General features: G+C 44.9%; 4 protein-coding genes, 1 non-coding gene and 1 pseudogene across 5 annotated transcripts in view; 1 reads left to right on the top strand and 5 right to left on the bottom strand.

Annotated features, from left to right (window-relative positions):
* The window catches only part of LOC136475991 (SPX domain-containing protein 1-like), a 2,743-nt gene extending 1,956 nt beyond the window's left edge, over positions 1 to 787 (bottom strand). Inside the window, exons 1-2 of the mRNA XM_066473647.1 lie at positions 320 to 787; positions 76 to 208 (exon numbers count right to left, since the gene is read on the bottom strand). Coding sequence (XP_066329744.1) covers positions 76 to 208; positions 320 to 610 — 424 coding nt within the window. The 5' untranslated portion in view covers positions 611 to 787. The remainder of the gene's footprint in view (positions 1 to 75; positions 209 to 319) is intronic.
* Positions 788 to 16,011: 15,224 nt separating this feature from the next.
* Positions 16,012 to 22,888, top strand: LOC136475989 (DEAD-box ATP-dependent RNA helicase 41-like). Its single transcript, XM_066473645.1, has 4 exons — positions 16,012 to 16,151; positions 16,351 to 16,428; positions 16,813 to 18,633; positions 22,754 to 22,888. The coding sequence occupies exons 2-3, from the start codon at positions 16,359 to 16,361 to the stop codon at positions 18,360 to 18,362; spliced, it is 1,620 nt and encodes a 539-aa protein (XP_066329742.1). The 5' UTR covers positions 16,012 to 16,151; positions 16,351 to 16,358; the 3' UTR covers positions 18,363 to 18,633; positions 22,754 to 22,888.
* Positions 22,476 to 23,633, bottom strand: LOC136475990 (ethylene-responsive transcription factor WIN1). The gene is made up of 2 exons (XM_066473646.1): positions 23,386 to 23,633; positions 22,476 to 23,284 (listed from the first exon to the last, which is right to left on the bottom strand). Exons 1-2 carry the CDS (start codon positions 23,490 to 23,492, stop codon positions 22,750 to 22,752), a joined length of 642 nt encoding a protein of 213 aa, XP_066329743.1. The 5' UTR covers positions 23,493 to 23,633; the 3' UTR covers positions 22,476 to 22,749.
* A 5,497-nt stretch (positions 23,634 to 29,130) lies between these two features.
* LOC136471364 (uncharacterized) lies at positions 29,131 to 35,006 on the bottom strand (annotated as a pseudogene).
* Positions 35,007 to 37,543: 2,537 nt separating this feature from the next.
* On the bottom strand, positions 37,544 to 42,748 carry LOC136471363 (ribosomal RNA-processing protein 8-like). Its single transcript, XM_066469089.1, has 9 exons — positions 42,260 to 42,748; positions 41,663 to 41,724; positions 41,231 to 41,282; positions 40,977 to 41,091; positions 40,765 to 40,859; positions 39,655 to 39,761; positions 39,457 to 39,571; positions 37,949 to 37,993; positions 37,544 to 37,866 (listed from the first exon to the last, which is right to left on the bottom strand). Exons 1-9 carry the CDS (start codon positions 42,473 to 42,475, stop codon positions 37,798 to 37,800), a joined length of 876 nt encoding a protein of 291 aa, XP_066325186.1. The 5' UTR covers positions 42,476 to 42,748; the 3' UTR covers positions 37,544 to 37,797.
* A 3,249-nt stretch (positions 42,749 to 45,997) lies between these two features.
* On the bottom strand, positions 45,998 to 46,104 carry LOC136478599 (small nucleolar RNA R71). Its single transcript, XR_010764322.1, has one exon. It is a non-coding gene; the product is annotated as a small nucleolar RNA R71 (small nucleolar RNA).
* Between the last annotated feature and the right edge of the window lie 25,818 nt (positions 46,105 to 71,922).

The raw sequence follows: 71,922 nt of genomic DNA, 5'->3' as shown, positions 1-71,922 counted from the left end.
TCAATCAATTATTATTCTAACCTAACATGACAAGTGGTAACGAGAACAGGGCGAGGCAGGGGAGCGCGTGCTCACCGGTGTAGTTGAGCGCGCTGTAGTTCTCGAGCAGGACCATCTCGCCGTGGAAGTCGACGATCTCCTTCCGCACCCGCAGCAGCTCCTCCGCCGACCCCATCTCCGCGGCGCTCACCACCCTGTCCTGTAACTCCTGCGTCCCCTCAATCCGACGACCCACACAGGAATCAGACCAATATTCGCCTAGAGAGAGAGAGGGGGGCAATTGGATCAAGGAATCGATCCTCTGCGGTCAAGCAATTACCTTCAGCCGGATGACGTAGTCCTCCTCCTTCTCGAGGAAGAAGGCGTTAAACTTATCGAGCTCGGCGTCGAGGAGGGCGACAAAGCCGGCCTCCTCCGGGGTCATCGCCGGCGAGGAGCCGCCGCCGCCGCCGTCCCCCACGCGCTGGCGCTTGATCCGCCCCTCGCCGGCGCCGGCGCCGGCGCCGATTTGCTTGAGCCGCTTCTTGAGGTCCTTGTAGGACAGGAACTTGTCGCGCCAGTCCGGGAGCGTCTCCACGATCTGGTTGTTCAGGCTCTTGCCGAACTTCATTGTGATTTTGTGAGGAGGAACCAGAATTCGATCGGAGTGCGTGGTGGAGGATTCGTGGTGGAATTGGGAGTGTGGGGGAGGTTGTGAGGCGGGCAGAGGAGAGATAAATAGGGGGCGGATGCAGAGGAGGACGAAGACGAACGGAGGATATGCGGGGTGGTGATGGGAAGCTCAGAATATTCCGGACCACGATATCTCGCGCGGCCGTGGCGGTTTTATTCGTGACGCGCGGCTTCGTCACTTTGGATGAGTTCAGTTTAGGACCAAAATGGTAGGGGCACCCAAAGGGTGTACAAATTAAATGGGTCACGTCATTTGGGGGCTATAATTGATAAGGTGACTCCCCAATTATTTAGGCGCACGAAGGACCTGAGCACACAATGATGAAGACTTGCAGTTATAAAAAAAAACGTTGAAGACTTGCATCCAAAGTTTTCTATATGAAAAAAAAGAAAATTATGACCTGTTTTTAGACAAAAAAAAAAGATTGGAGGCACTAGTATTTTCTATTGATCCTGGACTTTGAACTTTTTGTAGGTCCCAACATCACTTTTGCTTTTCGTCATGAATTTTGATACAATATGATGTTTGGACTTTTCGACTTTCGAGACAGCAATGTCATGTGTTATGTGTTGTTCGCTTATTGGCTCATGATACATGTTTCAGTTTATAGATATAATTGGTTAGAGATTTGGGGCCTGATTGGTTGGTGCCGTAGTTTGCCACGCCAAACCTTTGGCAAACTGTGACTGCTAGAGAAAGTTCGGCGAGAAAAATTAAAGCCACACTTGTGGTAAAGTTTGGCAAGAAAATAAGTCTAGGATGTGTGGGATAGTGTGCTAAGAAAGTGTGGCAGTCGTAACTGTGGCAGCGAACCAAACAGCTGCCAGAAAAACTGTGGCATGACTAACCTGGGGCATGGCACATTCTGGTCACGAACCAAACAAGCCCTTGTTTTTATTTTTGTGAGAACGCTTCTTGTTTTGGCTCAGCAAAACATGCTATCAACTAAATGTCAATGCGGATATTTTTTGACCCAAGCCTAATATAGAAATATACAAATAAGTGTAACAGAACCGACCAAATCATAAGAACGTAAGTACAAAAACAATCACCGAAGCGATCAAATTCATGTACTTAAGCTCCCATAATCCCGGTAGTCCGAAAATCACGAAGGATTTCAACCAACTCTCGACATACAAACCAAGATCGTAGTGATTCAACACAACACATCATTCGTTACAACATTTCACAAGTAGCATTCGAATTACATCCACCAGAGTTCAAATAACATATTACAAACCAAGTTTGAGTGTGCGGAAACAACATAGTTTAGTACAAAACATCATAGTTTTCAAATATATTGCCAAGTCTGAGTCATGTCCCACAAAAGCATTATCAGGTACGAGAACTAGTAGAGACTGCGCCCAACGGTCTAGTCTTCATCCCCAGCTGGGAGAAGGCAGTACTTGCAGCAACCAAAGTAGAACTGGTCATCTGCAACAGGTGGGAGATAAACCCTAAGTACGAGAAGGTACTCAGCTAGACTTACCCATCGAAACCAGAAATAAAAGACACCAAGGGTCATGCAAGGCTTTTGAGGTGGGCTAGCTTGACACAGTTGCATAAAAGAGCTTATGATTATAGTAACCAATTTAAACTTAGCATCAAGCTTATCATTATTTACCTGTCCACTAGATTAGCACCTGTACTAGAGCACTCACTTATTAGAAGCAAACAATATTAACCATAGCAGGTATAATAAGGCTGTCATCATCATATCATCATTTCTGAACCATTAGGTTATTTAGTGTATCTACATTGGAGATAAGCCCGTCAAGTTCTCACTAACCGGGAGAGACGGCGACTCGAATCGAATTACAACTCAGCTGAGGGGGTATTCCTAACTCTCACCCTGGCATACTTAGCAAGGGTAGCCGTGGGTCACCTTTGGAACATCTCAGGAACCAAATTCGCGGGTTCGATCAGCGCCAGCACTCTCAGGGATTACCCTTCTGCCAGGACGACCAGGACTTTTAAATCACCTGCCCTTGGACTCACGCCTACGGCTCCCTTCCGAGGCGCACTTTATACTTATCGACTCCCGGCCTGAGGTGAGCTACTCGGCTTCGTGGTCGGTCTCCAGACCCGGCCAACTAAGAGAGAGGCATGCGTTCAACATGAACAGGAAAGGCTCCAAGATTCAGTCCTTAATCGACACAGACGGAGTCACTACAAACCGGCAAGCCTCCGTCCGGTCTTCATTTCAAATTAAGACTGGTTCTTTTCCACGATAGCAAATATAGCCAACCGTGCCACATGTATATTCCTATATCTCGCAGGTGACAGGAAATCACCCGACTTCTACCGCGTTTAAGCAGGGCTAAGCACTATGCGAACCTGAGCTACATAGGATTCAGGGTAACAATATCTGGACAAGGATTGGATAACCAATGCAGCAAATGTTTGCATCCAACACCTAAACTTAATGCAATAATATATATATATATATAACAATAATACCGCAACTGCATTTCAGAAATTAGGAGGCTTAATATGCTCTGGGGCTTGCCTTTCACAAAGTTGCAAGGACGGTGATCCGGGCACTCAACGGCGACCTCATCTGGCACTTCTCCTGAAGGCTGCACCTCCTGAACCTTCGGTGTCGGCTGCGGCTGCTCGCTCGGTTCCTCGAATTCCAGCAGTGTTACTCCCTCCGGTACACCTATTGCATGCCGATGCACGAGATAAATATCATGGATGCATAAGGAATGACATGATGCTCATGATAAATGAATCACAGTAAGTGTTTACGAAAGCTTCACTGGACACTCGTTTACCGAGTAAAATAGCTCTATTCAAATCACTTAAGCATGTATCTAACTTAACTTAAAGAACAAGATCAACTTACCTAACTTGCATAACCTAAGATAAAGATGCTCATCTTCAATTAAAGGCCTAACACCTAGGAACATTACCCCAAACTTAGAAATAGTAAAGGCATACATAAATTAACATTTAAAGTTTCATATGCACACAAGTAGTCCCTTAATTCAATCACAACAAGGGTTCTACAAATCCAAATGACTTGCATGAGGACATTCTGGAAAGCTTATGAAATTCTCTACAAATCAATTGTAAACATCAAAGCATGATTCTTACGTTAACCAAATCAAATTCCAGTAAACCTAGAATCTGTCCAGAAATGACAGGGTTACTAACTTAATTATTTAATGATGATGCAAAAGCATAATTTGACCAAACCAAGTTTACCAACTGGTTGAACCTACCAGAGGAACACTAGAAAGTATAGTGCCAACTTCTAAATAAATTATTTAATATCCTTTTTAAATTTATTTAGTTAATTAGGTGATTAAAGCAATATATAGTCAAATTGTTCATAAAAATCTACAAAAATTACAGTAGCTATCTCATGCTTCACATAGACTACCATAAAAATTTCAAAGCCATTGGGCAAGCATAACTTGCTGTACCCAAAATAACAGGTGGCATGTCTATTTTTAGCATAATTAGGAAACCCTATTGAAAAATGTCAAGCAATAGATTTCTTATTTTTCCTAGTATCATTCTAGCATAAGAATAGCACCCACCAATTTTTACCCTAACTAGATCTATAGAAAAATTATGAAAATTCACTCAAGATCCACTTATGCAAACAAGATAATTTTCTATCTCTTACATACAGTGTCCAAAATTTATGAAAATTTAACTACAAGCTATTCATGATATTAGCAGTACCCCATAAAAATTTCATGCCATTTGGAGCTACCTAGAAAAAGATATAATTACCCCTATTTCTTGCATGATTAAAAGAGATAAATAGAAACTCCCATTTTCATAACAGAACATGGCATGGATTATATTTTTAGTAGAAACTAGACATTGTCGTGAACTCAACAAAATTAGAACCACATCATTTGGATCTACCATCTAAGAGCTACATATTTTTAAATATGTTCACAAATCTGTGAAATAATAAAACAAAACAAAATAAGAAAACCTATTCAACTACTGGTGGGCCGGCCCGAAGAAATGGCGGCCCGTGACGCAGGCGTAGGCGCGGCCCAGAACGGTGCGGCCCAGCCAGGCTCCCGCCTCAGCCGCGGCGGCTGACGCGCGGGACCCACGCAACAGAGAAACAGGCAGGGGAGGAGAAGGAGACGGCGGCGTAGCTCGTCGCCGGTGGCTCCTCCGGCGAGGTCAGCGGTGCTACGACGTTCGCCATGCCAGTGCGCATCTAGCGGTGTCCTCAATCGCGGCTATTGCCGCGGCTACCGGGGTTGGCGACGAGCACGGCGGCGCGCGGCCACGGCATGGCCAGCTCCGGCGAGACTACGGCACTACGGTTCGAATGGGTGATTCTACGAGCTTCAGCAGCGCTCCTAGGACCTAGCACGAGAAAGAGATAGGACGGAAAGGCCACGGTGGCGACTGGCCGCGTGGAGCAACAACGCCGGCGAGGTCAGCCATGGCGGCGGTGGAAGGAAACTGCGATTTCACCCTTACCAAGGCACAATTGGATCGACGGTGGGGTGGAGAAGGTAGAGGGGATCACGGCGAAGCCACAGACGAGCTGGGCAACACATTTTCGCGGTGGCGAGCGCGCACGACGACGGTGACGCTCGGTCGGGAATGGCGGACGGCTGTGGACTCGGCGTTGCGCGCGGAGAAGGCGAGAGGGAAGCGAATGGGGCAGGCGGTGCGTTCAGGCAGACACTGGCCCTCTTCTGGAGCGCGGACGCGCGACGTGGAGGCTTTGGCAGCGCATGAGCACCACGTGGCGAACAGCTTCTGCGTCGGTCGGCCATGGCGACACTAACCATTTTCTGAAACGTTGCGATTCAGTGTTTGACGACTATGACTGACAGCGCCATTTCATCGTGTCAACACGGCTAATCCAATGACCCTTTGCAAAAACTATGTACATGAAAATTGTAGGTCTACCATCCATCTACAATTTCTTTTTAAGGACCAACACCTAAATCGTCGTGGATCCGAAGTTACATGAAGCCAAAGTGGGCTTGATGCAACTGAAAATGTAGCTACGACTTAGAATATTTTCTAAGTGTGAAATCAGCATGAAATACTGACTTGTGGGCCATGTTTGAGCATGTTCTAGCCATTTTCATGAAATGGTCATAAAACAACTTTTGTTCCTTAATAAATTAGCTACAACTTTGGTAAAGAGTGCACAGCCATGCAAGGTCTCTAAGTTGGTCTTTTGAATCAGTCAAACAGTGGCACTCCAAGGGTCAATTCAAGTCAAACCTCCACTTGAGGGCATTTTGGTCATTTTGATCTACATGAACAATGTCCCAACAAGTAACCTAAGTGTAGTTAAGGTGTATTAGACCATGATCAACCACTTTACACAATTGTTATACTAATTCAAATGATCACATGTGATGAAACAACAAAACCAGCATTTCACCCAATTGTTGCAATGCAATGTTTCACATGTTTCATGACTTTGTTGTTATTTTATACTTGTCACATTACTACCATGTTGCCATGTTTCAAGGTATGAGAAATCCATGTTGCATTCACATGTTGCACTACCACCATTCATAAGCAATAAAGTACGAAACAAACAGAATATGCGAATGTTGCATATGTATGTTTCAATGATAATGGCATGATGACATAGATGATGCATATGTTTATGAAATGACATGCAATTTAGTGGAAGCCAAACACCTAGGGTGTTACAATAAGTATTTTAAAAGCTAGGTAATCTCAATTAAAAGGATCCATCGTTGTCCCTGCATGTCCTTGCTCATTAAGAAATGGCGTATTGTGGTCTCGGTCCAATGTGCAAAACCAGCTACTAAAGGAAAGAGGTTTAGGCCTCGTTCGTTTTATCAGGAACGACTGGCAGGAAGAGTTCCTAGTCGAAATTGTTATTTAATTTGTATAAGCTTTCAGTAAATGGAATGATTCCTGGCGTGGTTTTGCCTGAACCGAACGGGCTCTTACTGGTTTCTTAGTTTTTAGTTGGTTGGCTTTATTAGCTTGCAAGCCCCAACTTGGGGAGACGACTTAGAATAATGCCATTCAACACGTTGTAGACACAACAATGTTGAACGCTTCTATGGGATATCCTATTCTTAAACCAACACTCTGATTCAAATCCGAAGGTTACCACGAAATATCGTCCACGGAATATCGCCGCGAGACACCCTACTCCTCGCACGTCACTGTCACCATTTACTACATTTCTTGGTACTTGCATAAATAATGGACTGCATTATTGTTTGAGTTAATACGACAAGACGCATTTCTTAATCAGACAGAGTTGAGCAGATCAAAACTTCATTCCATGTGCAAGGCCTGGTTTAGATTGGGGTTAGGAATCAGTATTTGACACTTTAGCACTTTCGTTTGTATTTGACAATTATTGTCCAATCATAGCCTAACTAGGCTCAAAAGATTCGTCTCGTAATTTACAATCAAACTGTGTAATTAGTTATTTTTTTATCTATATTTAATACTCTATGTATGTGTCCAAAGATTTAATGTGATGGAGAGAGTGAAAAAACTTGCAATCTAAACCAGGCCCAACTCTCCCACATGGTCCAATCCCATCAATGATGCACGTACCTATTGACCTTTATTATTTGTATTGCCACGCGTTTCTACTTCGATCTTCAACGCGAGATGAGATGATGTATCAAGGCAGAGCTACTTTTCTGCCACGTTTTTTTTTTTTTGAAGTTACCACCACAATCTGTAGGCAAACTAGCCTCCGCTTGAATTTATGGGCGATACTAGCCATGACAACATTACCCTGTGTTCTATTGTACGTAGCGAAAATTTCAGTGTACTATATGAACTATTGAACTGTAGAGAATGTCCAAAGAAGACCCGATGCAAAATAAGCTAGGGCAAGCCGCTGGGTACGCTTGACATATTCGAGGCTTCACATGCACCAAAGTCCAAAGCCAGGTCACCATACGGGCCAGGCCGCGGAAGATTCCGAGCATTATTCCGTTTGGGGGAAGGAATATCCAATACCCAGAGCGGATATGCCAGGCGATGCCCCCTCTTTCCCTCCGACGGTCGGACCGTGTCTTCTCTGCTGCGCACGAGAGAATAATCTTTGCGCGCTCCCCTCCGATCCCCTGCCGCCGTTGGCCACTCTCTTCTCTCCTCGCAACAGAACAAAGTCAACGAACGAAGCGTCTCCACGCGTCGGCATCGGCATCGGCAAGCTAGGTAGAGGCGTTCAAGCGCCGACGGGCGAGTCGATCGGATCCTCTGCAGCGGCCGGCGGCGATCGCGTCCCACGTGCAGCTCCGGCTGCGGCGAACCGGCAGCCCGGCGCCGCGGCCCGCGTGACTCAAGGTCTCCTCTGGTCAAGTTGACTTGAGACGTAGACTCTTGCTTATCGAGACAGTGATGTTTGTGGGATGAAAGGGGCAATTTGGTGGGCCCTCAAAGATTCCTTAAAAAGGGCCTGTGAAATTATGTTCATAGTTCTTACGAGTTCTCGTGCTCTTAGCGTGTTCGAGATCTCGGCGAAAAAGTGGGCTAGATAGGGTCAACTTTTCTGGATACTTTAGTCAGTCACTTACGTCAAGTGAGTTCACTTTTGTGTCGCATGTGCAGAAAAGTACATGCACAGTGTCAATCCGCGCGGTCTTTATATATAAAAATGACAAATTATGTAATCCCACTTGCCAAGTAAAACGGTTAAGCGCTAAATGGTCTTTCACATTAACAGCCTGTTCGCTGGTTGGTTTTTGGGCTGATAAGTCCGGCTGGTACTGGTTTGTTGTGAGAAAAAACACTTTATCATGATTGATAAGCTCTGGCTAAAACTAACGAGCGATCATGCTTTAAAAAAATGACACATATGCTTGTGCCCTGTGGTACACACATGCAACACACAATTATTTCGCATGCGTTTCCACTATACACTTACAAATTCTAGACATCTTTTAGAGTATCGCGTGATGTGTGTGGCCAGCCTTAGTCTTAAGTTGTGACCTATATGTGAAGATATCTTTCTCTCTTATAATAAAACTAGGTAGCGTGCCCGTGCGTTGCTACAGGATAGCTAACATTTTGTACTAAAAACACACGGATCGCACGATAAGATAATAATATTGTAAAAATTAAATACCAACATTAAAGTGACATTTAATCCAAAAAGCAAAGTTTATGAATTTAACACAGTCACGGAGTGCGCGGCGTCGCAGGCTCACAAACTCTACTTTATAGACTTTTCCGTGGTGCGGCTAAGATAATGTTTTATATTGGTAGGAAGAAATCTCCGATATCCATTTCTTTCGTGCTCACAAACTAATGACCCTGGTGCAACAATGGAAAATACAAAGGAGCTATCCTCGTGAATACGCGGAACCAACGCCACTACATATATGTAGGCCTTCACCTTCCCAAGTATGTCTTTCTCCATCAACATTTTCCTCATCGCCTCTAACTTTGCTCTAAAGACCCGTGTGACAAGATCTGGGCGGTCCTGTGGTGTCTGGCCTGGATAAAGTTCATTCTTGATCTCATCCCAGTTAGGGTTGCACGTCATTGTGAGGAAGATATCAGGTTTACCATACTTTCGCACCAGAGCCATACAGTTAGATCCGTTTCAAATAAACTGAAAAATCCTCAGATTCACTAATGCCTAATAATCGAAGCTGTCACCGTAGTTCCTGCAGATAGATTTTTATTCACTAAATCAAACCAAAAGCTTTACACCTACTAATTTCCGCCCCTACAAATCCTGAGAGAGCAGCATTACACCTACTAATTTCCACCACCACTATCCAGATCTGAGATTGAGAGAGAGCAGCAGTACCTCGCGTCCACAGGAAGGGCTCCAACAACGTGCGGTCGTGAAACCCAAGATGCGCCGGCGTCGTGGAGGCAGCTTCGCCCTGCTTGCTGGAGTGGATGTTGCAAGCTACTGGCGTCGCGGACTCGCAGAGAAGGTGGCTAGCGACGTGGACTCGCGTAGAGGCGGCCGGCGGCGCGGACGCGCGGGAGGCGGCCGGCGGTGCGGAGACGTAGGCGGCCTGGTGGCGGGGCGGATGTCCGGGCCCGAGCAGCCGACAGAGACGAGACACTGCGATGGGCACGGCAACGGGTGTTCGGCGGTGTTTGAGCAAGGGCAGGGCAAGGTACCGGTGCAGGCGCGAGGGTGCGGCGGCGTGGGCTATCACAGGAAGGCAGGCGCGGGTGAAGATGATTGTGCATCGTGGGCGAGCGACAGGCTACGGTGATTCCTTTTCATCCGGGACTACGGTGATTGCGAAAGTTTCACGGTCCCACCTGGCGACGCGGAAAGTTTCACGAGATGGCGTCGGGATTGCAAAGGAGGCAGACGGACGAACCAAAACCAATATCGCACCAAAAGATGTCCACATTTTATTTTTTTAGTTGTAGGAGATATACTACTAATGTAGTGCCGCAGCCATATGCAAGCATTTGTATGTTACTGTCAGATGTCGCCTATTCTGACCATTGGTAGCGCTCGTTCGGATGCAGGTGAGCAAGGCATGAAAAAAAGCAAAGAAAAACTATCAAAATGAAGATACACCAGAAAAATAAATCTAATTTATCTTGGCCATTCACATATGACTAATCTAACAATTTAGACCATGATTTGGATCACGTGAAGCCATCACAAGTGCATGTGCCTGTACACATGGAGCGGCCATCCGAGGATCCTAGCAGCAAATATATCACTCGTTCAACCAATACGTACCGTTGCTGCTCGTTGCGAGGAGGGACCTGCCGTCGATGCTCCTCCACATGGATCCGTTGTCTGGCCAAACGCGGTGCATCCATCAAACCGGATCTAAGAAGTCATTCGGATCCGCCAGAGGAGGCCCCAGCCAGCGGTAGGACAAGCCCCTGCTCACAGTCCACGAGGGCATGGTGCCCGCTGCCGCCATCGGTGGGAGAGGGAGTGCTGCTGGAGGGAGATGGGCGCCGCCGTCGCTAACGAGGTAGGGGGAGCGAGTCGCCGCCGCGGCCCTGCCACGGTGGATGCTGTCGCGAGAAGGAGTTGTCGCCGCCGCTGCCGATCGGGGAAAGGGTGGCCGCGCACAGATCCAACATAGAGGAGGTCGCGCCGTCGGTCGGGGAAGGGGTGGCCGCGCGCCGCCGGTTGGGGACGGACGGACGCCACCGTTGGTGCAAGAGGGCATGGTGCCCGCCACCGCCGCCCCAACACGCAGGGGGTAGCCGCGCCACCACAGACGGGGGACGTCTGCGCGCGGGGCAAGCCGCGCGTTGCCACCGGGGACAACGCCTCCGGTGGCGCCGACGCGTGAGGGAAGGGGGGCGCCGCCGCCGCTTCCCCCATTCGCCAGGGAACCGGTCAATCCGGATCTGAAATGAGAGAGAAAAGGGTTTGGGGAGGTAAATATATCACGACGCGACGCAGGTACTTTTACGATCGCAAGGGAGGCAGACGGACGAACCAAAACCAATGTCACACCAAAAGATGTCTACGTTTTATTTTTTTTAGTTGTAGGAGAAGTTATGTAGGTCGACTGGACCCACATATATATTACACATAAAAATTCTAGTGTCATCTCCTCTGCTCTTCTTGTATCCTCAGCATAACCTTCTCTCCTGTTATTGTCCCAGTCCTCTCACCCACATGGTCCAATCCCATCAATGATGCACGTACCTATTGACCTTTATTATTTGGATTGCCACGCGTTTCTACTTCGATCTTCAACGCGAGATGAGATGATGTATCAAGGCAGAGCTACTTTTCTGCTACGTTTTTTTTGAAGAATTTACCACCACAATCTGTAGGCAAACTAGCCTCCGCTTGAATTTATGGGCGATACTAGCCATGACAACATTACCCTGTGTTCTATTGTACGTAGCGAAAATTTCAGTGTACTATATGAACTATTGAACTGTAGAGAATGTCCAAAGAAGATCCGATGCAAAATAAGCTAGGGCAAGCCGCTGGGTACGCTTGACATATTCGAGGCTTCACATGCACCAAAGTCTAAAGCCAGGTCACCATACGGGCCAGGCCGCGAAGATTCCAAGCATTATTCCGTTTGGGGGAAGGAATATCCAATACCCAGAGCGGATATGCCAGGCGATGCCCCCTCTTTCCCTCCGACGGTCGGACCGTGTCTTCTCTGCTGCGCACGAGAGAATAATCTTTGCGCGCTCCCCTCCGATCCCCTGCCGCCATTGGCCACTCTCTTCTCTCCTCGCAACAGAACAAAGCCAACGAACGAAGCGTCTCCACGCGTCGGCATCGGCATCGGCATCGGCATCGGCATCGGCAACGGCACGCGACTGCTGTGCCGATGCCGGGGGTCGACGGAGCAAGCTAGGTAGAGGCGTTCATGCAAGCCCGGCGGGCGAGTCGATCGGATCCTCTGCGGCGGCCGGCGGTGATCGCGTCCCACGTGCAGCTCCGGCCGCGGCGAACCGGCAGCCCGGCGCCGCGGCGCGGCGGCCCACATGAGTCAAGGTCTTCTCTGGTCAAGTTGACTTGAGACGCAGACTCTTGCTTATCGAGACAATAATGTTTGTGGGATAAAAGGGACAGTTTGGTGGGCCCTCAAAGATTCCTTAAAAAGGGAATGTGAAATTATGTTCATAGTTCTCACGAGTTCTTGTGCTCTTAGCGTGTTCGAGATCTCTGCGAAAAAGTGGGTTCGATAGGGTCAACTTTTCTAGATACTTTAGTTAGTCACTTACTCCGTAGGTCAAGTGAGTTCACTTTTGTATCGGATGTGCTAAAAAGTACATGCTGAAAAGTACATGCACAGTGTCAATCCGCGCAGTCTTTATATATAAAAATGACAAATTATGTAATCCCACTTGCCAAGTAAAACAGTTGAGCACTAAATGGTCTTTCACATTAAAAAAATGACACATGCTTGTGCCCTGTGGTACACACACAACACACAATTATTTCGCATGTGTTTCCACTATACACTTACAAATTCTAGACATCTTTTCGAGTATCGCATGATGTGTGTGGCCAACCTTAGTCTTAAGTTGTGACCTATATGTGAAGAGATCTTTCTCTCTTATAATAAAAAGTTATATAGGTCGACAGGACCCACATATATATTACACATAAAAATTCTACTGTCCTCTTTTCTTCTCTTCTCGTATCCTCAGCGTAACCTTCTCTCCTTGTTATTGTCCCAGCCCTCTCTTGCCCGTCCCCCATCGCCCCTACCCTCTTTCGCCACCGCTAGAGCGAGATCTGTTGGCGCAAGAGCTATCGTCCACCCGCACAAGGCCACGCCCCCTGTTTGTCACTCTTGTTTACCTGCTCTACTCTACTCCAACTAGCTAGGTCACCGTGCACAGCGGCGGATCCAAAGGGGGGGCTGGGGGGGCTCCAGTCCCCCCTAATGGCTTGATTTCACCACTAATCACTGTAGCAAAAGCTTGATTTCACCATTAAATCTTCATGCAAATCAACATCTCCATTGTTTTAGCCCCCCCCCCCTTATCCCGCATCGTGCATCCGCCACTGACCGTGCACGAGGAGGCCGTGGCATCACCGTTAGCCGCAACAGAGCTCTGACCCGAGTTTAGGCACCTCTTTCTCCCACAACTCTATTTTTTTAAGCGTTAAGGAGAGACCCTTCAAGCTTGAGGTTTGGTCCTAACTCTTTTGACCTTAGGAGGTCCTTAAGACTCTCTCTTTTAAAAAAAAATAAATTCTATGCAACATTGTCGGATAGCACCCGCGTGTGACATCCTGTCATCGTGTAACATGTATCCTATCTGCTAGTTTGGATTTACTGGTTCATGGAAAATGCGGTCTCGGCTCAACCACACGCCACTGGTGGTTGCTTGCCTGGTGGGACCTAGGGACATATGTCGACAATCATAGGATGTCGTACATAGGGTGCTGTGTGACGGTATCGCGTAGAATTTATTTCCTCTTTTTTCTCACCCTACGGATGACTTAGACAAGAGGAGTTTTTATGAATCTTCTTTTGTAATCGTAAAGGGACGGAGATGCCATAATGCTTGGATCTCATTTTCGTTTTTCTTAAGAGATTCAAACTGTGATGTGTAGTAGAATTTTAATGAACGGTTAAGCGATAGTATCGGGTCACACTGTCACACGATGATACATTGATTGATACTGCCACTGCGTTGTTGCATCCGCCATATCGCACGCCTATCTCTGCGGCACAGCAAACGATCGCGCAAAGAAATGATCTACCACTCGGTTTTGTCATCCCGGCCAACCGCGCAGCTGTTTCGATCCGTGAAGCAAACAACCGGGATGGGAGCGGGACCGCGAACGTGGCCTCCGAAGGACAGGGATCGTTGATGTTGATAGCCAGCCAGCCAGCCAGCCGGCGGCACCTACCTTGTTCGTTGAATCGTTGCATATTCTCATGGGAACTATGAGTCCTTGCGAAACGAACAAGATGATGGGCTCTACGGCTCTGCGGTTTCGATTTGGCTAAAACGCAGTCACGCAGAGCTACCTGGAGTTTTCGATTTGGCTAAAACGCAGAGCCTCTACCGCCCTAGCTGGAGTTTTCGATTTGGTTAAAACGAAGAGCTTCACACGGCAGCGTACACAATGCTCTTCGATGCCGTTTGTTCATGGTTTGGACCATCACACGTAGATACCTTATAACTAGAAGATATTTCGTGCGTTGCTGCGGAGATTACGAAAATTTTAAAATGAAATTAAATGGATATGATGTAGATAGCTTGCATTATAAGCTTTTGAAGTCAGTAGAATATCGATGACATGACTATTAGTGAAAGATGATGTGAATAATTAGTGGGTCATGATGTGAATTGCTTGCATGTTAAGATAGACCTATAGTTGGGATTAGCTTTAGAAAAGATATAGGACTTGTTAGCCACAAGCTCAGCTCTAGTGAAGCTGTTTTTTTTAACATCTTTACAAGCAGTTTTTTTTAGTGAATCTGAGCGAAAGTGTTTGGCAAAAAGCTTCACTAACAACTCATGAAGGAGACCGGGAGAGAGCTATGATAAGCTATTATTTTTAGCTTCATCTAAACTCATATCTTTGTGAGAGGAGGTGAAAAACAACTTCACTTATCAAGCTATTTTAGAAAATAAGTGTTTGGCAACAAATTATCATGAGCTATGCCAAACAGCTAACCATAGATTGTTCCCCTTCGTTGCTGCACCAACACCACTGTGATTTATGTGACTTTGCATCGGTGCTGGCCATGACAGTAGGTACCAACTCTAGGGAGCTGGGAGAGACGACGATGTGGTACGGACTAATTTGGTTTTACATTTTAATTTTAACTTTAACTTTGCCACACTCCATTTCATACCATCCTTCGCGACCATATCTGGCGACCATCTTCGGTCCTGGTGTACCGCGCTACCATTTTGGTATGTTCACATCACATCATACCTTAATACCTTTGATCTTTTCCCCCTTCATCTAAAAACTGGGACATAATGTTAGATCACACAAATATATTGACCTAGAGTAGGTACATTCATGCAAATATAGTACTCCCTCCATCCCAAATTGTAAGTCATTCCAAGAATCTTGGAGAGTCAAACTTTTTCAAGTTTGACTAAAATTATAGAGAGAAACACAAAGATTGATGACATCAAATATGTATAATATGAAAATATAACTAATGAAGAATCTAATGATACTTACTTGGTATGATAAATATTATTATTTTGTTATATAAATTTGGTCAAACTTGAAACACTTTGACTCTCCAAGATTCTTGGAATGACTTACAATTTGGGATGGAGGGAGTACTTTCCTGTTTCATAAAGTTTGTAGTTCTAGTTTTATTCTAATTCAAACATTTATATCTTCGACTATTGATTACTATAAATATGTATGGTTTAACAATATGAAAATTGTAATATTGTGAAACTATTTCTCATGGTGCAATGTACTCAGTCATAGTCATCAGAAAGAAAAAGGAGGGGAAAAAAAACAGGAGAGAAACCGAAAACATTTCACTTGAACTCACTTGGCCTGTAGACAAGCAATGCCCGATCCACACTGCAACAGTGACAAAAGGCCCATCAGGTACAGTCCACTTCCGTCCATACGGCCTTCGAAACAAACAGGCCCACCATCCCTCGTCGTGGGTTCTCACACCCGCACGCACGCCGCAGACCAGGACGCGCGTGCTCTCTTCTCAATTCTCGCCGTTTCACCCGCAGGCCGCAGCACCTTCTTCGCCGGCCGCCGCACCGTGATCCGGATTCCGGAGCCGCGAGGCGTTGCAGTGGCGAGTCTACCTCTCTGCCTGGTTGAAGCGGAGTTGTCGGCAGCGCCCTTTGCGGGAAATCGCAGCCGACGGGCGAGGTCGGTGTGTGGGGGGTCTCGATCTCACCGGACGCGCCGTTGCGGCCAACCGCCTCAGGAACCCGCTGTGCCCCGCGCCTCGCGAGAAAGCAGGAGCCGTTGCCGCCCCCGGTGCCTCCGCCCTCAACTTCCAAACCCTAGGGGCGGCAAAGGCTCGAACCGTAGGCGCTTTGGCCGTGACCGTCCGGCGTTGCGACCCACGAGTTGCAGGTAACGAGATGTGTGCTTTAACTTAAAACCGTATTCTATTCGTATAGAATACAAATCATAGACAGCAGTTGAAACCTGTCGAAATTTCATGTTTCTCTTGGAAATATGACCTAACATTTGGCTGCTTCGCTTCCTAAATATTGGTTGGGTTAATGTTTGAGGTGTCTGAGCTGATCGTATCTCCCTTTCCTCTGTGCAGTTGACTGAATGGAGCAAGGGGAGAACCAATCAGCTGATAGTTTTGTTGTTTCATCATCGGATAATAATGAGTTGGAAGGTAATTGTACTGGATTGGTTGCTGCACGTTTCTCGAAATCCCACATTATTGTGAACGTGACAGAAAAGAGAGGAAGGAAAAACTCTACAACAAAGAAAAATGCATGGCACTTAATATCTGTTTACACTTTACAGAGATCTTTTTATGGTCCTTAAAACTATGTAGTAAAGCTACAACTTCCTTCTTCACTTGCTGTTCAGTAATTAGCAGGTCAAAGACCAAATAATGAAATCTCCTGTCCCTGCTGCTCACTGTTTTAGCTGATGGCCATTTTGTTATGTTTTTTAACTTTTTTGGCTGCTAGTTATGCAGTTCTTATGTCTATTCTGTGCATTTCGATCAGATATCAATGTCTTTTCCCTCATATATATATGTTACTTGCAGATTTACCTGTGAAGGAAAGATGCTTTGAGCAGAGAGAAGCTCTTCCTGAGGAGCCTCGCTGTGTTGTTTGTGGCAGATATGGTGAATATATATGTGATCAGACTGATGATGACATCTGCAGTATGGAATGCAAGACAATTCTTCTTGCTCGGATCGCTGCTAAAACAAAGCCAGTAGTAAAAGCAGCAAAGCGTGTGAACCTTCCTTTGGACGATGAGAGCTTCTGTATTAAGGACATTAATTTTCCAAATATACCTACTTTAGCTGACAGCCGGATCAGTTCACTGAGGAGTAAACTTGACATTTGTGTCAAGGGTGATGCTGTTCCTGATCCAATCATGTGTTTCTCTGCCTGTGGTCTTCCTGAGAAGCTTGTGCACAATCTTGAGACTGCGGGATATTGTATGCCTACTCCAGTGCAGATGCAAGTTATCCCTGCATCAATGAGTAATAGAAGCTTACTTGTTTCTGCTGAGACTGGTTCAGGGAAAACTGCATCTTTTCTAATTCCCATAATTGCTCATTGTTTACGAGTAAGATCACAAGAATGCACAAGCAATCAAGGACCGTTGGCTATAGTTCTTGCTCCAACTCGAGAGCTATGCCTGCAGGTAGAAGAGCAAGCAAAAGTGCTTGGTAAAGGTTTGCCTTTCAAAACTGCTCTAGTTGTCGGTGGAGATCCATTGCCTCAGCAAATTTACAGAATTGAAAATGGTATTGAGTTAATTGTTGGCACCCCTGGGAGGCTAATTGATCTTCTCATGAAACACAATGTTGACCTTACCTATGTTTCTGTATTCGTTTTGGATGAGGTGGACTGCTTGCTGGAGAGGGGATTCAGGGATCAGGCCATGCAGATTTTTCAGTCACTTTCACACCCACAGGTTATGATGTTTTCAGCAACATTACATTTGGAAGTTGAGAAGATGTCTTACTCACTGGCTAAGAATGTGATAAGTATCTCTTGTGGGAACCCAAACAGACCAACCAAATCAGTTAAACAAGTGGTCATTTGGGTGGAGTCTAAGAAGAAGAAGCAGAAGATTTTTGAGATAATGAAAAGCAAGCAACATTTTAAACCTCCTGCTGTTGTGTTTGTGAGTTCCAGAGTCGGAGCTGATCTGTTGTCTGAAGCAATTACTGTTGCTACTGGATTAGAGGTTGTTTCTATCCATGGCGAGAAGACAATGAAAGAGAGAAGAGAGAATTTGAGAAGGTTTTTGACAGGAGAAGTATCTGTCGTTGTTTCTACTGGTGTCCTGGGGCGTGGAATGGATCTCCTGAAGGTACGTCAAGTGATATTGTTTGACATACCAAATTCCATTGATGAATATATTCACCAAGTTGGAAGGGCATCTCGGATGGGTGAGGAGGGTATGGCTGTTGTGTTTGTGAATGAGGAGGATAGAAGGATTTTCAAAGAGCTTGTTCAGGTTCTGAAGACTGCAGGTGCACCGATACCCCGGGAACTTGCAAATTCAAGATATACAGCTGGTGTTTATGTTGGTAGCGAGAGGAAGAGAAAATTGAGTTCTAGGTCTCGTTCTTGACCAACATGTGTGAAAGAGTTGCTCTCAATCTATCTTGAAATGAAATATGACATTTTTGCATGTTTTTCTGGAATGTCTTTTCAACTCGTTTGAAGATCTGTCTATCTACCTAAAGGATAAGTTGGTTATCTCTAGAGTTCATACTGTTCCTTAATTTGAAGCATGCGCAGACCCAACAGGGGCAAACAGTCCAAGATTATTTCTCAATGCATGTCTGAGATCAATTCATTCAAGAAACATAAACAAGATACATTATAAAATTCAATAAAATGTAAGTCAAATGCATATGATACAGTTGACTTTCCCTGTGCTGCATTTTCTACTATATTTTATGTGTGCCTCTAGTTTTTTTTTTATCCTCAAATGGACATGTAGTTGGATTGAAAATCAATTAGTAGCTTTATTATATCTTGTAGGCTACCAGAATATTCTTTCACCTCCTGAGTTATTTCATTCAGTTATATTGGCGAGGGGAGATTCAAATCGGAATAGTGCTGTATTACTGAAAACTGAAAGTATTATTGTGGTTTTGGTTGAATGTTACCATGTACAATTCCATAGGAGTAGTGAGGTGTATGCTGATCTGAATAAACAAAATAACATCAAGAAAGATTAGACAGTACTTCAGGACCACTATGTTGTGGACCTGCGGTACCTATCCCTACTCAAAGGGGCAGGTTGGATCTTACGCTCTAGTGGTTGTCCTTACCAAATGTCTATTATATGGGTTGGTAAACTGTCCGTAGCTCATTGGTAGCCAAAGATGCTGTGCTGAATCTGACAATATAACAATTTGATGAGAAGTAACTATGCTGGAAAATATAGCTGAACCCACACTGTGTAACCTTTTTTTGCATCCAATTTACTCCTTATTGTGAATTTTCAATCACTACCTTTTGCATTCATTTTCTGTTCACTCCCTGCGTATCTGATGCAAGGTTTAGGAACATTCACGTGCTTTTGGAAAGGTTACTAGCAATAGTTTGAGTGCAAAAAAATAAAAGATTCAGTGGAATAACAAATTAGCAGGTAGAACATATTATTCATTCTAACTATTGCAACATTCAATAATTTTCTGTTCCACAAGCTATAGTTTCTATGTACAAATATCCCTTTACAATTGCAGAAACGTTCCACCATGTTTACCCTTGGTATGCTGTTTAATTAATTGACACGTACTGCATTTGATCTTTATTTAAACCATTCTGGGTAGATCTAGTGTATGACAAAACCACACCATCACAAAGTGAATAAGTTAATGTGATGTGCTTCACAATCTTAATTAAGATGACATCACTGGTCTATTTGAATAGGATAGATGCAAAGTATTGAGTTAATGTTAAGGGACCACTACAGCTATCTTGCTGGATATATTCAATGCATGCTTTTGCATCATAGAAGTTCCTTAACCAGCTAATGTGGTACCAGAAATTATCGAGCACAGAAACAGAATAGCAGAAAAATTGGAGATGTTCATGTCATACCTCTAAATTTTATGGTCAGACCATCAAATTTCACATACTGTCTGTGTTATAGTCTACTATTGGTGCTGGATGCACGGCACGTTTCTACCAAATTCTTAATTATATAATCGTCTATTGATTAGCTTTATACCATGTAGTGCACATACTAATTTCGATCAGTTTGGATTATATAAGTGACCGATGAGCAATTCATAGATACCATCTTCTTAAACTTTGAAAGATGAGTTCACCTAAACCAAGTTAGGATACATGTCTCTGTATGTAATTTCTGTTTCTCGAAGATCATGTTCTTCTCTTTTGTTCTAGCACAATGACAGAATGAGTTATTTGATACTACATGCACATTGTTAAGATATTACCTTAGCGAATGTTGTGGCGAGAAAGATGATTGCAAGGAGATAACAATGGTGGTAATAGGTGACAAGAAATTTTAAGGGGAACCAGCTAGTGCCCAATGAATGGACTGAAGTTATCAAACATAACTTCATATGAAACATGTGATTGAGATAAACATAAGTAGTGGGAACAATTTTCTCTTGCACAGTTAGCAGTGCCTAATTGGCTGAATCCTTCGTGTTCGGAGGTGACGGCGTTTTTGTTTCAGTGTCCAAACTGCTTTGTGTCTCACTAAACTCTTGTAATTTTGTTACTCCCTGGTAATGAAATTCGGTTTGACCGTTGTAGAAAAAAAAGTGGGAACAAAAATGGAGATAGTCCATTACCTTTCAAACCTTCACAGTGTAGACAAGGACTAGATATAAAACAAGCATCTTAACTATCTTGAAATAACTCAGCTCTTTTATGTAGCTATCCAGAAAGTCTCTCAAAATGACAGACCTTCAGGCCTCAAAGTTGCTATTTAGTTATATTATGACACAGAACTCAGTATGGATTAACTATGGCGGGAATCTAGTTTCCTTCTGTTTTATTCTTCTCTAATACAATCGTACATTGCGACTGACCAACTAACTGGCTGGGCCCTTAGCATTTGACTGCATGCTTTGCACCAACCTCCAAATCCAACCATGGAGCTGATAATTGCTTTTTTGGCTGTCTGCTCTTTGAGTTCTGGAAAAGAAAATAGTACACTTACTGTGTCTTTCTTTGTTAACTTGTTATCTATTGCACTCATATGTAGGGCTACTTTGATCCTTTTCTTTTAACTTGCCATTGTCATGTTTGCATCCCTGCTAAGATACAAGTTGGTAGGGGGTCTTTTTTTTGAACGCCACAGACTGTGGGGGAGTTCCCCACAGTGATTTTATAAATATAAACACAAGGTGGTTACATACTTACAGGGAGGGGGAGACAAGAAAAATTAACTAAAAGCATCTAGCCAAACGCAGGAGGACCTAAGGTCCTCCTTAAACACAAATTTGTAGGGGTTCTTAATGTCAAGGATTGCTGATCATGGGTTTACTACCCACTGTGGTGGATGAATCACCACAATGTCAGTTATTTTCACTAATGTATCTAATTGTATGGCTGCCTTTTAGGTCATAATGACATGTGATGGGACTTTCTTGTGGATATTTCTAGTAATGTTTTGATGCTCGAAAATAATAATCTGAGTCCTTGTACAGGTTGTGAAAATTCCAGTGGATTGACAGATTGGGTTGTTATATTATCTTTGTATCTGTATTTTATCAAGGTTTAAAGACCCCCTCATCTTCTATTATTAATAATTTAAGATCATATGCATTCAAGATGAAACAGCACATGAAGACCTCAATTCTGGCATGGTATTGTAACTCTGATTCCCGCCATGGGATACTGGAGCCAGATGCCAAAATTTTGAGAGCTGAATATTGATTGTTCCTAGTCTGATGGCAAATGTTATGCTGGTCATTATGACATTTGTCTGTAGTAGCCTATCATGATTATCAATTATCTATATATATTACATTTGCTTATTTAATGAGGAGAAATATGACTTTAAGGCCTTTAAAGTGTTTGTTGCACACCTTGATGGTCCATACGCTGGGTTCATTGCTCTCACCCTTAGTGCATCTCTACGTCCACATTGTAGAGCTTTTGATGGTTACATGATGCTGAACATAGTGCATGACCTATTCATTAATACAAGATTGGCAGAAGAGGGTATCTTTAAATGTTCTATTCTCAATTAGTGTTCAGTGGTGCCTGGTGATGTGGAATTGAACGTCCAAAAACACCACATTCCTTGTGCCTGCGAGATGATGTTAGAAGTGCCAAAATGTGTGTTTTCAGATAACCAATGCCAAACCTTGAGTTTCTAATGGATACCTTTTTTTAATGAAATGATTTGCATCTTGTTCTCCTCACTGAATTCTACTCTTTTCTGCATAACTGCCTTCACTAGAGTGACTGATTTAGTTGATATGATTAAAGAAATGTGTTGTCTACTTGCTGGTTTGTCTTGTATGCCATAGTGATGATATCTCATAGAGCATGGACCTTCAAACCATTCTATCATAAAAGCAAAGGTCTTATTCACAAACATCACCTTCATCCTGTTTTGAGATTTATTTGTTCAGCCTTGGTTCTTCGTTTGAAGAAATAAAGTAAGACTCTACTCTCTATTTTTTTAGAACTGTGTTGAGATTTCTCAACTGAGTTTGACATCAGGATCCAAGCAAAGGATGAACAGTAACACAATCATAATCTATTTATTTCCTTTATAAGCAATTATATCACTGACATTGATGTGTAACAAAGTATCTTAACAGGAACATGTGTATGTAGAGCTTTTCACAAGTACATAGAACTGCACACAACTGCAAACTTTATAGTTCTTGTAAGTTGGATTTAGTAATAGACATATATATCTATATTACTGAAGTAACCTGAACTGCTTGTGTACCAACCGGCCTAGTGAAACTCCGATGTGGGATGGTGACTTGTGCTGTTTGATTGATGTTTTTTCAGATGATGAAGCGACCTTGGTCATCTCCATGCGAGGGTGAAGCTGGGCTGCTGCTGCTCAGCAACTCTTCGATCATTTGCAGGGCGATCCTCTCCTCGTCATCCATCGGGGTGGCTGGTGGAGCAGTTGTTGCTGATGTGGACTGTGATGCAGCATCAGTGGATGCTGCACCTTTGTTGAGCTCCACGGTCATGACCCAGTTGGAGTCAGCACGGGCTCCTGCGCGCTTCTGCCAAACACCAATGTGGGACTTCTCAGGGTCAAGGCGGAGACAGGTCAGGGATGGTGATGGCGCCTTGCAGCATTTGCGAAGCTTCGCACTGAGAATCTGGGACAGGTTGGCGGTAGAGGAGCCGCTGCCGGCGTTGCTGCGAGCGTCCCTTCCCGCAGCTGGGGTAGGCTCCCCTGTGCTGCTCCTTTGGACTGGGAAGTTGGTCTTGGCATTGCGGCCGCTCATCAGCACGGCAGCCTCGTCATATGCTCTTGCTGCCTCCTCAGCAGTCTCGAAGGTGCCCAGCCAGACCCTCCTCTTACTGTATGCATCACAAAAATATACGTACATTGCAATTCAGAATTATGGTCGCATCAGTGGTTTATGTTCTTCCCTAAAAATTTTAGGGATAGAAGGCCTTACAGGAGGGGATGCCTGATCTCGGAGACCCAGGAACCCCAGTGGCGCTGCCGAACTCCACGAAACTTCTTTGGCTGTACCATTTTCCTGGAGTGGAGATTCTCTGTCATGGAGAAGGACACACAAGGCAGAGATGAGCTCTGCTGGGGCGCCTATGAACTGAAGTGTGGGTGGCCGTGTGGGGAAGGAACGGGCTGGTTTGAGTGAATATAAACTGCCCAGCCTGTACTTGCTTCTGCAGTGAGTGATAAATGTGGTTAGCTGCGTAGGTAGTAAGATACCTGTCAGAGAGGAAGGGAGTGGAGAATATGTCTGACCTAGTTTTCACTCACCAGTCACCACGTCACCATGATAGAAGGCGGCATACACTGACTGGAGAGCAGGGGTGCTGGGGCCAAGAGCAGTATACCAAGCGTGTGTCAATGGATAAACTGTATAGGGCAAAAGATGAGAGAAATCAGGGGAGTGGCAACTGAAGGGGGGCCACATGGTGTCTGCAGGTGTGGCTGTCGGTGAACTGTGTGTATGCATAGCATAACCACCTTCCCTGCTAGTACAGTGGTAATAAACACTCTCACCTACACCCATGGCTGCCACATTTATTTGTGGGGCAACCCTAAGTTGATCCATATAGTCGTCTATTGCTTAGTAGTTGTTTATGTAGGGTTAATGTACATCTGTTTTGGATTAACTTCATCTCCTTTTCCAGAGCTACTGGGGCCAGTCATATGGTTGAGTACCACTGGACGCATGGACACCACCACAAAGCATATAGGTAAGACTTGTGCTGAAACTTAGGGTGTCGGAATATTTTCTGCGTATTTTTTAGATAACGACATAACGTCAAAATTCTTTTGCTTCATTTGGAATCTCTAGTTGTGTTGCATCACCCAATTTTGTTCTCTATAAATAAATATGTAATGGAATGTTGAAATTTACAAGGAATTGTTCTTTAACTGAATATAGACTGTGCGTTTAGAGTGATTTCTTCAGTGCGATCTGTAAGAGAATTGACAAGGTTGCCTTTGTCCTGGGGTGTTAGCTCTGGAATTGCTTGGAGTTGGTTGGCATTTAAGCTTGTCTGAGGTAGCTGCAGGTACAGGCTGCTGATGACGATAGTGTGTGCTCAGTTGATCGATATTTGTTCAGTAAAGAAATATAATAGTTTTTTTCCTGACACCGTTATAATATAGGAGTAGACTGAATTGTTGCTCAGTGGAGAATTTGATAGTATGTTTTACATTTGGCTTTGCAACATTTTTCACAATAGAAATCAAGTTGGAAAAAGGGTATACTGTTGGGCTATAGTAATCTTTATATACCTAACTTCATTTCTTCTCCATTGATCAACTCACGTGCTTTAATTTGTAGAAAATTTCATTTCTCTTGAACTTGGCTTTCTTTTGTCAATCTCAGAAACTATATTAATAAGACAACAGCTCTATAGGTTTATGGTAGTCTGCTTCAGCAATAAGCTTGACACATGTTTATAATAAGACTAGATCCTTTGCTGTATCCAAACATTCAAAGTGATTTTGGGTTCTTTGAAAGGGAGCTGGAGTCTTTGCTGAAAATGTGTTTCGTTGCAGTTTGCTACTTTGCACACTTAAATGTTTTGTTCGCTCTTTTGCCCAAAACTTTCCCGTTTGGGTGCTTTCCTGAAAAATTGTTGCCATTTTGTTTGGAAGTATCATTTTGCACGCATTGCTTGGGTTTGAAGTATCTTAATGGGTTTTGACTTATGCCTGCTTGCTAATATAAGTCAGGAAGTCGTACTATGGAATGTCGTACTCTTTCACAGGCGTGTTTTTTCGGAAAAGAAAAAAAAGAATCAGTTGTAACGGGTGTGTTCGTAGTATATGTAAATTTCAGTGTGGTCATGCACTCCTATCTCTAAGCAGTCTCATTTGCATGACTGGGGGTACTAGGCCTTCCTGTGATACCAAAATGAAGCTTTGCTCTGCAATAAACCGGTGAGGTGTGGGTCATATTTTACCAGGCAAGCAACCACCCCCGTTGCTACAGAAGTTAAGCTGTGTGAAATGAAAAGGTGAATTAAATTGATGAAGTTCGTTGCCCTTGTTGAGTCAATTAATGAGAAACAGGTACCTGCAGTACATCTACGGCCTGGCTCCACGGGCATGTGTCAGTCGATCGATCACTTCTCACCGGAGCATAAGAAGGTTCTGTGAGATCTTGTCCTCTGACACTGTCTGGTACGTACTACACCCTTTGTCACACATTGTGGAAAGGTATCTTTAAAATGCAGGTATATATATAGTAAAAAAAAAGGAGCATGTAGTGTACTGTATTTGGATTTGATTTGAAGCCCTTGCATGTTTGCAGCAGTTATCTGTTCCTCAGTTTCCTGTAACCTGAGGTACATCTCCGGAGTCTGAATTATTATTTTTTAATCATCACTCGCGTTAGGAATTTGTTTTATGTTGCCTGGCGCAGTGGACAAAGAGAAGTTGTTTTGGGACCATATATGACTAAGCTGGGCTCCCAAAAATCATTTCCGGCAAAATAATGGACCTTAGCGAGGAACCGGAATCTGCTTGGTCTCGAGTTGTCCTTTTTTTTTTGTTTCCTTCGTTTTATATGTGTTTGGATTTTGTATAGATTAATCCGCTCAAGGCGGCAAACCGACATGCATGGTGCAGTAGAATATGTATATACTAGTACTATAGATAAGTTCCAGCATCATCATAAGAAAAAGAAAGTGCGTCGGAAAACGTTGGGAACTTGGGAATCTGTTACTTGTAGTTGTAGTCCAGTCCATGATAATGTTGACATTAATGGTATCTGTGGCCATCCCTGGAGGCTGGAGCGATGACAGATGCTGGATAACACGCTTGCCACAAAGAAAAGGTTTGTAGTCTACTAATCTGGCATCTTGCAGGAGATGGATTGCTAGTGTTGACAAGATCGAGCTCTATTAGTTGGGCACTTTCCAGTCTTTACATTCATGGGTCCTATGTGGAGATCATCAGTAGGGTTGTCCTACTCTCTCTGCGGAGATGAGTAGATCTGAACTGGGCATCAAAGTGTGGTTTGGTGAAAGGAGAAAAAAGGGCAAGTAGGATATGGTCAGCTGTGCCGTAATTGCACGGTTTTGCCCTAGCAACATCTTTCTAGGGTCTAGCCATCTGTTTTTAACTTTGTTGTTATCTTTCCTTGGAAAGCTGAGGCCGCAAGGACAAATCTGGGGACAGCGCAATAAAGCTAAGCTTTAATCACTGGGATCAACTCCAACCGTATACACACTAGCTTTCTCGTGCGTGGAGTGGATGGAGCCACCAGCGCGCAGCGCCACTGCGCCAGGCCACGGCGCGCCACAGCCACAGCTAGCCCACCACGCCACAACAAAACCGGGGCCTTGGTGGCTGGGTCTATTGTTTCGTCTTCCTCTCTCTCTCTCTCGCCATCTCTCTCCTCTACATCTTCGATCATGCACTCCGAAAAATCAGGACGGCCGGCCGGGCCAGTTGGAACGTTGCAGGTTTGCGCCAGGCATGTGCGCACAGATTATATTTTGCATTGGTGTCCACTTGATTCGGGAGGGAGCACACGTGCATGTTTGCCCAGTGGTAATTTCAATGCATGTCAGGTTTGTAGAGGAGGCCCTTGTAAGTTGTAACATTAGTACTTTATAAGGGCTTGCTTGGACAGATTTCCAAAAGCTTATTAGCATTTTCTATGTATGGATTAGAGTGCAAAATTAAAATGAACTAATTTCTAGACATCCCTAAGCTTTACACTCTCGCCTCAGGACATGGTTTCGTTTTTTTTTACAAGGAGGACATGATTTCGTTGTGATCGCACCGGACCTCGACCTCTTTATTTGGCAACTAACATGCAATGTAAGTGGCATTAACGACTGTTTAAGTGGAAGCTATATATTGCAAAGTTAGATCAAACACATATATGGTAATCAAGGCTATATCAACATCACGCACCTAAAAAGAATGAACCTTGCAAATTTATTTCTCACACATCTATGTCTATATATCAGTCTCTAATTCATAAACTATTATTCGCAACTCAGCAACAAGTGTGGGCAGCAAATAAGCAGGGCCCAAAATGGCCTGTTGATCGGACCATATTTCTCATTGGGCAGCCCAAAAAGGCTGGAAAAGTTGCAATGTCCAACGGATGGCAAGCAAAAAGAACACCAACATTGTGCATGAATAAATAATAATGATTATATTCATGCCCCTTTTGTTTATTTATATTATATCCGCGCCCATGAGTTTTCCTTAGTTTTTTTTTACCAAACGGCAGAAAATGCAACAAAAGGTTGCGATGACAAGAAGCCGATGGATCGATGTCGTTAGGGCTCTGCGGCGACACACAGACGAAGGTACGTAGTAGCTGTGGGTCTGAGGAGTCACTGTACGTGATAGGCTGAATGGCACATATATGCATAGGAATCATCGAGATGGATAGAAGGCATCCATGGACGATGATCGAGTAGTAGAGGTGTAGTAGAGCGGTCGCTAGACGATGGATCTGAGCTGTCCATTTCCGGCCGGATGAGACAACGTGAAAACGCCGACTTACGTACCTAGCTAATAAGACGACAAGAGTACATGACAGACGTACGTACGTACGCATTTTGTTCAGTGATTAATTAAATATTATAATATAATCTAGTATAGACATCGGCCGTTACATTAATAAGCAATTAAGCATGGTTAGTCTGTCCTTGTCGTCCGTCACAGCTTAGGCGAGAGAGGCAAATATATAGAGGGAGTACTACTACGTAATAGTAGATGAGAGAAGAATCCTACAAATTATGAGCCGCGGCTAGCCGGCCGGCCGGTTTCTCGGTTCCATCGACGACGCTGAATGCATGCAGATGATACAGATCGAGAGACAGAGCGAGATGAGTGACGATGATGGAAGCACATATATCCCTCTCACTATCTCATCAGAGGCAGAGAGAGGACGAACTGATCGAGAGCGACACAAAGCGCAGCGTTTGCTTGGATCGTCGTTGTTCCTAATAAATCAGGCGTCGCCCTAGTTTAAATTCCATGGTTCGGTACGGTAGTTGCGTCGCCGTCGCCGTCGCGCTTACCGCTAGCACGTACGTACTACTACTCCTACGACGACGCATGATATGGTATAGGGTCAGCGTCAAGGCACACGCACCGTACCGTACGTTGGTCCGTGGCTGATAGATGATATCAGGGCATGTACAACCCACAAAAAAAAAGGGTCGGTCGTCTCTAAGAGACAGAATCTGATTTGTATACCATTGTATTGCCGTTTTAAAGACGGATTATGAATATCCAAGCAGTTTAATGCTTTGCATGTAGCTAAGATCAGTTATGAACATCAATTTGTATACCACTTTGTTGCCGTTTTAATATTTTAATAGATAACACTTTCCACTTAACCGAAGGGACGCGTTGTACGTGCCCTCATCATGCATTCTCTCCGCCGAAAACGACCATGCACCGGCCGGAATATCACGACCGCGACACATTCTTCTCTCCTCTTCGCTCTCGACGAGTCAAATGTAATGTAATGTAATGAACGCATGGCATAATGTTTTGGTTTTTCTAGATCTTTTGTTTTTATTATACATCTAGACATAGTTTATGTGTATCTAAGCGAACAGCAAAAACTATAAATCTAGAAAAGCCAAAACATATTAAAATTTGGAATGTAGGGACTAGAGAGTAATTGCTAATACAAGGCAATGCTCCAAAAGGACAGAAGAACTCTGTTGCAGCACCATCGGATGATCGGACCATGGCTTGATACATGAACTTAAAATACATGGCATCATATTATCAAACAACAGTGAACTCAACTGTAAAATCTTACACTTACAGTTTACCCCAGAAACCATAAAGTGGACAAAAAACATGGCAGGTTGGGGCAAGTCTGGCTAAACACACTTACTTGTGAACCCTATGAGCTGACACCGTCATACAGAAGTAGTAAATTTGTATTGTATGGGACTAAACAAAATTATGTCAAAAGTAGAAATGGCTATATGTATCCTGCAATGCACTAAACTACAGTATCGTAAACACAAAGAAAATGCTTCTTTGGTAACAATGATCGTTTTCCATGATATAAATGGATAGTATACAGTATATGGTCCTTCCACTATTGACGTGATATTTGCCCTGTTTACCTAGATTTTTTTTGTTTACAGAACGTATATGGGCTAATGTGCATGCAGATAGGTCATCCTGTTAGAAAACCACATCATGCAACAAGCTTCCAGAAAATTAAACGTTGGACTATTATTCCAACCTGGATATGTACTCCCTAAGTCCATAAAAGAATGCAATTCTCATATTTCGAGAACTCAAACAGTTTAAACTTTGAATAAAATTATAATAAAAGGTACTAACACTTATGAAACAAAATAAATACCATTAGATTAGTTATAGAATATATTTTTATAATAAATTTATTTGGAGACATAAATACTAATACTATTTACTATAAACTTGTCAAACTTGAGCTAGTTCGACCGACACGTTTCTCATAATTGCATTCTTTTGTGGACGGATAGAGTATATAGTAATTAATATATCAAAAGTTGCAAGGAGACAAGCTACTCAAATGGCTATCAAAACAACCAGACTGATGGAGATATGTGATGCACAAATCATTCCCAAAAGATCATGTTAAAAGAGTAATAACACAGTAATTTCTAAAGAACTACACACAGCAATTTCTAGAGAACTCTAATTGACGTTAATGAATTTAAAAACCAAGGCAAATAAAACAAAAGAACCTCCCAAGCATATTCTTTTTTTTTGTTTGTCTGGATGTCTCCTGCACGCGCCGGGGGGGGGGGGGGGGGGGCGTTCTTGGATAGCGTGTGTGAACAGAACTGTTTTTAGCGCCTACATTGATAACCAAGTTGAAAGTGCCAACAATATACCCATACCTCCCAGACCATACATCACAACAGTGTCAGTATTCTTTCCCTCCAGCTGTTCAAGCAGAACTTCAGTCCATCCATGAGGCGTTAATTGTGCCTCCTGCATGTTGCAATTTGTAAAGTATTAGCATCTCAAAACTTTCTTTTTTCGAGACAAAGCTTGACAGTAATCAGAACTATAGAAAGGAGAACAATAATAGCATAAGAGAATTAGAACAAGACCGTCTAGGATACTCAATGATTCAACCAAGTAGACCTAGACACTAGCACCGCTATTTTAGCTCTCTCAAAACTTACTCAAACTAGAATTCACCTTTTCTATGTTTGATCTTCTTGGGGTAGATCTGTCCTTTAACATGAAATGATCATCAAGATTATCTCCGACGGGCAAGGGAGTTGCATAGTCATGTGCAGCCAAGAAACCTGTGTAGGCTGAATCTGTGTGGAGAGTCTTCATGACTGATCCAAAGAAATTTGTCACAGGCACCTGATCAATGACAGAAAATAAAGAGAAAAATATTTGTGTGAACAAGAGTGGTTAATTAGAATCCAGAAATATATACTGTCTCATTACCTCATTTAAGGGCCGCTCATAAAGATCCATTCGATAATACGCAGTAGACATCAGCATGGAAGGATTGTATGAGGTGAAAAGACTGCAGCATACGAAATGAGAAGGCTATCAAAATACAATATGAACATATACATTGTTTCTAACATAACATAGTTGAATGTTACCAAAGTTTAGCAGCAGAATTTCACGATAGATTCCCAAAGGTAAGTAAAATCAACATAAACAATGTTCGAGCATGCAATAAGAATAGTAATTGGTGGGCTGATCTTTACTACTGTGTACATAATACAATGACGGGCAGCTCTTCTGCCTGTTTGAGAAAGAAAATAACAGTAATTTGTTTGACAGTTTACGGTGGCTTCTTTCAGAAGTTATTCTAAAGAGTTGCATACCCTCTATGACCTATAGAGCCCATTTTCGTATTTTGTCGTGCTTGATGTAAAAAATTAGATGCTATGCTTATGTCCCACAATACAGGATCCAATGTAACCACAGAATAGCAGATTTGATAAAATTTGCCAGTTGCCAGCAGTGGATTTCAATTTCTTATGTGGTACCAAAGATAGTGTGCCGACATATCCCTTCTACTAACATCATATCACATGCAAATCGTCAAATGGCACAACAGACTCAACATCTTATCTTAATGCAAAATGAGCCAAGCGTTTGGATTCAATGCACATCCCAATAAGACCTAAAAGAGGCATAACACATTCCTCATGGAAAAGTTTTATCTTACAAAAAACATGTGAGAACATTAAGTTTGGAATACAGCAGTTAAAAGTACTTATGGATCAATATGCATAAGATCAGCAACACTGTTTAAAGTTTGTTTTACACTTGTACCTGTTCAGTGAGGCATTGCTATACATGTTCAGTTTCTCAAAGAAAGCAAGTGTATAATAGGTAAACCTATCCACAACAGAAACACCTATCTGCCACAACAACAGATCAGATTGATCAGCTTGATGAAAAGTACTTAAGCCAAAATGAAGTTATAGAGAATATCTGTCAAAACTGTAAATGGAAAGGATGTTCTCACATCTGAATCAAGATGGTGAGAATATGAGTTTTCACCCTTCATGCTACTACCAATCGCCAAAACACCAGGTGATTGAAGCTGCAGATATTAAATATGTCAGGTATGGCTACATACATATAGGTATAGTATTTACATACAGAGAATGTGTATCTGTGCCACATCTTGTCTAAACCTAGTAGCCTACAGTAATATGATCTAAATTGCCATGGCCCATATTTATATTACAAGATGCATTTCTACCAGTGAAACGAACCTGCGAAAAGAGAGTAGCAGCTTGGCAGGTATCTACCATTATCAGCAGCTCTTTAAATCTGAAAGACAGATAAAAGAGAATAGGTCAAAACCAACTATTGCAAACTGAAGATGGTAAGGAAGCATTTGATTCTTGAAAAATCGTTGATTTTACCTATGGGAATCTTGTATAGTAAGATGTGAAGAAAAAAAAATAAACTGACAAAGAATAAACCACCTATGCTTCTCCTTCATTTGCTTCACAGCATCTGCTAAGTCATGGCTCTGAAGCTCTTCAGAATCTTGGAACTTCAAAAATTCATCACCACCATGTCCAGTCATGTACAAAAGTATATGACTTCCTTCATCACTAAGGACACGCTTCGATCTTGGTACAGCACTTTCATGTCGACCAGTCAATACTCTCAAGAAATTTTCAACTGTCACCTCGTACCCTCGATAATCGACCTGTCATAGTAAGTAAAAAAAGAGCAAAAATTCAAAGTATTATGATTTTCTAATGTTTTCAAACACTCGGATCAGACAAGCATTATGTGCACTTAAGTGAACATTGTGAGGTGCACTGTGTAGTGTTCTTAGACACTACGTACATGTTATGGTTCAGTAACAATATTTACAGCATGCAGAGGTTCACCTCAACATTGTCACCATAGAGATTTAGCTGGTGGTTCTCATTATTGAAAACTTGGGCAGGATAGCTGTTCCTAGGGTTACAGGCCATATCGTCCGCCAACATAAGTATGATTCGCTCATCAGGTATTCCTAATCTCTTAACAGTCCTGAAAGGAAACAAAAGGCAACAATATGGAATAAGTTGTAGACACTAAACAGAGAATAGATTAATAATTCCACATGAAACCAAATTAATGTGATACCTGTACAGGGACAATGTATTCGCCATATGTCGATAATTAAACCTGGGAACGTTAAAAATAATAATTAGTAAGAGTTATGCGCAAATAATGTAAAGCATTATCCACCTAGCTGAATGCTACTGTTAGATTAGACTGAGAACATGACATGCATCCGAAATGGAGATATCTCTAACACGATTAAGTCACCTACAACTGAACAGACATGCAAAACTGTATCTATCTAGATCAATACTGTGTTTAAGAACTTTTGACCTTGTTAGGTTGGTTAGTCACAACTGAACTCACATAGTTACTCAAAGCACTTGACTTTTGAAGCATGATTATTCTTAACCTGCGACAAAATGGCAGATCTGTTGTTGGATTATCCCTCATTGAGAACAACTGCCAAATCATTCTAGATTTTTGTAATAAATCTCAGGTATTGCAGCAAAAACAGTAAACCAATACTATGCGGCCCATTTGGGTCCACTGAATTTGAATGCTTTTCCAGCATCTTTGAGCAGCCGAGCAGGCATGCTCAATAGTGCTCCTTTAACGATGTCGTGGACTCGTGGTTGTCTAACGGTTACAAGGAATAGGTCAGATGCTTCCAATGACAGGGGCAGCAGGCGAGTAAATAGTAGAATAAAATGGAATTGGACTTTCCACTTTTCAAGCCATGAATCTTATCTTGGTCTGGTGGGCTTCACTGAATTGATTGGAATTGTTGTTTTAGTTCTAAACAGAGCCAAACAGACTGCCCAAACAATATGATTCTGAATCCACCAAATTCCAGATATCCAAACGAGCTCTTAGTCGGAAGTTTGAGAAGCCAATGCTCTCTCTCGCTGGAAGTTCAATGATCCATGCAAACAACTACCACTACCGGTACAGGCAAATGCGAACTTCGATTCATTATCTATGGGATAGAGTTCCAAAAACCACACACTAATTAATACACAGTATCATTTGTGTGATCCGACACCAATTAGATGTCACATGAGCACACGACAAGCTCTCTGACCAGCGCCGTGAATTCAATCAACTTCACTAAGGGCATGTTTGGATACAAGGGCTAATTGCTAGCTAGCTAAAAATTAACTAAAGTTGCTCTAGTGCATCAAAACAGGAGAGCTCATAGGTGGGCTAATTTTTTAGCCAAATGTTCAACTAGTAGTTAGCCAAGTAGCTAGACAACCATAGCTAATTTGAGGTAATTTTTAGCCCAGCTAGTAATTAGCCATGTGTATCAAACAGGCCCTAAGCCGCGCCCTATTTGGTATTCTACTAGTCCCTCACACGAAACCCACCGAAGTTATGCCTATCCAGTAGGATAGAACCGGATTGGATCCCAAGCCAGCCAGCCAGGCAGGGGCAGACGAGGAGGATGAAGAGGGCTCACCAGAAGCGGGAGGTGCACACGAGCACGGCCCAGTTGTTGTTGTGCATCGCGTCGGTGGACGATGACGCCGCCGCCGCCGCCGCGGCGGCGGAGGAGAGGAAGGCGAGGAGTAGCGCCGTGACGATGGCGAGCGCGGGAGGGTGCCGCGAGGACCTGGGGCTCCGTCTGCCGAACGCCATGACGGCGCCGGCGAAGGGGGCGTGCGAGGCTGGGGAGTGGGGAAGCTGCTGGTCGGGGGAGATCAAGGAGGCGGAGCTCGCCGGGGCCGGCGACGAGAGGCGAAACTGGAACTGCGCGGCGGACCGGCCGGGAGGTGGGAAGAAGGCCCAACCAAGTCCAAGAGGCCCGGAAACGGTGGGCCTCGAGTAAGCAAGCACCGAAGCGGGCTGGTAGAAGGAGCGCGAGCGGCCCATGTTGAGAAGGAAGCGTGGAGCGTCTCCTTGGCGGGCAGGAGGCGGCCTGGGCCAGCTCGTGCTTTGCTTTTGACATGGATCGGGCGTGTTTGCTTGGGATACTCCCAGTCCCAGACAACCCAGCTGCTCAGGCAGCGATCGTTCGGACGCGTGGGGTTGCAGCTCCTCTCCAAACAGCCCCTAGGTCATGGTGCACTGACATCGGGACTGATTTTCTGTGAGCAATTTTTCTATTAGAGGATGGAGACGGAGCAGATTTAAGGCTAGTTTGTCAGAGCTCTTGGTGCTTTAGATTCTCTATATGAAAACTCTCTATGAGATATGATTCTCTAATTGAAATTGATTCCCTATATCTAAAGTAAACTGTATGTACAGTGATTATGTACGTGGAGTAAATTAGAAGAAACTACTTTTTTCAGCTCTCAGCCCTCTAGTTCATTTAATCATTTTAGACAATCACTTTACAGAATTAGCAGAGAATTGACCCCGTTCGCTAGTAACTTGGCTGAAACTGGCTGAAAAACACTGTTCTGGCTGAATTGTTGTGAGAAAAAAACACTGTTTCAGCTGAAAAAAGAAGCCAAACAAACCGAATATGAGATAAGCCGAACATGGCCTATACTTCTTAGTAAAAATATTGTTTGGCGAAGCTCTAGATTCAGCCCGAAAACCCGCCAAACTGCCCAGCCTCTACGAAGATTGAAATAAGAAAATAGTTCTGGTCGGTATCCGTGGGGGACGACAGTGAGGAACCATCCTCCTTTTCACTCTTGGGACCATCGCTATGTAATATGATGATGTTCAAATATTATTTTTATAAATAAAATATTTAATACTATTATTTTATAAGTATGCAGTGTACTAGGTGCACTGTACTCCTAAATAAACGCCACCCATATCGTTTAGGCTCTGAACAGTGAATTAAACATTGCTCGATGTCCCCGCTCTAATGGGGTTGTAAGGGCGTGTTTGATGGGCTGGTCCGGCAGCCTGGCTGCGCTCTCGGCCTGCAAGTCGCCCTGTTCGATATCCTGGACTCACCATCGGGCCAGGCCTAGCTCGTGCAAAACTCCTTCTCTCTCCTGGCTCCAGGGAAACGACATCCCCTCCGTTTTTTGGCGGCTTGGCTCGCTTGAGTGCTCGAGTGCGACGTAGTGCGGCGTAGAGTCACCTCCCGGCTCTCACCGCTCCCTTCTTCTCCGTCTACTGGGACACGGCGGAGGCCCGCTCCTTCGTCACCGACGCCGGCACCGCTTCGTGTCGCGCTCGCGCTAGGACACGGCGAGCTCGTGCTGCTGCCCCGCGGTGGCGAGGCGGCGTGCGACGTCCGGCGCCGCGCCCTGCGCCCTGCTCAGCCGCCGCGCGCGGCGGTGGAGGCGAGGAGGACCCGCGCGCGGCCGGTGGCGGCGAGGAGGACACGCCCTCGGAGCACCGCCACCCATCCAGCGCGCACGTGGCCGGCCACACTCGAGCGCCCATCGCCTCGACCATCACCGTAGTCATGTCCGTGATAGGTCCCTGGTGCTCTTCCTCCATTTGGTTGCCAACTCTGGGACCCCGGGTCGCCGGAACGCGCCACGCCGCCGCCGTCTCAGGCACCCGCGCGTGGCCGGCCTCGCCGCTCAAGGTGCTCATGTCCAGGCCGGCACTGCCGCAGCCCGCGGGCCCCGCAGCGGTGCCGCCGCCTTGCACCGCCGCCGCTCACGTGCGCGCGCGCCGGCAGGCCACCGGCCGTCGGGTTAATCGCCCTGCGAGAGGGAGGTGCGGCCGGTGCTCAAGCTGGGCATGGTGTCGCCGGCCGATGCCAGCCATGTCACCCATGCCGGTGCTCAAGCTGGGCATGCATGGAGGATCTGCTGGAGCACAAGGAGGCCACCGAGCACGAGCTGCGCGAGGCCTTCTACGTGTTCGGCCGCGACGAGGACGTGTGCGGCGATGGCTGTGGTGGAGGAGCAGCTGGTCCGTGACGCCTGGCAAGTGCTCGAATGCCGACAAGAGAGTGAGGGGAGGTAACGTCACCATATTCCAGATGCAAGGTTACCGTATCCATATGTGCATCCTATCAAACACGATCCCAACTCGGCCTGGCTCAGAAGAAACAGGACATCAAACAAGCGAGGCTGCACCATTCGAGTCGGGCTTAAGCTGGCCACAGCCAGACCACTCGGCCGGGCCGGGAAGGACCACGATATCAAACACGCCTAAGTGACGTCTCCAGCAGCTGCTCTACAACGACGACCTCAATTGTACACAGGGAGAAAATACACTAGGGCCCCCTGGCAAGGCACGTCCTCAAGTGCTCCGACGAAAGAGCCTAAGCACTGAGGGCCATCTTTGTAGCTTCAGCTCTTAACCTCAAGACAGCTCAGGCACCTCTACAGTTCATTAAAAAAAGCTCCTCCTAAGAACAAAAGGCTCCTTCTAAAAACAGCTTTGACTCCACTACTGCTTATAAAAAAAAAAACTCCACTACTGTTTATTAAAAAAAAAAACTCCTTCTAAAGTGTTTAGTCCAGCTCCTTTGCAGAAGTGCTACAGGAGCCAAAACCGGAGCCATGCCAAATAGCCACTAGGCCTCATCTATCCTAGAAAATCTAGATCGCCGTTCAAATCAGATCCTGGGGATTCAGTTCAAATTTGGGCTGGATCCTACAAACTCCGAAGCACATTTTTTTTCAAGCTGATCCAGAATTCCAGATTGAAAAATGAAAATGGTCCAGATGTTCGTTCGCTGGACCATACACAAAATTTGCAGCATGTGAAACATAGACTTGAATTATATATGATCTGCTTCCATACATGTAAGACGCAGCTAATGTGAAAAATAATGGAATAGCCTGACATACAAATGCAGCCATGCAGGTACGGAGGACCTAATCTAGACATGACACTTCAGTTTGACGAAACTTTTAAAGAGCCCTACTACAAGTACAGTATTACTTGTGGATATGAGACAATCGGCTCATCGCCGTTTGTACAAGCACGGTTTCAACTGGGGCCAATCGATGCCCTTTGCCACCTTACTTTTTTCCTGCAGGGGCATGGTAAGCCACTGAATTCAGCATGAAGGCCAAGTGATCTAGGTAGTTAAGGTAGCAAAAACTGAAACTAACCTTTTTCCTGAAGCAGAAAAGAATGAACATTTTATTTTTCACATCCTGCAGAAATGATACCAATTGCCAATTAGAAAGTATTATCAGAATCATCTATTATCAAGCAAATGGAGTGTAATCTTCCATCAATAAAAAAATGCAATGTATATAAGAAATTATGAAGGTGCCAGAATAGAAGGGACTGAACAAACTTCTAGTCCATTACAGAGGTTCACATGTAAAACATGGCAATCACAAATCAATGCAAAATTTTCACAAACCAGCATTGCATACCAGCTCCACAAATAGTAGTTAACAAACTGATTAGTTCTCAGGAGTATTGCAAGGATGCAACGAGCAAAGCTCTCAGAGTCATAATCTAATATTACTCAATACATTGGAGTCACATAGCGCCACCGTATATTTAGGTAACCCAGCTATTTTCATTCTACAGGATATAATGTCCGTGAACCGTGATGATACAATATAGTTGTGCCTGTCATATGGTATTTACCCACACACGCTATCTTGTGTTAGACACCACACAAACCATAACAAAAAATAAACCAGGAGACAACAATGAATGGAATGGATCATGCAAGCAAGATATATTAATTTTCAGCCAAAAACTGCAACTCTGCAACTGAACCAAAATATCAAATTGAAGAAATTCACAGGCAAGCATTTGATGTGCTCTTTTATCAGGCCATGAATGATTCTTATATACGTTGCAGCAAGAGGCGGAGTGTGTTTGCCCTCTCAAGGAGGCTCTGGAGAATTATGTCAAATAAATTAACTCTTGTTTTTTCAGCAAAAAAAAATAATAATAATAATAACTCTTGTTTGATTTTCCTGATCAGCTACCCTTCATATATATAAGGTTGGCCCATTAGGCCATTAAAACATATTCAAGTTTTACAACCAATCTCAACTAAACCAAGGCTAACTAATCTCCTAACAATTAGCTAACTTAACTTCCAATCCAACTCTATCTCTAAGAGCAACACGAAGAACCTCTTTATATCCTATCTAATTGATAGGAATAGAGATTTTGGTGGAAAATACCCTCCAACAGCTTCTTTAATTAGATCTCCAAATAAAACTATCCTTTATTACGGATTTCTCGCTAGCTAAAGATGGAGAGCGGGGTTGGCTCTCTATAGTGCGTACAAGATATAGACAAGTTGGAGGGTGAAAAAATATAGAGAGCTACTTTATTCAAATGCCTGTCCAAATGATGATTTAGATAGTGAGTTTAAGAAAGACTCTTAGAGATGCTCTAAACATGCCTAATGCTTGCCGATGTGCTTCTTGCGTCGCCAATATTGTGGGCCCAGGAAGGCATACACAACAAGGCCATATGGTCGATCTTAGATATACAATTCTGGAGACTGGAAAGTAGATTGATTGGGTCCATAGAGAACCAATGCTAGTTAGCACCACATGTTTCAGTACTTGCAGGCGCTTATTGTATATACAAGTACTTCATAATAATATATCAAATTAAGAAGTCAGGTGAAAAAACAAACCTTTGAAACAAGCGAAAAGCCAAGCTGGATAATGGCTTTAGAAAACTTTTCAGGATCAGCACCTCCATTGTTTGGGTCTAGCCTACTTCGCACTTCAGCAATAACAAGCCAACCACTGCATAAACAAATCTATAAGTAAAGAAAACAAGAAGTAGCCCCTTTGCAGTAAGAGTTGCAGCAGCTAAAGGTTAAGCAAACCTTGGCTTCAGAACCCTATTTGCTTCCTCTAAGTAACTTGGATAGTTGATTCCCATCAAAGAAAGACAAAATATTGCAACATCTATAGAAGATGGCTCCAATGGAGTCTGCAGAGATGCCAAAAAAAAGAAGGAAGAAGTTTAGTTCAATTAATTATTTGCACACTAGTCAAAGATTCAGTGAACAATTTATTCAGTCTGACTACTCCTAGGTTCATCCTGGAAAAAAGGCAGAATATATAATGGAAGAACAGGAGATCTCTTTGGACACTCTCTTCGAAGTTCGAATAGAGAAGTCATGTGTCTTAAAATTAATTCAACACTAGGATGATGACGAAATATTGGATGTTGTTACGAATCAATCTTTTTTTTAGAGAGAGAGAAAGGGGGTTGTGGGGGGGGGGGGGGGGGGGGGGGGGGGGGAGGGGGGCGCTCATAAGAACCATAGGAACTCATTTGGGGGCGCTCATAAGAACCATAGGAACTCATTTGGTGAAGTGAAGGATCATCAACGAACAATGAACAATAAGTGATCTATCGTTCTAACTCGGTCATCAGACACTTCAATTTCCTAAGTTAGTGAATGCGACACTGATGCAATTATGTCATATTAAAGAATACATAAAACAAAGTTTTTGCTTAATCGATGCACATCACCTCAAAGAAACTACATTAGCTTAGCTATGTTACCTTCAACTCATCCATCAAAACTAAATATTCAATTAAGCTAGCTTTTACCAAAAAATAAAAAATCGAATATTAACATCAAGGAAATATAGTTCTAGAAATTCTTTATTCACGTAAAAACATAGTACCATGGTAGATAAACTGTTCAACTGCAACTCTGCAGGTTCGTAAAAAATGAATAGCGCTGAAATGGTCTTGTACAAAAATATTGTCAAAATATGGACCATTCTTGCTCATGCAACAAACCCCCGCGATGTTGTTCTCAACCATTACCAAGAATCATGCAAAAACCACAAGGATGGCAAAGAACCACCAGGAAAACGTTTAGCAAACTAACATAAAGGACAGATAGCTAACAGAAGGACAGATAGCTAACAGTGCAAATCATAAGAAAGGTATTATGCAGCTTGCAGCCAGTGCTTACATGAGCCATATCACAAGCAATCACTGAAGGATCATCTGAAACAAGATCAATGGAGAAAACCTTGTTCTTCACATTTTTTGCAACTGCGGCATTGCCTGGGAAATATGAATAATTGAATAGTATTCTCATAATTGTGCCAGGGAAATAAAAAGATGTAACAAGGAGGAAACTTGCAAGAAGCACCAGCTACAGGACAGTAAGATTAATCTTACCACAGCCAAAATCAGCAACAGTCCATGATGCATTGTGACTCTTCAACCAATTGATTATTACATTCACTGGCTGTTCAGGCCAGTGTGACATCTGCTCTTGATATCCTGTATGATACTAAGAGAGAAACGTGAATTCAAGCATGTACCTCATGGTTAATTAGTTGCTTGAATGAATCCTTTTTTGCATAATAATCACAGCAATAAATTTTTGAGACAGATACTAGTATTAAAGCAAGAATAAAATAATAACGTACCACATCAAAAAGATTAGGGTCATTTTTGAAGTAGTCAAACGCATCCTCTCCACTGAGAAAGATAAAGAATATATATGTGAAGATGTGAATGAAACGTGATAAGTGAAGCTCTGCTGTCTATGGATTCCAATCCAAGGTCTAACAGACCTTTAGTAATTCAGTACAGTATGCTTTACTAATGATAAGGCAACCAGCATATAAAGTCATATGGGGAAATTGTTAGCATTAGCAAATCACAGAAAGTAGGAGGTAATGAGACACAATATCACTATCATGAATTATCATCATTTGTAGAGAATAGGAGCTAACAGACAACCATGTATGCATTGTATAATGATTGTCATATGCAATCACAGAAAGTATAGCATTCAAGCCATTCATCAAGACATAAAAAAATCAATCAAAAACAAGTGTGATGCGTAGAATGCAAACCTGCAAGTGTATAGCTTCTCGTTTAACATTCTGAAATGACCACCAGATAACCTTGCACGCATCTAAGATGTCAGCAAACAACAAACAGATTAACAGATTGGTTAGTTCACAGAAAACAATGAAAGTACCAAACAGGGATAAACTCTATAATGAAGCCATATAGATGTAAGTCAGGTTTAAGTGCTTAACAACTCCTGCCATCAAGAATTCACAGTGCTAAATTTATGAAGTAGAACCAAATGAACGCCAACTGTTATTTTTTTGTGCGAACTGGAGCAATGCACTAAGATACAGCAATGCACAGAACAAGGGGCTTTCCTTCATTTAGTTATGCTTTTTTTTCTGCAGCTTGTCATAATCAAAGATGCAAAAGGACTACCAGCACAATATCACAGAACTGACCGTCATATACTATATAAAAACACTAATACATTAATCATCACATAAAGCACACTTGTTAACACTGGCGTTGCACATACATAGATTTTTGTTGTCCCCAATAAGCAGGCGAGGGATTCGATATAGTTTGCAACCCAAACCCTCTACTGCACCACTGAACACTCCCTCCAATCCGGCCATCCAGGTAAGATAGATTACCTTGTCCAGTAGGCTCGAGGTGTTGCCTCTCTTCGGCATGGCGGCGGCCTGGCTAGCGATGTCCTTGCGCCGCCGCTTGACCGGTGGGGACGCCGGTGTTGGGGGCGCAGCCGCCGGAGGAAGCCCCTTCTGCGAGGAAAGCTTTTTGCGATTCCGGACGCCCCCTCGCCGGCGCCGCTTGCGGCCGGCGGCGGCCGACTCTTGCGGTGGATCCATGGGAGCGGGAGAGGGCTGCGCGAGCCGCGGCCCGCGAGGATTGTCCAAATTCCGGGTCGTGCGGCCGACGTTGTGGCCCACTGTCAGCCTAAGCTAGCCTGACACGGGGCGATGAAGCTCACAGCAGGGACGCACGCCGCAGCCGCCGCCACGACTGCGCGCAGAGCCGCGGAGGAGATAGCACCGCGCCGCCGCCACGCTCCGGTCGAGTCTGTGTGTGGGAGTTGCAGAGTGGTGGGGGGCTGGGCCGCTGGGGGCGCGGGACACCGATGCCAACTAATTGGGCCACGGCGAGGACGCGAGGTTAGGCCAGGAGCCCAGGAGTGGGGGTGGCAGTGTCTGTGAGCCTGTGACTCATTTTGTTCGCTGGTAGTTCCGGTTAAGGGCATGGCTTGGGCTCCGGCTGCGACAGCAGCTTTTACCAAAGAGTCGGATAAATCCTGCCAAACAGTTTACGAAGAAAAATCGTTTTTTTAGCTTGAATAGTAAAGGAGCAGGAGCCCTTTTAATTAGGAACTTGAGCAAAAAAAAAAAAGTGACTCTTCATCGAGTGCTCCAGCTCCTTCATAGGAGCACTTGAAGATGAGAATTAACCGTGCTTCGCTGTGTGCATATGTTGTATGCGCTTATGATGAGCTGATAGCTAAATAGATTGTCCCTTTTATTTAGCACTAGCAAAATTGCTCGTGCCTCGTTGCAACGGAATATTTAAAAAATATTATAGTATTTATGGGCCCACACAAAAAATAATATCAGAAAATACATCATCAAAATACAATATAATACAAAGCATCAAATTATTATGTCGTATGCTACAGAAAAATAAATTGTCATCCGATGAATTAAATAGTATTAGTACTGATCTGAGCAGGCTTACTCCGGCGTTAGTTTAGTTAGCTTGGTCCCATCTTGTCCAGTATTGCTATTAGTGTGCCAGTGAGCCCTTTACATCAAGGTCACACATGCAAACCAATTGCTTGACCAATTAAAGCAGGACCTACATCCATCATCTAGTTTCATGGCTGAACAGCCCAAAATGCCTTTTTAAATTAATCGATAGGCGTAAAAAAAAATATAATCATAGGACCTGTGTCTGCAATGTATCATTCATTACTCATCGCCGACGACCCGAGTCCTCCCATATCAGTACATCGCAGTTCCCCTGTATCCGTAAGCCATTTTTTCGTCTATCAGCGATCGCTATCCACTCGCTCATCTCACTCAATAGCTCATCGTCCCATCAATTCTGTCCGCTCGTTTTGTGTCTTTTAGACTCGTTTGATACAACTCCTAGAATAGGTTTTTTTCGCTTTAACCAGTAGAGCAGCTCTACTCGTGGAGCTGAAACTGTTTTATAAAAATATTTGGTAAAATTACTCTTTACGGTTGACGTTGAAATATCTATAATGTCCTTTATTGACGGTAGTTATCATCCATCAAGAACCGTCAATATAACTTGAAATCATGTATAAAAATAATCACCAACATACACTTAGGGGTTTAAACTGACAATTTTTACGAGTATTGGTGAATCTATGTTTTTAGCATGATTTATCCAGAAAACCGTCAAGGTGGATCAAATCATCAAATTAAATCATACTTAACCGCAGCGAAAACTACCCCAGAAGGTTTCAGAAGACTTGAGAAGACACCACACCGAAGCGGAAGGCAAGGCCGGCCCCTAGGGCCCACCTGTCAACCCCCCGTTCGTATGTCCGTTCTCCACCGCCTTAAGGATTGCATCTACGTCGTTTATTTAAGTCGGTTTGATCTGAGGGCTCAGGATTGACGCCCCGGCCTATATATACCAGCCCATGCCCTCCTCCCTAAGGAATCTGCCATAAGTCAAGATCAGATCAGAAATCAGGGTTTTCAGAGAGAAGAGAATATAGCTCTAATTCTTTAAAGTTCTAGTATAGGCTAGCTAGCAAGATTCAAGTAGAGTTTGGGCTATTGCTCAGGATCCCGGATTCATCGTCTGGAAGCTGGTATATCCATTGTATCCTTTTTATTTATGACTTTGTGCTACTTCAATATTATGTTGTTATTTATTATGTTCCTAGTTTGCTCTAGTTATATGCTTGATATAGTCATGATTAATAATGAATATTTCCTAGTTTGGTCTAGTTATATGCTTGATATAGTCATGATTAATAATGAATATATATATATATATATATATATATATATATATATATATATATATATATATGTTTGCAAAGCGCTTAGCTCAATACTCGAGTGAGTTAAGTGGTCAACATTATGTAAGCGTGGTGCTTAAATATTATTTACCTGTGGATGCATTCTACACTTTGGGTCATGCGGTAGATCGCGGATGTGACACCCCCGTTGAGTTCTTTGTAGTCCACTCCTCGTTTGTAGAGCAAGTAGAACCCCGTTGCGAAGGAAGTCAAGCTCTGTTCTTGATCTTCCTTAGTAATGTTCCTTATGCATAGATACAGAGTTAGTTATGCTATAGATGAGAGTGTATATATTTGGATGTACAAAAGACTTAGTAAATAAGGAATGACTTAGCAATCTTTTGCTCTTAACTAATCTCCTGCCTAGCCATACTACATTTATGAGTATCTATTCCTATCTCTGGATTACTAACAATGCCTTATGCTTATTATTTATTTATCATTTGACTTACCCTGCTATAGCATGAGAGTTAATAATCTTGTCATAAGTATGCATATTTGTCAATATCTCTTGCCATCCCGTCGCTCTTTCTTGTGGATAAAATATAAATAACGATACCTGATATACTCTCGGGTGAAATGCTACAATGGTATATTATCTGTACGCTTGCAAATTACTTAATATATATATAAATTTACAAGTGTTCTCAATAATTACTAACAATGCATTTCGGGCATCATTGCTATGGATGACAACTTAGTAAAGAGTGATGCTAAGAAATGCCAACAAGCATTTCTGGCGCCGTTGCCGGGGAGGGGCACATGGCTAAAGAGAATTGATCAAATAAATATTTATTGATGAAATCATAACACCTCTGTTTTAGCTGGCTTACCCTTGTTTGTCTTTGTTCATATCTTATACAGGGTATTGCAGGATTGGTTCTGATTCATCAACAAGTTCCATCAATCACAATCAAACCAATCAAGAGGAAGCTCAACATCAGTTTCTAAAGCTATGGCTAAAAAGACTCTACGTGAATTCTTTGCTCCAAGCACTAAGAGCATCCACACTGGGCCAACACTCCAAACTAACAACCTTGAGTTCGAGCTCAAGTCAAGCCTCATTAACATGGTGCAAGCTACTCCATTTAGCAGAAAGGCACATGAAAATGCTAGTGCTCATCTTTAGAATTTTTTGGAGATTAGCAACACAATCACCATCAAGGAGATCACTCAAGACATTATACTACTCCACCTGTTTCCATTCTCATTAGTGGGAAGGGCAAAGCAGTGGTTCCACACCAATAAAGAAGACATCAACACATGGGCAAAGTGTTCAAAGGCCTTTCTAGCAAAGTTTTACTCTATAGGCAAGATCAATGCCTTAAGAGGAAAGATTTCTAATTTCCAACATTAGAAAGGAGAGACCATTCTAGAGGCATGGAAATGTTTCCAAGAATATATTTTAGATTGTCCTTATCATGGGATGAAAGATTGGTTGCTAATACAAAGCTTTTACCATGGATTAACTTAGAAAGCTCATGAACAACTGGATGCTACTGCTGAAGGATCATTTGTCACTCACCCTTGGAGAAGCTGAAACTCTCATGGAGAAGATAGCCTCTAATCAAGGCTGGTCTCAATGCAATATTGAAGCATGCAATAAGAGCGAAGAAGTAGTAGAAGAGGTGTGTGCACTATCAACTAAGATGGACGTCTTGTTGAATTAGCCTGAATAGCGAGCCAATTACAAGAAAGATCGTCAGGCCATACAAGATGCTTTTAATTCCCAAAACATATGTAGAGAATATTTGGGGGTTGATTTCCCCAAATCTCAAGAAGATATAAACATCGTCGTCAATAATTCTGCTCCACAACAATAGAGGCAAGGATGAAATCAACAACAACAACGGTCAACTTACCAAGGTAAGTACCTAGGTAATTATCCCTCTAATCCTAAGCAACCATCCTTGAGAGACTTGATCGTAGAACAAGCTAGGATTAATGACAATATTTCTAAGAAGCTTGCTTTTAATGATAAGATCCTAGAAAACATAAATATCAAAATGGATAGTTTTTCTTATGCTATAAAAGACCAACTTAGCTATAGTAAAAAGATAGAATCACAATTAGCTCAGTTGGCCGCTGCTACGCCTTTTGCCACTAACCTTGAGAAGGTCAATGCCATAACCACAAGACGAGGCAAGTCTACTTGTGATCTGCCATATCCGACATGGACATCGGTGGCAGCACAAAGAGGAGAAGAAGGGCGATGAAGTTGAAGAAGTCGAGCCACTATCACAGGAAATGATGCAAGATTTTCATGACACCACCTTCCTATCGTTTCCACATAGAAATTGAAAAGCCAAAATGGATGAGCAATTTGATAAGTTTATAGAGGTAATTCAAAAGCTATATATCAATATTCCTCTACTAGATGCCATATAGGTACCCACCTATGCGAAGTACCTCAGAGGCATCCTGAACAACAAGAGACCACTGCCCACCACTGATGTAATCAAGTTAATGGAGGAGTGTAGTGCGGCCATCCTGAACACATCACCTGTCAAGAAGGATCCAGGATGTCCCACTATTGATTGTTCGATCAGAAACTAAAACTTTTAGAATGCGCTATGCGATCTTGGAGCAAGTGTCAGTGTCATGCCCAAGAAGGTTTTCGACAAGCTCAACTATTCAATGCTTACGCCAACATCGATGTGCCTGCAACTAGCCAACCAAACAATTTGCTATCCTATAGGAATCGCAGAGAATATTTCAGTAAAAATAAGAAATTCCTTTGTTCCAGTGTATTTTATAGTACTTGACATGCAGAAGGATATGAAGACACCCATCATTCTTGGGAGGCCCTTTCTAAGCACTACAAATACACACATTGATGTCGGAGCCAGAGAAATTAAATTCCATATCAATGGCAAGGAAGAGCGATTCACCTTCAAGCTAAGATCGGAACAATGCTCTAATTTGAAATGGTGTGAGAATCAAGTACAATCATCAAGGTCTCCATCTCTGAGACCGACTGATGCACCCAAGGAATAAATAAAACTGGAGATGTCAAAGTGTTCTTTTGTATCTTCTAGCATGTCAAATAATTCATCTTTAGTAGGTTCATCATCATCACTATCACTATCATTTTTATTATCATGTTCATTATCACTTCCATCATCACAAGTTTGTACCTTAGTGGCCTTAGCCATGAAGCATGATGGAGTGTCAAAGAGAGAAGGCTTTTCATTGATTGCAATGCTTGCAAGTGCCTTCTTGTTGGTGGTCTTGTCATCATCACTATCATCATCATCACTTGAGGAAGCATCACTATCCCAAGTGACCACATATGAACCACCCTTCTTCTTCTTGAAGGTCATCTTGTCCTTCTTCTCTTTCCTTTCCTTCTTGTCCTTCTTCTTGTTTTTCTTGTTGTCATCATTATTGTCGCTATTGTATGGACATTGAGCAACAAGATGATCTTTGCTTCCACATTTGAAGCACCTTCTTGACTCTTCCTTGTTCTTGGATGAAGATTTCTTTCTTCTAGCATGGTACCCTTTCTTCATCATGAACTTGCCAAATTTCTTAACAAAGAGAGCCATCTTCTCATCATCATCATCAACCCATGAGCCATCATCTTCACTTGATGTATCTTGCTTTGCCTTGCCCTTGGATGATGTGGCCTTAAATGCCACGCTCTTCTTCTTCTTCTCATCCTTCTTCTCATCTTTCTTCTCCTTCTTTTCTTCCATCTCATCATCATCTATATGTATCATCGGTCATTATATCTCCCAACACTTGGTTTAGTGTTATGGTGTCCAAACCACTCCTTACTAGAATAGTAACCAATGTGCCAAATCTTGAAGGTAAACATCTCAAGAACTTGTGGGAGAAGTTCTTGTCCTTCACCTCTTCTCCAAGTGCTTTGAGATCATTGACAAGCACTTGAAGCCTATGGAACATCTCCGGCACACTCTCATCCTCCTTCATCTTAAAGCTTGCAAACTTCTCTTTAAGAATGTATGCCTTTGCACCCTTCATGGCTTGAGTGCCTTCAAATGATTCTTCCAACTTCTTCCAAGCCTCATGAGGCATCTTAATATTCTTGATTTGCTCAAATGTTCTCTCATCAATTGCATCATGAATGGCACTTAGAGCAATATCATTATTTTGGAGAAGCACTTCTTCGGCCGCGGTGGGATTCTCCGGATCACCAATCTCAATTTTGGTTTCTACCACCTTCCACACTTTTCTATTGATTGACTTGATATGTGTAGTCATCTTTGATTTCCAATATGGATAATTTGTGCCATCAAATTAGTGTGGTCTTTTGGTGTTGTTGATTTGAGCTATTTTTACACCGAAGGTTGTTAAGCCTCAAATCACGGTGACCTCGGCTCTAATATCAATTGAAAGGTCCTAATGGCTAAAGGGGGGTGAACAGGCTATTAAAAATTTCTACAACAACACTTAACAAACCAGTTAGACAATTATGAGGCGAAGCAAGTGTTGCGCTAGCCTACTAAAAATGCAAGCCACCAACCACAATTCTAGTTTATATAGTTTCTATCTACACAAAAGCTATGTCACTATACTAAGTTAGTGTGCTCTCAAAAGATAACTAAAGAGCCACACTAACCAAACTAACAAGCTCTCACAACTAGCTACACTAAAGAGCTTGACAACTAGTTTACGGTAAGGTAAAGAGAGAGAGCAAGAAAGTTATACCGCCGTGTCGAGGAGTGAGCCAATCAATCATAAGAATCAATATCAATGAAGACCAATCACCTCAGAATCAAATAATGAACATAATGATTTTTTATCGAGATTCACTTGCTTGTCGGCAAGCTACTCCTCATTGTGGCTATTCACTCACTTGGAGGTTCACGTGCTAATTGGCATCACACGCCAAACCCTCAATAGGGTGTCGCACAACCAATACAAGATAAGGATCACACAAGCCACGAGCAATCCACTAGAGTACCTTTTGGCTCTCTGTCAAGGAAAGGTCAAGAACCCCTCACAATCACCATGATCGGAGCTAAAGACAAACACCAACCTCCGCTCGACGATCCTCACTGCTCTAAGTCATCTAGGTGGCGGCAACCACCAAGAGTAACAAGCAAATTCTGTAGCGAAACACGAACACCAAGTGCCTCTAGATGCAAACACTCAAGCAATGCACTTAGATTCTCTCCCAATCTTACAAAGATGATGAATCAATGATGGAGATGAGTGGAAGGGCTTTAGCTAAGCTCACAAGTGAAAGCTCTAGTTTGGTTTTGGTGAATTGATGAAACCCTAAGTGCTAACCTAGTTTATCAAGTGATTATGAGATAGGTAACACACTCCAAGTGGTGAAGCAAATGAAGATCATAGCATGATGATGATGATGCCATGATGATGATCAAATGCTTGGACTTGGAAAGAAGAAAGAGAAAAACAAAAAGCTCAAGGCAAAGGTATAAACCATAGGAGCTATTTTATTTTTGGTGATCAAGACACTTAGAGAGTGTGATCACATTTAGGTTTGATAGCCGTACTATTAAGAGAGATGAAACTCATATCGAAATGCGGTTATCAAAGTGCCACTAGATGCTCTAACTCATTGCATATGCATTTAGGATCTAGTGGAATGCTAACACCCTTGAAAATGTTTATCAAAATATGCTAACACATATGCACAAGGTGATACACTTGGTGGTTGGTACATTTGAGTAAGGGTGAAGAAGTTGGAGGTGAAAATGAGTTAGTCTTGCTGGTCATAAGGTGACCGGACGCTGGTCTCAGAGGGATCGGCGTGTCCGGTCAAGTGTGGCAATGAAGACACCAGTGTCGGTCTCTGACCGAATGCTGGGTATTGACTAACCGGACGCTGGCAGGGTGTGTCCGGTCCTATTGTTGGACAGCGTAGAGAAAAGTCACTATGTGATCGGACGCTGACAGGGTCCGGTCAAGCATGACCAGACGCGTCCGGTCGAAGAAAATCATTTCTGGAACCTTACTGAAAACGACCGAACGCTGGAGGCCAAGCGTCTGGTCAGTTTTGTGCGCTACGTCCGATCAACAGATGACTGTTGAAATCTGACAAATAGTATTTGAAGCAGGGGACACGTGGCATGAATCACGTGACCGGACACTGAGGGCCAGCGTCCGGTCGATCGGACCGGAGCGTCCGGTCACCCCGCGTTGTGCCCAGTGAAGGGGTACAATGGCTCTTTTTCGTGGGGGCTTCTATTTAAGCCCCATGTCCGGTGAAGCTCATACTTTTGGCCATTTTCATTGACATAGCAACCTTGTGAGCTTAGCCAAAGCCCTCTCGCTCATCTCCATCATTGATTCATCATATTTGTGAGATTGGGAGAGAATCCAAGTGCATTTCTTGAGTGTTTGCATCTAGAGGCACTTGGTGTTTGTGTTTTGCTGCGGGATTCACTTGTTACTCTTGGTGGTTACCGCCACCTAGATGGCTTGGAGCAGCGAGGATCGTCGAGCGAAGGGTGGTGATTGTCTCTGGCTCCGATCGTGGTGATTGTGAGGGGTTCTTGACCTTACCCCAGCGGAGAGTCAAAAGGTACTCTAGTGGATTGCTTGTGACATGTGAATCCAATTAGCGCGTGAACCTCCAAGTGAGTGAATCATCACAACGAGGACTAGCTCACCGGCAAGCAAGTGAACCTTGGTAAAAAATCATTGTGTTCATCATTGATTCTGAGGTGATTGGTCTTCATTGTTATTCATCCTTGTGATTGATTGGTTCCTTCATCTACCTGGCAGTATAATCTTCTTGATCACTCTCTTTACATTACCGCAAATTAGTTGTCAAGCTCTTTAGTGTAGCTAGTTGTGAGAGCTTGCTTGGTTGGTTGGTGTGGCTCTTTAGTTAGCCTTTGAGAGCACACTAACATAGGGTAGTGTCATAGCTAATGTGTGAATAGATACTATCTGAACTAGAATTGTGGTAGGTGGCTTGCATTTTGAGTAGGCTAGCGCAACACTTGCTTCGCCTCAAAATTGTCTAACCATTTTGTTAAGTGTTGTTGTAGAAATTTTTATTAGGCTATTAACCCCCCTCTAGCCATTAGGACCTTTCAACAAGGTTGCTATGTCAATGCAAATGGCCAAGAGGGTGAGCTAGAGCCGGCCTTGGGGCTTAAATAGAAGCCTCATGAAATAGAGCCGTTGTACCCCTTCACTAGGCACAACACGGGGTGACCGGACGCTCTGTTCATATCAACCAGACGCTGGACCTCAGCGTCCGGTCACATGATGCGTGCAACGTGTCCCCTCTCTTCAAATGTTGATCGCTCAATCTCAACGGTCATGTGACGATAGAACGCAGTAGCTCAAAGTGACCGAACGCTTGAAGGGACCATGACGCCTAAGAGGGGGGGGTGAATTAGGCGACTTAAAATTCTAACTCCAAAAACTATGGCCTCTTTTTCTAACTCTAGCAAAACCTATGTAAAAGATGAACTATCTAAATGTGCAACTATGGTTTTGCTAGTGAGTTGCTATCTCTACGGCAAAATAAGTAATGTAAACAATGTAAATGCAGAAGCTAAAGAGCAAGGTAGAGATAAGCAAACTCCTGTCGACCACTCCGGTATTTTTACTGAGGTATCGAGAAGCGCGCAAGCTTCCCCCTAGTCCTCGTTGGAGCCCCTCGCAAGGAATCCCTCATAAGGGCCAAGCTCCTGGTCGGGTAACTCCATAGATAGCCTCGGGCCTTCCCCATGCGCAAGTGGGTCTCCGATGTGCCTTCCGGCAAGCCTCTCCCGGATGCTCCCTGCCGTCTTCACTATCAAGCTTCTAGCCAAAACGCCGCGGGCCTTGTTCCCTCCAGTACACGGTGGCGGCCACACCACAAACATGGTTGGTGTGATCTCGTAAGATTTCAAGCCCCTCCGATGTACAACAATGGTGCTCGCAAGCACCGAGTGGTAAGAGGTATGCAAACCTCACTAAACACTAGGCCTAAACCTAGAGCAAGCACATGAGCGGTGGTCTAATCAACCTAAGCACTTTGCAAAGCACCTACGCTAATCATCTAATGAATCACTAAGCTCTATGCAAGTGGAGATCACTAAAATAGTGTATCAACACCCTTGGTATGTTTCCTTAGCTCCACGCATCTCAAATGGCCGGTTGGGGGTTGTATTTATAAGCCCCACTGAGAAAGTAGTCGTTGGGGTCGAATTCCCGCGAAACTGCTACTGACCGGACGCTAAATCATCCTGACCGGACGCATTCAGTCGTCCCGACCATTGAGCCGGCAATGTGCTGATCGAACGCTAGCCAGCGTCTGGTTGCCTGCCACTGGATGCATCCGGTCATAGATTTTCTGCTCTAGAACCTTTCTATACTCGATCGGACACTGATGTCCTACGTCCGGTCGGTTGCCAACAGTGTCTGGTCCAGTGTTCGGTCGCCTGTCTACCGAGCCACTTGCCTAGCATCCGGTTGTAGCGTCCAGTCGCTTGTCCAGCGTCCGGTCCAGCATCTGATCACCACAGTGAGCTCATTTCTTCACGATCTTGTGTATGGCTTGGTTCCAATCTTCATGCTTAGACTTTGCTTGATCTCTTGGGTCTTCTCTTGTGCTCCTAAGGTCTTGCTTGAGGTGTTGATCATCAGATCATCACGTCGCCTTCGTCCAAGTTACGTCTTGCACCCTATTCAACTACAAAACAAACACTTGCAAATTCATTAGTCCAATTTGGTTGTGTTAGTTATCAAACACCAAAATCCAAAGTAAATGGGCCAAGGGTCCATTTTCCTTACAATCTCCCCCTTTTTGGTGATTGATGCCAACACGACCAAAGCAAGCAAATAATAAGAATTTGGAAGTTAAAAACTACCTACTTGCTAGGATGCAATGCAAAGGGCAAGTTTATTTGATACTTAAAGATACCAATTGAAATCATATATGATATTAAGAGATACCAATTGAAATCAGTTGTAAGATACCAGTTAAAACTAAATGACAGGTTATCTTGCCCTTGCAAAAAATCCCCATGTGGCATTATGGATTCCTACAAATTTTACCATTACTTAGACTAATCCATAATCCACTTTCCTCCCTTTCTTGGACCATTACCACTTGTAGACATCAACTTGATGCTTGCCTTTGGTCCTTCAAATTCTCCCCCTTTAGCATCAAACACCGAAAAGGAAGACATTAGTAGCACAAGGGAGGGTCAAATTTCATGATCCTTTGTGTATAGAGTGAAATGGATCACAAAATTTGACTCTCACATTATATAAACTAAGCTCCCCCTAAATGTATGCATACATATGGTAGAAAGCAAATCATATGCATAATTAGCAATTTATTGCACAAGAGAGTTTAATCTATATAATGCATGGATAAAGCATATAAATATGAAATGAAATCAACATGATGATGCCAGTTGAAGAATGACGCTTAACTCTGGGGACTCCAATTTCCTTAAAATGAGACTACTACACATGTGATAGGTTTGAAAAATTGATACCATTTGAAAAAGTGTTAGTCTCAAAGCATCCAAGTTGTAGAAATACTCCCCCTAAATATGTGCACACAAATGTAGAATACTTTGTAGAAATTATGCACATTGATTTTAGAATAAAAAATACCACTTGAAAGATGACATCTCATGAATGTGAGAATCATTTTCAAAAAGATATCCAGGAGAGATTATCTACAATTTGGACTTTGGCACATATTAGATGAACAAAAGTAAGACAAGCTATGTGTCATGCTTCTAAGCAATTTTAAACCATGTAGGTTTGCTCCAAGGGTGGAAAATGAGACCGAGCAAGCCTACCATAAGATATACCTAGTGTATGCATGATAAAAGATATAAGCATGCAAATGCAAACCTAGGCATGAAGAGTAACTAGATGCTAAAAGATACCAATTATAGGAAAATCTAATTGCAAGATGTACCAATTAAAAAGTAATAACATCTAGTTACCTAACATGGGAAGGGGAATTTGGGTCCATAGTATTCACTAACCCACTTGGCAATGATTTTGTCCATCATGATGCACCCCATGAAATGCACCCACACTTTGCCAAGTCTCCAAATTCCCCGAAGTCTGACGGACTTCTCACTTCCCTTTCGGGATCCAAACCTTCTTGGTGCTCTTCATGTTTAAAATGATTTCCTTTGGCACCCAAAAGCGTTTGACCCCATAGTTGGCTTGCTTGTTCACCTTGATGGCCACCACCTTGTCATTTTTCTTCTTCTTCAAGAGATAAGGTGTGGAGGCCTTCTTGTCCACCTTATTGGTGTAGGTGTTGGAGAGCTTGCTTGTTTGCTTTTTCTCCTTCTTCTTTGCTCCTCCCCCATTCTTCACCTTGCACTCATAGGACTTGTGACCTTCCTTGCGGCACACGTAACAAACCATGGTTTGTCCTTCATCAAGCTTCTTCACTCCCTTAACGGTGTTATCTTGATGAAGTTGGGTTTGCTTCGCCTTGCCTTTCACTTGAGTCAAGTCCTTGGTGAGGCGAGCTACTTCTTGCTTGAGTTGCTCATTCTCTTTTGCAACCTCTTGTGTGCATGTATCTACAACAATTTTCTCAACATAAACTTGGTTGCACAAAGGTGAGTCTAAACATAAATCATTACAAGAAGTAGAGGCATCCTTTTTAGTCATGATAATGATAGAACTTTTCTTTTTAGATGCCTTGGTGGGGATTGTGCTAACGGCTTTAAGATTAGCAACTTTATTAGTTAGCTCATCACAATGTTTGCACATGGTTTCCCTTTTAGCAAGCAAACTATTATATGCTTCTTGTGAGCTAGCTAACTTTTCTTTTAATTTTTTATTTTTCTTTAAGAGTTGCTCATCATTGATTGTGCATGCATTTGTTGTTGCACTAGTCTCAAGTTTCTTAATTTTAGTAGATAGTTCAACATTGAAATTAGCAAAGTTCTCATATTATTCAAGCAAGATTTTGTATGCTTTTTATGAACTATCTAGCTTTTCTTTTAAACTTTTGAGCTTCTTTTATTGACTAGTGCAAACTTTAGCATAATTAAGATTTTCTTGCACAAGTTCATGATAAGAAGGCATATCATCATCACTATTACTCTCACTAGAGGAAGAGCTTTCGTTACCTCGTGCCATAAGGCACACATGAGAAGAGCTTGATGATGAGTGATTGCAGCCTCGCCTCTTGTGACGGGGTTCTTCACTTGAAGAATCATCCCATGATCTTATTGATGTGAGGGCTTGGTTCTTGCATGCCTTCTTTGTCTTGGGTGTGGGCTTGTTTGGACAAACTTCCACAAAGTGTCCCAACTCGCCGCATCCATAGCATCCTCTCTTTCTTTGCTCCTTTCTTTGATTTGTGAAAATGAAATCTTGAATTTGGATGGGCACACCCTTGACATTGAGCCTTTGGATCATCTTCTCCACCTTGTTGATCACTTTGATTGATTCTTCATCAAGATCAGAGGTGGAGGAGGAAGATTGATCATCACTTGAATCTTCATCATCATCATCATCGTCCTCATCTTCTTCTTCATCTTTACTTGAGGAACTTGAGCTTAAGCTTGTCTCAACTTGCTTGCCCTTCATCTTCTTTTTCTCGCTACAAGCGAGAGCTTTGCCTTTGCTTGATGAAAAAGCTTCTTCTTGACCCATCTTACGTGATATTTCATATGCCACTAACTTGCTAATGGCTATGCCCGGGGTCATATTGCTCAAGTCCTCCATGTTGTGAAGGATGGTGATGATGCTTGCATATTTCTTTTATGGTAGCACGGAGATGATCTTCCTCACGATGTCCACATCATCTAGCTTTAATAATCCTATAGAATGGAGCTCATTGATAATTAGATTCAAACGAGAATACATATCATGAACAAGCTCATCATCATTCATAGTAAAGGAATCATAGTTTTGCTTTGCTAGACAATGTTTTTGCTCACGGACATTGCTTGTGCCGTCATGGAGCTCTTGGAGTTTTAACCAAATTTTATGTGCCATATTTAAAGTGAATACTTGGTTAAAAACATCCATACTAAGTGATTCAAACAAGTAATTTTTAGCTCTAGCATTGAAGTGCATTTCTTTTTCATCACTCTTTATGGGTTTTTCGGGATTCTTGATGGGTTTTATCCCATCACGAGTGACTCTCCATACACCCAAATCAACCGCCTCAAGGTGGCAAGCCATTCTAGCTTTATAGTATAGGAAGTTAGTGCCGTCAAAGTGTGGAGGCCTAGCGGTATCCATCCCAACCACTCCAAATAGCGTCGGCTCAACGGCGGTTAAGCCAAAGGTCTAAAATGAGCCAACCGGCTCTGATACCAATTGAAGGGACCATGACGCCTAAGAGGGGGGGTGAATTAGGCGACTTAAAATTCTAACTCCAAAAACTATGGCCTCTTTTTCTAACTCTAGCAAACCTATGCAAAAGATGAACTATCTAAATGTGCAACTACGGTTTTGCTAGTGAGTTGCTATCTCTACCACAAAACAAGTAATGTAAATAATGTAAATGCGGAAGCTAAAGAGCAAGGTAGAGATAAGCAAACTCCCATCGATGACTCCGGTATTTTTTCTGAGGTATCGAGAAGCACGCAAGCTTCCCCCTAGTCCTCGTTGGAGCCCCTCGCAAGGAATCCCTCACAAGGGCCAAGCTCCCAGTCGGGTAACTCCGTGGATAGCCTCAGGCCTTCCCCACGTGCAAGTGGGTCTCCGACGTGCCTTCCGGCAAGCCTCCCTCGGATGCTCCCCGCTGTCTTCACTATCAAGCTTCCGGCCAAAATGCCGTGGGCCTTGTTCCCTCCAGTACACGGTGGCGGCCACACCACAAACACGGTTGGTGTGATCTCACAAGACTTCAAACCCCTCCGATGTACAACAATGGTGCTCGCAAGCACCGAGTGGTAAGAGGTATGCAAACCTCACTAAACACTAGGCCTAAACCTAGAGCAAGCGTATGAGCGGTGGTCTAATCAACCTAAGCACTTCGCAAAGCACCTACGCTAATCACCTAATGAATCACTAAGCTCTATGCAAGTGGAGATCACTAAAATGGTGTATCAACACCCTTGGTATGTTTCCTTAGCTCCACGCATCTCAAATGGCCGGTTGGGGGTTGTATTTATAAGCCCCACTGAGAAAGTAGCCGTTGGGGTCAAATTCCTGCGAAACTGCTACTGACCGGATGCTGAATCGTCCTAACCAGACGTGTCTGGTCGTCCCAACCCTTGAGCCGGCAATGTGCTGATCGGACACTGGCCAGCGTCCGGTCGCCTGCCACCGGATGTGTCCGGTCGCAGATTTGCCGCTCTAGAACCTTTCTGTACTCGATCGGACGCTGTTGTCCTACATTCGGTCGGTTGTTGCTAGCGTCTGGTCCAGTGTCCGGTCACCTGTCTACTAAGCCACTTGCCCAGCGTTCGGTTGTAGCGTCCGATCCAGCATCCGGTCACCACAGTGAGCTCATTTCTTCGTGATCTTGCGTACGACTTGGTTCCAATCTTCATGCTTGGACTTTGCTTGATCTCTTAAGTCTTCTCTTGTGCTCCTAAGGTCTTGTTTGAGGTGTTGATCATTGGATCATCACGTCGCCTTCGTCCAAGTTACGTCTTGCACCCTATTGAACTACAAAACAAACACTTGCAAATTCATTAGTCCAATTTAGTTGTGTTAGTCATCAAACACCAAAATCCAAAGTAAATGGGCCTAGGGTCCATTTTCCTTACAACGCAGAACCCCAGTGTCCGGTCATTTCTTGTAAGCATCCAGAGACGACTTTTCATGACCGGACGTGTCTGGTCATGCTCGACTGGACACACCCAGCGTCCGATCACTCGATGACTCCTCTGTCCACTGCCATGTCAGTAGGACCGAACGCACCCTGTCAGCGTCCGATCGCTGAGTGACCCAGCGTTCGGTCAGAGACCGATGCTGTGCGCCCTCTGCTGCTACTGACCGAATGCGCTGGTCCAACCGAGACTAGCATCTGGTCACTTATAGTGACCTCCGTCTTTTCTGTCTAGGGCACCGGTGGCACCGTCAGACTGTCCTGACAGGTGTGTTCGCCAGCGATCAACATCAACCTTTGGTACACTACACGGGGTCGGAATAGGCCGATGATGGCCCATCTAGTCCAACCCCAAGGGCCGATCCGCCAACTGCTCCGCCTGACCCCGAGGTCATGGAGCTTGAAGAAGGCCCAGCAACAGAGTCCGACCCTCCCGACAACTGGAGAACATTTTACCTCAACTACCTCCTCTGCGACACACTACCAACAGACAAGACAAAAGCCTGATGGCTTGCACGTCGTGCCAAGTCCTTCGTTCTTGTAGAAAGCGAACTCTACAAACGGAGCCATATGAGGATCCTACAACTTTGTATCCCTAGCGAACAGGGAAAACTTCTGCTAAGTGATATCCATGGTGGAGTCTGTAGTCACCATGCCGCACCAAGAACCTTGGTCGGGAATGTGTTTCGACAAGGCTTCTACTGGCCCACCGTAGTAGCCGACGTCGAGCAAATTGTATGCACCTATGAAGGGTGTCAGTACTACGCTCGGTAGATTCACCTTCCGGCCCAGGCGCTCCAGATGATCCCCATCATGTGGCCCTTCATGGTCTAGGGGCTCGACCTAGTTGGGCCACTCAAAAAGGCGCCCAGGGGCTTCACCCAACTACTTGTCACCATAGACAAGTTTACAAAATGGATTGAAGCTCAACCGATCTCCACGATCAAATCCGAGCAAGATGTGCTATTCTTCCTCGACATCATCCATCGCTTTGGAGTACCAAACTCCATTATCACAGATAATGGCATGCAGTTCACTAGTAGGAAATTCATTCGATTCTATGATAAACAACACATCTGGATCAATTGGGCAGCTGTCGCGCACCCCCAAACGAACGGGCAGGTCGAGCACGCAAATGGCATGCTCCTTCAAGGCCTTAAGCCCAGAATTTTCAATCGGTTGAACAAGTTCAGCACGCGCTGGCTCACTGAGCTTCTGGCCATGCTCTAGAGCCTAAGGACAACTCCTAGTCAGGCCACCGGCTACACAGCCTTCTTCATAGTCTATGGTTCCGAGGATGTTCTCCCAACAGACCTTGACTATGGAGCACCAAGAATTAGAGCATACGATGAACAGGAGGCCGAGGCATTCCACCAAGATGCCATGGACCAGCTAGATGAAGCCCGCGACATCGCCCTCCTCCATTCAGCTAAGTACTAGTAGGCGTTGCGACGGTACCATAGCCGACGGGTACGGGGTCGAGCCTTCAACGTCGGGGACCTCGTCCTCCGCCTTGTGCAGAGCAACAAGGACCGCCACAAACTCTCCCCGCCCTGGGAAGGACCCTACGTCATCGTAGAAGTACTTCACCCAGGTGCCTACAGGTTGAAAACCATCAACGGCAAGGTCTTCACTAATGCCTAGAACATTGAGCAGCTACGTCATTTTTACCCTTAAATAAATGCATACTCTTCCTTATCAGTTTTTGTCATCACAAAACCTCGATCCTTAGTGACATTCGACCCCTGCAAATTGCGAGGGTCAGACCTCACTCGGGGGCTGACATGAATGATACAAGTATGCTTGCAAAAACTTCCTGTGTTATATTTGCAAACATTCTCTAAGTTTTCTATTCTTCTTGTAAACAAGTCCTAAGGACTAAGATTTCGGGAACAAATTCTGAGTACAATTGGTAGGACTACGGGAGACCCATGCCCCAGCGGCTGTGACCTCTTTGCTGACCAGCGCGATCAGAATTAATTCGCCCACACTCCTAGTTTCTTACGACTTGAACCATGGGAAGGGTCGGAGGGCACCAAAACCTCTTCTACAAAAAGAGGAAGCTAAAAACTGCTTGCCATAACAAAAGATGAAAATTTGTTCATTCTTCACACGAATTCACCACTTACAAAGTAATTTCATCACGAAAAGGACTAATACACTCGTAGATTCAGAAGACTATTTACTTGGGGGCCACCCCACAAACTTATTCAATTACAGTCCCTGCCTAGCTTTACTATGAGTACTACTGTGGCTACCACGCCGAGCTCTCCATCGGCAACGTCCGGGCATGTACATGGGCTAGTTCGTCTACTGTAGCTGCCACACCACGCTCTCCATCGGCGATGTCCTACCACTTTGTGGGGTCCTTGAAGGTGCCGTCACCTTCAATGTCGAGCTCCATGCCGACAACTGCAGCGCCTCCGCCGGGGCGTCTAGGGACTACGCCATCGTCGTCAGCCGCAACCCCAACAGCGATGCCTCCGCCGGGGCATCCAAGGACTATGCCATCGTCGTCAGCCGCAACCCTGACAATGGCATCAGTGCAGGAAATGCCTCCCACCAAAGGAGGGACACAGCGAACGATGGCAAAGTCGACGACGTGCGGCGCCCTCCAACGCTCCTTCTCCTTCGGCAGCAGCGACTCCTCCTCAGCAAGGGCGGCTCACACCATCTCATCTACGTTGGATGACCTTTGGCTTGACATCACGCTCTAGATTCATGAGCGGGTCTGTGAGTTTTCTCTCCCCCTGGCATCACCCTCTCTTACTTAGGAACCGATGCATTCGGTGGAAAGGAACGAGGAAAAGGGGTGGTGGCTCAGAGGTTGGCAAGGAGCTGGGACGAAAACTCTTCCCCCCCTATTTAAAGAAGGGGCTTAGCAGCTGAGGAAAGGCGAAAGGTTTGGTCAAAAAGATCTCTGCCTTCCCCTATTCAATACAAATGCGAAATCAATGCTGACAGGAATCTGAGGTGACGCGCCGAAAATGACGGGACGCACTCTAATCGATGGGACGCCGCCTGGTAAGCCAGAACATCACTCAGGCATGGCCCACCACTAACGCGCCCCAGATGCAAGAACTAGGGCACACTTACCTACAGGCGACTCTCCACTTCCCCAGGCAGGACCAGGGGCGATCCAACAATGGAACCTCCTTCCGAGGGAAGCCCAACGGGCCCCCTAGGTCGATCGATCGGCCTAGGCAAAACAATGAACAATGAACAACGAATGACCAACCATAAGGTAAGCACCCTTGTTTATTTACTTTGAGTGTTGAGTTCTTTGCTGAGCTTCTGACCCCAGCAACGGTAGGGACACAGACATCGCTCAGGGGCTGTCGAGGGCGCATGTTTGTTTAAACACCCTCTTAGCCTGATCCCTCCTTACATTTGGGAAACCAAAAGCACGGTGTGTGGGAATATAACAATGAATACAACTAGATGAATCACCGGGCCCTACGCTCCGTCGGCTACGGAGCCTTTTTGGTTCACTAGCATAATCGCGTTCACAGTTCCTCACACTGCTAGCCTTAGCTCCCACCTTCCCGAAAGGACTTTGGAGGGGTCCACCCACAGAGCCCCCCTTCAGGGGGAAGCTGGCAGGTCGCCTAAAAATCAATCGCAAAAACAGAAGTAGCAATACTTATGCAGTTTACGCCGGCCTCGTTGGAAACATCAGACCCAGAACCTGGCTCAAACACATCCGGTAGGAGCTTTCCGTCACTCATGCTATCAAGGTAATGCTACTAACCTCGCCTTTATTTCGAGTAAATTTTACATTCAAACATTGCATATGCAAAATGTTGCATCCCAACGCTTCATGTCGTGTCACGAAACGGCCGTCGCCCCATTCGACATGGGTGGTAGCAGGCCGAGGTTCAAAGGCTGGCCCATGAAGGGCTCGAGGCCGCCTCATGCCAAATAGAGCCAAGGAGAAATAACTAAGACGAGCCCCAGTGGCCCTGCCTAACCATGCTCAGAAGCAGACATGGATGTCTCAACCTTTTCTCGTTCGATTCTAACCCCGAGCCAAACCCATAGAATCTCCATCGAGGAGAGGCCATCGGGCCAGCTGAGCCTATCGAATGGCTCGGGCATCTGTCGGGAGGCGGGTTAAGAAATTATGGAATGCTACCAGAGGGCTCTTCTGACCCCATCAACAAATGATGGACACGGATTCCACACGAACGTACCCGTTAGCGAGCTCATTGAGCACAACACTCAAGCCACCGAGGCAAGTGTTGTTTACTCAGCCCCTTCGATTACGAAAGTCGAGGACGGGGTAACATGCGAATTACGGCTGACCCCTATCTGACCCTAACAAGGCCCGGGGGCTCGAGCCGCTCGATACAGGGATACAGGTTCGAAGGCCCCCCCTTGCCGAGCCCATAAAGTTTCCATTTCGCGAATTTTGTTGGAAGGCAGGGCGGGGAATAGTGGAACACCATCCGAGGACTTTGCTGACCCTGTCACAAAAACCACGGAATGGGATTCCATCTGAACGCTCTGGTCTCTAGTAACACCCGACCCCAGCGAATGCAAGGGGTCGGACCTTACTCGGGGGCTAGTAAAGGTATGGCTACCTCCCTTCCTTTTTTTGAAACAATCATTACATCAGATTCCCTCCTCGCGTCAAGGCCAGCGACAAGATTCGGGGGAACAGATCGGTAAGGCCGCAAAAAACCAAACAACCAGACGGCTATGGTATGTTTTCAATAAGCAGCACAACCCAAATTTTTTCCCTAAAAGCACCACCAGCCCTGCGGCCTATGCAAAGGGAAGGGTCAGATCGAATAAACACTCTTTTTCATTGCAAAAAGGAAGAAGGTGAAATCAAACATAATGAAATTATGAAGCAAAACCACAAAACTGCTTCCAGACTTGAAAGTACCAACACTTGTTCGCATATTACATATAAGTGTTGTTCAAATTTATTTGACTAACTACTTCCGTGAAGGGAGAACCATTTCTTTCAGATTATGCACCAGGTTCTTCGCAAGAGGAGCCACCACCTTCTCAATCACGTCCAGCTCATCATCCTCATAGGTAGGCGGGAAACCTTCGCTCATCACCTCCAGGTTGATCTCCTTCTCGTAATGAGCATGGGCGATGGTGAAGGCCTGGGTGATCCTGGCGTGAAAAGCACTCTCCTCATGCTGGCCCACCCGAGCCGTAATATTAGCAGCACGAGTCGCAAGCGAGCTGGTCCCCTCCTCTTGTGCCACCTGCAGGTTGTCGCAAACCGCCAGAACGGCGAGGGACAGGTGATCATACTCATCACCTTCAGCTTGAAGAAGCCGCTGCGCCTCGGCAAGATCAGTGCACAAACTGGCAGAAACTTCCTCGGCATCCAACCGTCGGGTCACCTCGACTCCAAGATCTGCCTAGCATGCCTTGGCCTCCCGACGCGCTTCGTCGCGCTCTCAGGTCATACGCTCGATCACTGCGGCATCCTGGTTCGCCTTCTCCTACAACGTCGTGGACCTCTCCTCAGCCTTCAACTTGAGGTCCCGCTCTGTCTGTAGCTCCGCCAGGAGCTTGCTGGCTTTCTCGCTAGCCACGGCATTCTTTTGCAGTAGCTCATCTCGCTCCTTTTGGAGCCTAGCGATTTCCTCATCATCTAGCTTTGTCCTCGCCGACAAGTCCTCAAACATCCCGTGGGCCTCCTCCACGTCCTGACACGCCTAGGCCTCTCGCTGCTGGGCGGCAGCAAGCTGCGCGCCCACATCTCCTCGCAGCTGGGCCTCTTTGGCATGGCGATCCCATTCTGCCTTCTATTCATGAAGGAACTAGGATTTGCTCCAACTATGAGCAATGATGACTTGAAAAGAAGGCTGGTATCAAAAATACGAAAACACAAAAGTACTTGAAGGAGGAAAACAAGGAAGAACGAGCAGATACCTGGCTAGTAGGAACAACAATTTCATGCAGGGCCCCTCTGACCTGGTCCAGGGCACTCATCATTGTCGAAAGCCCAAAGTCGAGACTTTTCCACTCCATGCTCTCGGAATGGTCATCGAGCGTGAAAAGGGCCGACGTTGGGTCCTGAGCATCCATCCACTGAAGCGGTGGTTCGCCCCACGTGGGGGAGCGGCTACCTCCCGACAAAGGGGCCGGGGAGACTCCCTCCTGGTCCTCCACACCACTGCCACGATGCCCGAGGACCCTCCGACCGGATCCTCCTCCATCAGGGCCGCTTCGAGTGCCACGGGCAGATCCGCCTGGCCCCTGATGGCACGGACTGCACTACGCCCTCGAGCACCACCGTGGCTGCGCCCGACTGATCCTGGCTTAGCGCGGTCATGACCACCTCCACCGACGATACATGACCCTTGGCCAACGGTGCCGCACCCACTATGGAAGATCCTGCCTACTCGGTGGCCAACAAGGGCACAGGTACAGACACGACCGTCGTCGAGTCAACCAATGTAGCTGTAGCGTCGTCGCCACTCCTACCTGAAACAGGAGCAACGTCGAGTGATGCCCCCCATCCCACCTGACAGGCAAGGCTCTTCTTGGGTGCCATCCCCAGAACGCGGCCCGTCCGCAAAAGTCTACACAAAAGAAAAAGGCATAAAGTCAAAACAGACAAACGAAATAAAAGAAAAACAGGGGAGACAGTGGCTTACCCCAATGCCTTCGGTCGATGGGAGCACTTTGGGGACGAACCCCCAGACCCCTACCCCAACTCATTGGGACGGGACCACTTTGAACCTGTCCCCTGCTCCTAGGTAGGGGAGCTTATCTCCCTCGTTTCTGAGGGTGCGGCTGTGGAGGCACCCCTCTCGGTCAACACCTCAGGCTGGGTGGTAGATCCACTCACCTCCGTCCTCTCATGAGACACAACAACAGCCCCCCCTCCTCCATCAGCACCTTAGGGGCCTCCTCAAATCCAGCCACCCACCCTCTACTGGCACCCCGTGCGAAACGGCGGACTCCTCGGCTCCAACCTCCTCTATCCTTGCGGACTCACTTCCCTCTGCGCGGGATGGGGGGGAGGGGGTTCCTGCACAGACAAGGGGACATTGGTCAGTGTGCCCTTGTCCTCCAGGATACCCCAATCCACACCAGCAGCGACCTCATCAACCTCATCATCGCCATCATCATCGTTGTCATCATCGTCGTCATCGCTACTTACATCCCCTCCTCAATCCCGTGCTTCCTGCTTCCGCTGCTCCTCAGCTTTCTTTTGCTCCCTTGTCCTCTTTTCCCACTCGGCCATGACATGATTCGCTGCCGCCATGACCCTATCCTTCAGCAACGGGACTAGGCAGTCCTTGAAGAATAGCCTCCTAGACTGGTCCTGCCATCCTAGGGTTGGTATTAAAGGATTAGAAATTCAATCAAAAAGGAGGGTACGGGGAAGGAAAGCTTACAAATTAAAGGAACCCAGGTTTCGGTCGCATTGGGGGTGCCCTGGCACCGGATACATAGGTTCAAGGGCAGAGCCAGAGGTGTCCTTTGTAGGCTCCATCGCCTCCCTGATACGCTGCACCACTTCATAAGGAGCAAGCACCTCATTAGCGAGCACCGTTCCTTCGAACGACTCTCTAGGAACCATACGGTACAGGGGAAGCGCGCGCGCCATTAGTGGCGCCACCCTCCTCGAATGGTAGGCACCAATGATCCCCGACCCCTTCACACCCTGGGCCTTTAGAGCATGAATGGCAGCGAGAAGGTCGGCAAGGTGTTTCTTCTCCGTAGTCAGACAGCCCCACTGCCACGACTCTAGAGCCTCGTCGATGAGGCGCCCAGAGTACTTCGGCAATGTGGCGCTCAGGTCATCCCTGATATAAAACCACTGTGAGTGCCACCCTTTATTTGAGGATAATAAACGCATCAGCGGGTAGTCCCTTGATCGGGTGTGGCGCAGATGAATGCTGGCACATCCCATCGGCACACTCACATCCTTCCCCCCAATCTTCCTCTTCGACAAACTAACGGTGAAAAATGCCTCCACAAATCGAAGTGGGGATCGATCCCTAGGAAACCCTCACACAGGGTAACAAACGCCGCCATATGTTGGACACCATTGGGGGTAAGATGCTGCAGCTCTACTTGGTAATAATCCAACAACCCCCAAAGAAATCTATGCGTAGGTACGGTGAAACCCCGCTCAAGAAAGATGGCAAAAGACACAACATACCCATCGGGCGGCGCAGGCTCGCTCTCATCACCAGGCAACAGCCACTCCCCGATGACGTATAGCGGGCGAAGGAGGCCACAACGGACGAGGCCCTCCAAATGTCAGGAAGTAATGCTGGATCTACCCCACAGCTCCATTGAAACATCAGGGGAAAGGTGGGTGCGAGCTCAAACGAGGATGGCAGCGCGGACGCGAGCTCGACGGCGGTGGTAAACGCATATGCAAACCTAACGGCGGCGGCGATTTTTGGCATGGAAAGCTAGGGCGACTGGCGGTGAAAGCTGTAGATGCGAAGGCGAGGAAGCAAAATACGGAACCTTGGGGACAAACCTCAGGGTTTTATAGTGGCGACGGATGCGAGAAGGGCAACCGTCCGCCTCGATCTCTGGGCCGACCACGTGCACCCTCACGTCGCATCACAGGACACGTGCCCACGATCCCTATCCTCTCCCACCAAAATCGTGTTGGGTGGTTCTCTTTCCCGAAGTAATCGAGCTCTTTTCCCACAGGGGGGACGTAGACCAGAAAAATCTCTTCACTAAACCTGTCTGGGCCCATAAACGATAGAAGATTGGCCCACCTAGGGTCCTAAAGCCAGAGGGCTGTCCCAACAAGGGATAGGCCCATAGACCACCAAGGCCTTGACCCGTAGTAGGGTCCCAGCCAGGCCAACACTAAATGAAATTTCCACGAACGGAATACCATGATTCCCTTAAAAATACCCAGTCGACAAAAAATCAAGTCTTTTAGCCTTACCCACGAAGGGTTCGATACTACCCCCGGGCGACTCTATTCAAATCACCCAAGGGCTCGGGGGCTACACCCATCGGGTGCGCTTGCACGCACCCTCTGGCAAAGTAACTCCGACAAAATCAAAAACACCCCCCAGGCGATTCTATCTGAATGACCCGAAGGCTCAGGGGCTACTGTCGGGGACCTAATACCGGGGTACCCTAGAAGGTGGAACCAATAACCATCAAACGTTAAAAACTTCTAGATGGATAAGGGCACCACTACATTCCTTGCCCGAATGACAGGAGTTTTGTTCCACCTCACCAGACGCCTTTGGGACAGCTCCGCCTCGATCGAGGGCTAAGGGCTAGTCTCCGTCTCGCCCAACACCTTTGGGCCCGCCTCACCTCACCCGAGGGCTAAGGGCTAGTCTTTGCCTCGCCCGACACCTTTGGGACAGCTCATCCTCACCCGAGGGCTTAGGGCTAGTCTCCGTCTCGCCCGACGCCTTTGGGATAGCTCCACCTTGCCCGAGGGCTAAAGGCTAGTCTCCACCTCACCTGACCCCCGAGGGGCAGGCTCGGTCTCACCCAAGGGATAAGGACTGGTCTCTGCCTTGCCCGATGATCGAGGACAAACCTCGCCCCGCTCGATGTCTAAAGGCTGGTTTCATCTTACCTGACAACTTCTCCTCGTTCCCTCATGATGATGGGTACAGGGCAAGATGAGACGTTCGGGTCAACCACGGCTTAAAGACCATACCCTGCACCCCGGCAGGAAAGGTACTGCTAGGGAATGATGGGATGGGTGCTTTAGACCCTTCCGGGCGGGGCAGAGCCTGAAAAGTACTACAAGTACATGCTCCTCACCCTGTAGAGTTGTAGGTGCCACCTTCAGCTCTAGGACACAGAACCCGATGAAGATATACGACAACCACTATGCTCCAAAAAAGGATTTGTGATCTCCACGAATGATGAATATGCCGTCACCACATCGTGGACCCAAGTGTCGATATGGGACCCACAGGATACCCCACAAAGGAAAGAGAAGATCTAGTCTAACTAGGATTCTTCCCTTGTAATCCTAGTAGTAGTACTATTCAGTAATCCTACTAGTAACTCTCATTATAAACCGACTAGGACTCTGACCTCCTGACTATATAAAGGAGGGCAGGGCTCCTAGATGAGAGGACGATAATTGTACAACACAACATATCACAATCAATCCAACGCAGAGGCTAACGCCGACTGGATGTAAGGTTATTACTCGATCCACGATCGAGGGCCTGAACCAGGATAAATCGACTATCTCTTGCGTTAACCATCGAGTTTAGCATATGCCAAAGCCCGAACATACTACCCCGGGTACCCCCGTGGCAGGCTATCGGTGGTAAAACATCGACAGCTGGCGCGCCAGGTAGGGGCTTTCGGTGACTTTGCATCCGAGAGCTCGATGGACCTCGATAACATGATCTTCCTGACGGGATCAACTTTCATCTTTGGCTCATGGATCTGCGAGGCGGACAACTACGGCAGGCTCCAAAGCCATCTCCTCAAAGATCCGGATCATCATGAAGAATTTCCTATTTCGACAACTACGATGGATCAGCTCACCAGAAGATTCGCGCAGCTCATAATATCTGATTCGAATAAGATTTCATGGCTACGCGCATCCAACTCGAATTTAAGCTCCATGTCCAAGATGAAGTCTTATTCGAGTGCTTTCAAGAAACCGAGTTCTTTTTTGGCAGGATTCCAGAGCACAACCCAAAACAACTCGGATTACCCTCAGAGTTCTTTCAAAAAGTCGAGTTCTTTTCCATTTGGGCTCGACAACACGACAAAATCCTATCAGGGACAGATCGAAAGGTCTTTCAATCCAATGCTTGGGATACCACTGACAGGAGCCTAGGAGGGTCTCGTGCTAACAATAACATCGCAAGACTGTATCATCCACTGGCCAGGTTCCATTCCTGAAGATAGCGGAACCTAACTAGTCGGCACAACAACAATAGCTATTCTACCTTACCAAGAAGGAGACTCGATCTGTGACATCGAGGCATCTACTAAAGTCATCAGCAACTCTAACAGTATGAAAACTAACACCAATAATAGAACAGCTCACGCACAGGAAGTGCTCATGGTTCGACATCCTCGGTCACCATTAAACCCCCTAGAAGCACCCGATGTCAGGTCATCAGATGAATCAGAATCCAACATATCACCCTTTGCCTAGGGCTACGATGGAGAAACCGAGAGTCAGAGACAGGCTAGGGAAAGGAAAAACAAGTTGAAGCAAGGGCGCCAACACCACGCTAGGTAGCGCAGAGAAGCCTAGATCAGATATGAGTCAGATTTGGCTGAATACGATAAAAGAAAATCACAACAAGAAGCTGAAGAAAGACGCACGGTGAATACACCTTACGATAAGATTCGAGCAGCATTAGAAGAACTCAGGGCAACTTCACATCATGGAGAGAAGTACGAACAGCTCCAGGACTTGCTCCGGTCGACGATCCCAAGAACGCATGAAGAGAGAGCCCGATCGAGACTACCCGCCAGATCAACAACCCGCAGGCAAGAAGATCAAAATCAAAGGAAGTCCGCTTTTGAAAGACTTGGGCCAAATGGAAGCCATAACGGAGAAAGTAGGAAAGAACATAATCAAGGCCACCAATTTGAACAACCAAGGAAGACCAGGAGTAGGGTGCCTACCTAGACAGCCTCGCAGACTTATTCCCATCAAAACAACACTTGGCTAGAAGAAGGAGCCGAATCTGAATTCAAAGAAGCCAGAACGCACGATAGATTCCCCTGTTTCGCGAACAGGTTGGCATCAGTACGATTACCTCACAAATTCGAACCATCTAACCACTCCAAGTATGATGGCAAAACCAAACTAAGGCAATGGCTCAGAATATATTCACAATCAATTGAACTAGCTAGAGGAGACGACGATATCAAAACCTTGTTCTTTCCCATGGCACTAGAAACTATGCCCCTCTAATGGTTCGGCAAGTTAAATCTAGGATCTATCAGAAATTGGGAGGACTTGCAAAGAGCTTTTTGTGAAAATTTTGTAGGAATCATTACACACCCAATCACTCATGCAGAACTGAAAGGACTCAAGCAAAAGGGAGGCGAAAGTCTCAGAAATTACTATCGACGATTCGGCGAACTATGGGCTCAAGTGCATGACATCACCGAATGAGAAGTAATTGAAGCTTTCTCTCACGGAATCATGGCTAGGTGGCAATTTCAAGATTTCTGCAAAGAAAATCCAAGAAACAATGAAGAATTCAGGCGAACAGTGGAAAAGATGATTACTACAGAAGAAAAAACATGAGAGAGGTTTCCAGATAGAAGCAACCAGGACAACCCGGACAAGCAAAATCATCAAAATAGCAGACATCAAGAAAGGAAACGTATACCAGACAATACCGTGGCAATGGCCGACAAATCAAAGAAGTTTTCCAAACCCAGAAGATATGATGACATTGAAAACATACGTTGCCCATTGCACCCTAATGGGAGGCACACCATCGGAAATTGTTACACTTTCAATGATCGATATGTAAGAAAAGATAGTAAGGAGAACACCAAAGAGGACAATCAGAAAAAATATGAAGACAACCACGAGGACAAAGGATTCCAAAAACCTAGGGGAACGGTAGCAGTGATCTTCTCAGGGGCTCCAGATAGCAGAAGCAAACATCAAGAAAAACTAGCACTACGGACTATCATGACAGCAGAACCAGCTACACCAAGATATCTCAATTGGTCACAGTATCCTATCCAATTTACCAGAGAAGACCAATAGACTAGCGTGGGAAATGTAGGCCATTATCCACTGGTGCTAGATCCAACTATTGCTGGTATGACTGTCACCAAAGTATTAATCGATGGGGGAGCCGGACTCAACATCATCTTTTCAGAAACACTAAGGAAGATGGGACTACAACTCGCCGGGATGATCACACCAACATGCACACCTTTTTATGGAATAGTACCCGGCAAAGCAGCCATGCTGCTCGGACAAATTACTCTTCCAGTCACTTTTGGAACACCCTCAAACTACCGTACAGAATTCATCAAATTTGAGGTGGCGGACTTTGAGTCATCATACCACGCGATTCTCGGACGGCCAGCACTAGCGAAATTCATGGCGATACCGCATTACCCGTATTTGCTGCTCAAGATGCCAGGACCTAATGGAGTACTTTCCCTTGAAGCGACTTGAAACACGCCTTTGACTGCGATGTTCAAGCAATCCAGATTGCAGCCAGAGCACAAGATGACCAAAGTAGAAAAGAAATAGCCACAATTGCTGCAGAGATAAGCCAAGAAGAATTAGAAATACCGGCTAAAAAGCCTAGCATCATCACGCCACCAAAAGAAGCCGACGTCAAGCAGATCGACCTAGGTACTGGCGATACCTCCAAGACGACCACTATCAGTGCTCACCTCTCGGCAAAATAGGAACACGCGCTCACCAACTTTCTTCGGGACAACAAAGATATCTTCGCTTGGAAGCCGGCTGACATGCCAGGTGTCCCAAGAGAGTTGGCTGAGCATAGAATTGATGTTAATGAAAGCTCTAAGCCTATAAAGCAACGGCTACAACGATTCTCACCCGACAAAAAGGCAGC

Source organism: Miscanthus floridulus, chromosome 8 (genome assembly GCF_019320115.1).
Source record: "Miscanthus floridulus cultivar M001 chromosome 8, ASM1932011v1, whole genome shotgun sequence".
In the NCBI taxonomy this organism is placed as follows: domain Eukaryota; kingdom Viridiplantae; phylum Streptophyta; class Magnoliopsida; order Poales; family Poaceae; genus Miscanthus; species Miscanthus floridulus.
Note: the sequence above shows the minus strand (reverse complement) of the source record. Positions and strands in the feature narration are given on the sequence as shown.

Coding starts and splice junctions, on each gene's coding strand:
- LOC136471363 (XM_066469089.1), bottom strand. CDS start 42,475: ATGGATCCACCGCAAGAGTCGGCCGCCGCCGGCCGCAAGCGGCGCCGG. Junction 40,860..40,976: donor TGTTGCTGATTTTGGCTGTG/GTAAGATTAATC, acceptor CATATTTCCCAG/GCAATGCCGCAGTTGCAAAA. Junction 39,762..40,764: donor TTGCTTGTGATATGGCTCAT/GTAAGCACTGGC, acceptor GCATCTCTGCAG/ACTCCATTGGAGCCATCTTC.
- LOC136475990 (XM_066473646.1), bottom strand. CDS start 23,492: ATGACAGAGAATCTCCACTCCAGGAAAATGGTACAGCCAAAGAAGTTT. Junction 23,285..23,385: donor GAGATCAGGCATCCCCTCCT/GTAAGGCCTTCT, acceptor TGATGCATACAG/TAAGAGGAGGGTCTGGCTGG.
- LOC136475989 (XM_066473645.1), top strand. CDS start 16,359: ATGGAGCAAGGGGAGAACCAATCAGCTGATAGTTTTGTTGTTTCATCA. Junction 16,429..16,812: donor GGATAATAATGAGTTGGAAG/GTAATTGTACTG, acceptor TGTTACTTGCAG/ATTTACCTGTGAAGGAAAGA.